Source organism: Magnolia sinica, chromosome 13, assembly GCF_029962835.1.
Source record: "Magnolia sinica isolate HGM2019 chromosome 13, MsV1, whole genome shotgun sequence".
Taxonomy (NCBI): Eukaryota; Viridiplantae; Streptophyta; class Magnoliopsida; order Magnoliales; family Magnoliaceae; genus Magnolia; species Magnolia sinica.
The window spans coordinates 39,224,301-39,296,389 of record NC_080585.1 but is presented as its reverse complement, the minus strand read 5'-3'; the positions used below and the strand labels follow the sequence as shown (position 1 = coordinate 39,296,389).

Genomic DNA, 72,089 nt, shown 5'->3' with positions numbered 1-72,089 from the left:
TTGCTTTTTCTATTCATATTTTTTATTGATCAAATTGTAATGTCACACATGTAAGTAAACTATAATGAGTATCCCACCGGGCATACTAAGAATGCAATGATGTTATTTCAATCTCGGTCACGTGATTAGTGCGAGCATGCCATAATTGAATGTGTGGCTTAATTCAAACTGAATAACTATGACCCCAAAGCGCCAAGATAGGCAAATACATTGTAAATCAGCTATATATGACCAAGATATAATAAGATAGGTAACCTAATCATCCGCATGCATAGCGTTGCTTAAGATGATCAGGCAATTGTCAGAGGGTGGGGTTCATCCTCTGAAAATGGGTCACACATCTGTTTTCCATATGAAAGGACTTTTTCACTTTAGTACATATAAAACAAAAGGGAAATTCTTGCAGTTGATCGCAAAGAACAATTGTAGAACGCCTCTCTAATGAAGAAATTTGCTTGATACCCAAATTGAATCCAGCATATGAGTGTAGACTTGAAGTATAGTTAAAGTTAACAACTACTTTGACTACCAATATGAATTATATTGGGGCCTATTTGGTTTTCCTCGTTATTGGCACTTGGAAGTTAAATGAGTAATAATTACTTTTCACCTGCATCTGAAAAACACCTTTAATACCAGCATTTGATGAGCGTAAAAATAGGAGGGAAATGAATGTAAGGTGGCGTCGAATCCCTATTTCACTGCAAGTAATCGAATGGAGTAAACTAGACGGTGACTTCTGCAAGATATGACTGCCAAATCGACTAGTGGTCTGCAGGAGCATGATTATACTCGGTGCCTCACTTTTTAGCTACATAAGCCAAAGTTCTGAATCTACATGTCAATCCCTTCGAGGCTTGAGTTACATGATTTTACTCCACCAAGGTACTATATTTATGTATTTTTATGCTTGACACATAACAACAGATTTTTCATTTCCTAATTCTTCTCATTATTGGAGAGAAAAGCATATCCATTCCTTATACTCTTTCTACTCTGGTATTAAGGTCGACAGTCAGGGATAGTATCAAAGCTTAAAGACAAGGTGAGATATAGGAAGGTTTCTTGGAAGGTATGTTTTTTTATCGTCAATGGAACCTTCTTCTTCCATCTCATTTCCTGTATTGCAACATGACTTCGAATTCATGTCTTCTACTAATGTAGTTTCCTCTTCAATCCAACAGCAGGCCGATCAATACTACCTAGTAGACTCCCCACATCAGGCACCCATTATCCTTGACAGGTAGACTTTGATCTTTGTTATTACATATATCTTCAGGAATTATAGAGTTGTTTACCTTACGAGGAACAGTTTTCCTAGATCAAATGTGGCCCACTTGACGGCATGGGTATCATGTCTGTTCTTCAAAAAGGATCAAGCCTCTTGCCATGAATATTATTGGCATGCATCTTGCATCTCTTCGTGAAACTCATTACCATGCCATGTTAGGAACTACAGTTAGGTCTGGTTTGATGTCGAGATTTGCTTCTATCAAATTCCCCAATATGAGGACCAGTGTGCTCAACATGAAATCCTAGTAGGATTTTCCATGGGTTTGTTGCAGGCATTTGAAATGCTCTTCTTCTTTTTTTTTCAAAACAACTTTAACTACATGTATGATGTTGACAGAGTGCTAGTGTGCCATATTTGGAAAAATGGAATGTCGGTGCACTTGGGGTGGGGGAGGGCATTTGATAATGCAATAGTAGCGTTACTACTACTAGAAATTTCTACTTTGACAAAAAATGACTGATTTTTATCTTTAGTTAGCTAGACCTTACCTACTTCTTCTACTTGAGTTCAGAACTGCTAAACGAACTATCCTTTTTAAGTTAATCATGTTTACAGGAAAATTCATGTGTGCAATGAATAGTACAAGTAGAAACAGGACTATATCGGCAAGCATGCATACTTCATTCTTCAACCTGTCCATTGCAGCTTCTTGGCTTTTGGCCTTGATCAATAAAGTAATCTTACTCACATCATGTATAGTTCAAAAATTATTCTCACGTCAATATGTCAAAAAAAAAAGGGATAAAGAAAAAGAAATGCCCTCGTGTCATGATCAAACCTTATTAATCGCAACGTGGATAAAGAAAAAGAAATGCCCAATCAGTGTGGATCATTAAAGATTAGGACCCTAGATTCTTCACGCTCCTATATAATAAACAAAAAATGTGAGGAACAATATGCTCCTGATGCATCCAAATTTGTCGAACCCTTCTGTACAAATGGAGCCCATGTTCTGTTGATCCTTATCAATGATGTGACAGGACCTAGTATAAAAGGTTTTTAGAAATGCTATTTTGATTTGTCTTTCATGGTAAATTGTTATCTCTTGAGTCTTTATTATAAACCAAATAGAGCCTTCTGTACAAATGGAGCCCATGTTCTGCTATCATACTCTAATAGAGACAAGCCTTGTGGGACATGCTATTTAAATATCAATTGTTTGTTAGAGAAAATAGTGATCCATATGGGTATTATAATTTGTATATATAATTCGGTTGGTGAACGTGATTTTGGAAGAACATTTCTATTGATAGGAATAATCATATGGAATGGTGCTTGATATTGGACTAGTAGATGCTAATTCAGTTGCCTTTGGTGTGTTGTATAAGAAAAAAATTAAAACATGGAAGGACATGGATGGACAGAAGAGGAGATGGTTGCAGCAACGACAGTTATTGTATTGGGGGAATATTGCAATAGTCGCCTATTTAGAACACCTTCGAGATGTGGGGATTATGAAAGAAGCAAGATAATAAATGTGGTAACTAGAGCAGGAGACAATAAATGTGTGGCACAACTTAGAATGAACAAGGCTACATTCTTCCACGTATGCTCGTTTCTCAGGGATACGAATCTCATTCGTGATAGAAAACATGTAAGTATAGAGGAACAACTTGTCATGTTCCTTCATACGATAGGGCATAATATGCAAAACTGTGTCATCGGGCATCGCTTCATAAGGTCAGGAGAAACTGTAAGCCAATATTTTAGTAAATCTTTAGATATTATTGTCGAACTATATTCGAAGTTTGTGAAACTTGTAGGTGCGAAAACCCCTAATGAGATTCTAGCGAATCCTAATTGGAGCACGTACTTTTAGGTATGCTCAATTGTATTTAGTAGTATTTAAAACTATCCTTGTCACTTGATTATTTCCTTTTTTCTGATAATGCATCTTCAAATTAGGACTGTATTGTGCAATTGATGGGACCCATATACCGCATATGTGCCTACTTTGGAAAGTGTAACTTACCATAACAAAAAATGGGTCCTTTCTCAAAACATAATGGCCGCATGTACATTCAATATGAAGTTCATATATGTGTTCGCCAGATGGGAAGGATCTACCTCTGACGCATGCGTTTTACTCAGTGCATTGACACATTGTCATGATCGTTTCATTATCCCTGATAGTACTTCGTGTTTACCTATACGATATAACTTCTTCATAATATAATTAACGTGAATTGATATTGATAACTACTTGTAATTAATTGTAGGTAAGTACTATGTAGTTGATGCTAGTTACACACATTCACCCGGATTTCTGGCTCCATACCGCATGAACAGTACCACCTCAATGAATATCGCACGAGCCACAATCCTTCTAACAAGAAAGAACTATTCAACTACAGACATGCCCATCTATAAAACGTTATAGAGCGGATTTTTAGAGTACTGAAAGTTCGGTTTCCAATCGTCAAGTCAACTCCACCTTACAACCTTTTAACACAATTGAATATAGTGATCACTTGTTGTTGTTACATAACTTTATCCATTTATTTGGGGGAGAAGGTATTATTGAAGATGAGGTCACATCGACAGAAGTAACGGAGGGTATAAATCCTACACCAATTGAGATTAGTTCTCTTGATGAGGGACAGATGGTTATAAACATCACACAATGTGAAAATGACGAATGAGCAACATTTCGAGACAATCTTACTTTACCGATGTGGAATGATTCCCATCCTATGAGTTGTAACTTATGATTCTCACTTGGATATTTGTTATTTTGTAGTAGGAAAAATCGATCAAATTGTACTTGGTTACTTACATGCATATGTGTCTAGAATATTATTGTTGTAATTTTAAAAATATGATTATTGTCACGCCCAAAACTCGAAAATCGGATTCACAGGAATCCCAATCGCCAAATCCAGTGCCCAAAGCCTCCGTAGTACCCCATTCTTGGCTCCTAGCGTCCAGATGCCAGATTCCGATCCTGGGATCCTACAAGGAGGATTTTCTACCGTACATTTAACTCGTAATAAGCATAACCACAAGATTCCCAATCCATAAAAGCAACATCATCATCACATATCCACTAATATAATCATTTGAGTACAATACTGAAAGGGAAATATATATTAAAAAAATAAAATAAATCAAAGCTCTGAAAGACCGCTGCACGCTCCAGGTTCAATGCCACTGCAACCTAACATCACCTGCACGCATCTATCGTGCATAAGCTTATAAAAAGCTTAGTGGTGGTGTAAGTGTGTGCATAAGGTAAGTGTCAAGTAAGAAATATTAGAGTAATCAGAGTAAGCGAAAATACTAATAAGCCCGTAATCATACAATATCATAAATACTAGCAAGATCATAAATCATAAGATATCAGAGTAATGCGAAAACATGCTGATAGGCCCATAAATACCATCAGCCTTATCCAGACTATGCGATACAAAAATATAATAAAAATAATATCATATACTGATGAAGCAATGTAGATCAGCTATGCAAATGAGGAGTCATAGAGAGCCAAATATCAGATGTCGAGGGTACAATGCAATATGTAAATCCTGTTGAGTCCGTCTAAGCCATATAAGTGCAGAAACATAACAAATCCCAAAATGCCATATGCGTGCGGATGTATGCAATATGCGATGCGAATGAAATGACCAAGCTGGAGTGTGAAGTCGGGATAATAGTACGTAGTATCACAGGCTATGGGGTCCACCACAAGGGACTTCTATCCAAACTAGTCCCATACCTAAATTTAGATAGTCAGACTCAATGTGGTAAACTCCTGATCTCAAGTTAGTCGCGCGCCCAACCGAAATTCTGGCCTTGAGAAGATACACAACAATTAGTTGCGCACCACCAACCCGAGTGGATAGTGAATGAAATGAATGAATGAGCATGCAACTCCTACTCAATAAGTCCACATATCAGTATGGTTCCTCTCTGAAAAATCACCGGGATCTATTACACTCCAAACCAGGTTTCCACCCCATCGCACGCAACAAGGTGAGTGGAAGAGACCTCACTATCTGCCTGCCAATATTGGGCCCAGCTCGTCGATAGCGGACCCATTCCTCGAGCTGGTCAGACTCAGCCTAGCATTGCCCCCTCCTCTTGGGCAGGTAAGGCCGCACCCCCTTCCAACCGACCACGACATAGTGGGAGACGCGGCCTAACAGTATACAGCCCTCATGCACCCATACATCCACTCGATCTAGACGTTGGAGCAACCTCTGGAACCAAGAGGGTTTAGGGACTTTCACCTAGGGATATCTATAGCACCCCATGTAGAACAGATTTTTGGTGTCCCATCTGGCCATCCACGAAATACTTGTGGAGGCTACGCCCCTGATGTCGCTTGGGCGTACAGTAATCACAACACACAATGAAAGATGCATGAGTCATACAATCCAGTCATGCATCATTCCTACACATGCCGTGTACTCATGTGAGACAATCTCCGCCTATTAGGGAGTCTTATTAAAACATGCCCAATGTCATATGCAATGGTCAACCACATCTCATAACAAACATGCAGATGATGCGTATGGGTATGTATCGTGATGTTATGCTGTCACATACTCATAATCGGTATCAATAACTGGTACCGACAATCAGCCCTAACAATGTGGACATTTAACCAACACTACCCCCAAGGAGTGGCCCACATAGAGCCTTACATATAGTGGACTCATGGCCACACAGAGGGCCTGATATACAACACCATAGGCCTCACTCAAGAGCTTAATACACATCACAATGGGCCTTTCACATGGGCCTAACATACATCACAATGGGCTCCATCGCCTGACCCTCAAATGCATCACAATGGGCCTCATCACATGGGCCTCGACAATCGGCCTCGGCAATCAAAATCGGCCTTGACAAACGAAATCGGCCTCGATACTCAGCTTCGACAAATCGGAATCGGTCGATGATTAGAATCGGTAAATCGGGGGGGGGGGGGGGGGGGGGGGGGGGGGGGGGGGGGGGGGGGGGGGGGGGGGGGGGGGGGGGGGGGGGGGGGGGGGGGGGGGGGGGGGGGGGGGGGGGGGGGGGGGGGGGGGGGGGGGGGGGGGGGGGGGGGGGGGGGGGGGGGGGGGGGGGGGGGGGGGGGGGGGGGGGGGGGGGGGGGGGGGGGGCGGGGGGGGGGGGGGGGGGGGGGGGGGGGGGGGGGGGGGGGGGGGGGGGGGGGGGGGGGGGGGGGGGGGGGGGGGGGGGGGGGGGGGGGGGGGGGGGGGGGGGGGGGGGGGGGGGGGGGGGGGGGGGGGGGGGGGGGGGGGGGGGGCGGGGGGGGGGGGGGGGGGGGGGGGGGGGGGGGGGGGGGGGGGGGGGGGGGGGGGGGGGGGGGGGGGGCGGGGGGGGGGGGGGGGGGGGGGCGGGGGGGGGGGGGGGGGGGGGGGGGGGCGGGGGGGGGGGGGGGGGGGGGGGGGGGGGGGGGGGGGGGGGGGGGGGGGGGGGGGGGGGGGGGGGGGGGGGGGGGGGGGGGGGGGGGGGGGGGGGGGGGGGGGGGGGGGGGGGGGGGGGGGGGGGGGGGGGGGGGGGGGGGGGGGGGGGGGGGGGGGGGGGGGGGGGGGGGGGGGGGGGGGGGGGGGGGGGGGGGGTGGGGGGGGGGGGGGGGGGGGGGGGGGGGGTGGGGGGGGTGGGGGAAATGACGAATGAGCAACATTTCGAGACAATCTTACTTTACCGATGTGGAATGATTCCCATCCTATGAGTTGTAACTTATGATTCTCACTTGGATATTTGTTATTTTGTAGTAGGAAAAATCGATCAAATTGTACTTGGTTACTTACATGCATATGTGTCTAGAATATTATTTTGAAAATATGATTATTCTGCTTTTCAATATAAATCATATTTGGAATGTGTGTAACTTTCAACTTTGCAAAATCTCACATTACATCACTTGTATGCAAGGTTGCAATGCTCATTAAAGATGTTCATTTTACTCTATGTAGATTTCTGAAGTTAGTGACATGGAAATGTCGCCCAACGAGCGAAACAGTCAGTCCACACCTACGAAAGTAACGGATAAGGACCCAAATGTGACACCACGAAGGACACCGAGGAAACATAAAATAAAATCACATTGACCCCAAGTTGTATCCTGTAGATTTAAGTCAGCTTAATCTGAGACTTGTACTATTACGACCACACCGTCGCTGCAGTTCTAACGCCTCATCTTGCATACCGATCTGATACCCTGGCCAGGAGATGTGAGCCAGCGTTCAGTTCGAGGAAAACACCGCGTGTTTGCAATCTCAAGAGAATCTCTACAAAATGTCCCACCAATCATTCACTCAAATCAATCAATGCTTTCTTTCTCCACAAGTCAAGTAACTGCCAAGTCAACTCTCTCTCACCCTCTCTCTTACACACCCATACATGTTAAGTACACCATCACCTCACCCATCACTCACATCCATCCCACACCCACCACCTCTCTTACAACCACCCCTCTCTCTCTTTCTCTTCACACTTTTCAAGCAACACCAAAAAAAGTGGACGTCCAAGCATTTTCAAGGTGAGAAAAAAATGTGTTGTTGTGGCCCACTTCCTATCACAAGATTCATCATCCTAGCCCTTCAAATCTCATCACCTTTCATCAAAGTGAGACACCAAGAAGATCGGCGTTCCATCGACCAAGAAGATCGAACGGCGAGTGCTTTATAGGTTAGATTTTCATGTTTTGATGATGTGCCAAGTGAGGCGATGTGGCCGATGGCCCACCTTGATCATCATGATGTTTATCTTCTAAGTTTGAAAAAGGTCACCTAGACTTTCCATTTTGATGGAGAAAGAATCTCCACCATTGACTTTTGTTTTGATTTGATGGGCCCACATATATTGGGACCCACTTGATGTATGATTGAATGCAACGGAGGGCTCATAGTGGCCGAGCCCTCCATCACACGTGTCCCTCTCTCTCTCTTTCTATCTCAATCTTCCCCTCTCTTTTTCATATTTTTTATGTGCTGATGATGTGGCCGAAGAGATCCACTTGGATGGACCCCACCTGATGTATGTCTTATCTCACACCATCCAACCACTTAGTGGCCCATCTATGCATCACGCTTGTAGGTGGGGCCCACTCGATATATGTGTTATATATAAACTATCCATCAGACGCTGGACGCTGGACGTGGATCGAGTGGAGTGTGAACAAACCGTGGGTTGTCCTACTAGGATGCAGTGAAAACAATATATATATATATATATATATATATATATATATATATATATATATATATATATATACACACACATATATATATATATATATATATATATATATCTCAACAACTACACGATAGATCAATAGCAATATCTACCACACATTTTTTATTCTACATGTGTTTTTGTATGACCATGCATCATCCACAGCCCTACAAAGCTTCCACACCTTCTTCTTCAATAACAAAAATTACAGGATCACCTATAATGTTGCATGTTGTCCCAGGCAAAACAATGCCTGTGTTAGGACGCACAGTGTTTCTTTGGATTGGTTATTTTAACCTGAAAACAATAAGGCACAAAAAATAAAATTAGCATGGCGTGATATTTGAAAAGTGAGTAAATTCCATGGGTCATTGGCGGGGACCACGGATCCCAAATTGTGGGCCCCATGTGATGTGTGTTGAACATCACATCGTGCATATGGTGGGCCTTTTGCTGTGAGCCCCACCCTAAATATCGCATTACTCAATGCTCGTGTGGCCCACGCATAAGAAACAAAGTGGATCGAAACGTCGCCATCAAACCCATTTGGGTCTTTTCACAAAAGTTTTGGGTCAATATGAAATGTATTTTTCCTCTCATCCGAGTCTGTATGATCAACAGATTGGATGGTACATAAACATTATGGTGGGCCCCACGTGGGACCCACTATGACGTATGTGTTTTATCTATGATATCCATCCATTCCGCTACCACACCATGTGGCCCCCACCTTGAGGCATATGCTTTATCTATGCCGCCCCATGATGCATGTGTTGCATCTAAACGTCCAACCATTTTGAAAGATAATTTTTAGGCTTGAGATTAAAAATAAGACGATTTATTTATCATGTGGACCACATTGCACGGTGAGGATTGAACGTCTACCATTGAAATCCCATTTTGAGTTCAGAAGTTTTGGATCAATAGGAAATTTGTTTTTAATTCAGGTCTATATGACCTTATGATCAGATTGGATGGGAAATATATGTTATGGTGGGCCTTAGGAATTTTAATTGTGGAAATTGTTGTCACCACTTATATTTGGGGTGTGACCCATTTGATATACATGGGGCCCATTGGTGTGGCCCATTTGATATGCATATGGCCCATGTGATGTGGCCCACTTGCCATATGAGGGCCCATTGTGATGTATTCAAGGCCCATGGGTTATGGCCCATTGCAATGTACATAAGGCCCATTGGTGCGGCCCACTTGATGAATATAAGGCCCATGTGATGCGGCCCATTTGATGTATTTAAGGCCCATGGGTCGAGGCCCAACGGGATGTACTTAAGGTCCATTGCAATGTGTGATTTCATCATGGTTTGTGTAATGATATTTATAGCGGGCCATGCCTTGGGAGCAATGATGGTTTGACGTCCACATTGTAAGGATAATGTTGGTTAAATGTCCGCATTATGACTCTCCCTAGGGCCCATTGATAGGCCCATACTTGTTATGTGTAGGCCGTCTAGGCCCATCTTCGTTGTGAGGATAGTTCATCACCATATAACATGCTTAGTATAACTTCATGATTCATGCCCATACGCATCATATGTATGCTTGATATGAGGAATGTTTGATCATAGCATAAGCCATTGGGCTGAGACATTTACGGGACTCCTTATGAGACGGAGTGCCCCACATGAGCACGCGGTACGCATAGGATTGCTGCATGATTTGACAGTGTGACTTATGCATCTCCCATATGTGTGATTTGATCATTGTATGCCCTAGTGACATCAAGGCCGTGGCTCCACAAGCACATCGTGGATGGCTGTATCGAATATCGAAAATATTTGGTTCTAGTACTGTGGGCACTTAGGATGTCCTTGGGTTAGAGTCTCATAACCTTTTTGGTACCAGGAGATGCTCTAAAGTCTAGACCGAGTGAATACACGAGTGCTCGAGTGCCGAATACCAGTAGGCCACGTCTTCTACTGTGTCGTGGTCTGTTGGAAGGGTGTGTGGCTTATCCGCCCAAGTGAGGGGGCTATAAGCTAGGCTGAGTTTGACCAGCTCGTAAATGAGTTCGCTATCAACGAGCTGGGTAGGTATTGGCAGACTACTGGTCAGGCAAATAGTGAGGTCTATTCCGCTAGTTGGGCTGTGCAGCTAGGGAGGCAGCAGTCAGTGTGGAGTGTACTAGACCCCAATGATATCCTAGAGAGGAACTATATTGATATGTGTACTTGATGAGGACTGGCATGCTTGCTTTGCATTTCGCATGTGACATTTGGCTACATAGGCCTCGCATCGCATGGCCTTGGTATGGCCGATAGCATTCATGCCTTGCATCACATAGCTTTGGTACAGTTGGTAGCATTCATGGACTTACCCACATATTTCTGCATTACTCTGATATTGTATACTTAACACATGCCTTGCACACACACTTACACCACCCTTTAAGATTTTATAAGCTTATACACGACTGTTGCGTGCAGGTGTCGTTGGATCGCAACAACGCTAAGGCAGGATTGCGCATCAATTTATTTTGGAGCCTTTTGATCATCTTGTATTTCCCTTTTCGCATTGTACTTAAAGTTTTTTATAGTGGATATATGGTGATGTTGTTTTGTGACTTGGTTATGCTTGTGGTTATGCTCCATTATAAAAAAAAAATCATAATAAAAATCCTCCTTGTAGGATCCCAGGATCGAAATCTGGCATATGAGTGCCATGATCTGAGAATGGGGCACTACGGATGCTTTCGGCGCCGGATTTAGCGATTTGGAATTTTGTGAGCTCGTTTTCTGAATTTGGGGCATGATAGAAGTTGGTATCAGAGCATAACTTGGGAATACTTGACGATCACATCACATATCTACTATGAATTTAGAATGAATAGGTTCCGAGTCCGAATGACTTAGCAATTTTTCGACATAGATCCTTAACGTCCATGTCTTCGAGAAATCTCAAGGCTGATAGGCCCTTGTTCCTTCATGTAGGACGTGATGCTTAGAAGAGCGACCTGAGCGAATCCCGCTCCACCACCTGTGACTCCTGCTCCACCATCGGATATTCCTGATTTCCAACCTGAGGATGCCACTCCTCTACCTGAGACTGGTGCGGATTCCACCGTATCTTTTAGGGGCAAACCAGGCATCCCACTGTTACGCCAACTGTGGCTGAGCAGGAGCATGCGAGCGCCCTTCTCAAAGACTTCCAAAAGCATGAACCTCCACATTTTTGGGGTGAGCTAGACCCTACTACAGTAGAGATATGGTGCTCCGAGGTGGAGAAGATATTCGACACCATGAGATGTACGACCCGGCAGCGAGTCCCATTAGCTGTATTCCTTCTCCAAGGTGAGGCTCAACATTAGTGGCATCTGTCACCCAAGCGGCAACGGCCGATTTCGAGTGGACCTGGGAGGACTTTGTAGACCGGTTTGACCGAAAATTCTTTTCCAAGCATTTACAACAGTAGCGCGCTTTAGAGTTTGAGACTCTGATCCAGGGGGACATGACTATATCGCAGTATAAGGCATATTTCGTCGCATTATCAAAATTCACGACGTATCTTGTTGATAATGAGGGGTGAAAGGCCCACCATTTTGAGAACAGCTTGTGTCCAGCCCTCAGGAGCTGTGTGATCGGACACATGCTTCTGACGTTTGAGCAGATTGTGAAAAGGGCCCGAATCTATGAGTCAGATTGGGCTGGTTTGCAGAGGGCCCGTGACCTGAGAGGAGATTAGAAGAGGAAGGCACCCTCCGGTGGTTCCCATCAGCAGCAACATCGTCCAAAACAGTGACGCATGACCCGTCCAGCATTTTGAACACCAGTGGCACCCCCAACACCACCTTCAGGATCGTTTCCAGGTACTTGCTTTGGGTACGGTAGGATAGGACATCGTAGGCATGAGTGTCCCCGTCTGTAGTAGCAGTAGCCGAGGGCACCATATCAGCCTCCGCGACAGCCCGCACAGCATCAACAGCGACCACAGCACCAGCCTCCAAGACCTCCCCTGCAGCAACAGAGGCAGCAGATCAGGCCACCACAGCGGCAGCAGCAGTAGTAGAGACCTCAGAGGGGACCTGCACCTCCCCAATATGCCCAGGGTAGATTTTATGCCACCCAGTAGGATCCTCAGTCATCAGGAGGAGTCGTTGACACCTATTTTGGGATCAAGCAGACATTTGTGTTTTTCCATTTCATACAGTCCAGCAACATTACTGCTGGACACCTAAAACCTGGTTGGTCAGGATCATGTGGGCCCATGGCCTGGACAAAATGGATGGATGTGTGGATTCCACCATGGTTTGTGTAATGATATTTATGGCGGGCCATGCCTTGGGTGCAATGATGGTTTGATGTCTACATTGTAAGGATAATGTTGGTTAAATGTACGCATTATCACTCTCCTTAAGGCCCATTGATAGGCCCATACTTGTTATGTGTAGGCCGTCTAGGCTCATCTTCGTTATGAGGATAGTTCATCACCATATAATATGCTTAGTATGACTTCATGATTCATGCCCAAATGCATCATATGTATGCTTGATATGAGGAATGTTTGATCATAGCATAAGCCGTTGAGCTGAGACATTTACGGGACTCCTTATGAGATGGAGTGCCCCACATGAGCGCGCGGTATGTGCAGGATTGCTGCATGATTTGACGATGTGACTCATGCATCTCGCATATATGTGATATGATCATTGTATGCCCTAGCGACATCAGGGTCGTGGGCTCCACAGGCACATCATGGATGGCCGTATCGGATATCGAAAATACTTGGTTCTGGCACTGTGGACACTTAGGATGCCCTTGGGTGAGAGTCCTAGAACCTTTTTGGTACCAGGACATGTTCCAATGTCTAAACCAAGTGGATACACGAGCGCCCGAATGCCAAATACCAGTAGGCCACATCTCCCACTGTGTCGTAGTCGGTTGGAAGGGGGTGTGGCCTTATCTGCCCGAGTGAGGGGGCTATAAGCTAGGCTGAATTTGACCAGCTCACAAATGAGTCCGCTATCGATGAGCCGGATAGGTATTAGCATACTACTAGTCAGGTGTATAGTGAGGTCTATTCCGCTCATTGGGCTGTGCGACTAGGGAGGTGGCAGTTAGTGTGGAGTGTACTAGACCCCGGTGATATCCCAGAGAGGAACTATACTAATATGTGTACTTGATGAGGACTGGCATGCTTGCTTTGCATTTCGCATGTGACATTTGGTTACATAGGCCTCGCATCGCATGGCCTTGGTATAGCCGATAGCATTCATGCCTTGCAATACATAGCCTTGGTACGGCTGATTGTATTCATGGACTTACCCGCATATTTCTGTATTACTCTGATATTGTATGCTTGGCACTTGCCTTGCGCACACACTTATACCACCCTCTAAGCTTTTGTAAGCTTATGTACGACTGTTGCATGCAGGTGTCGTTGGATCGTAGCAGTGCTGAGGCAAGAGCACGCATTAGATTATTTTGGAGCTTTTTGATCACCCTATATTTTCCTTTTCCGCATTGTACTTAAAGTTTTTAATATAGTGGATATATGATGATGTTATTTTGTGACTTGGTTATGCTTATGGTTATGCTCCATTACAAAAAAAAAAATCATACTGAAAATCCTCCTTGTAGGATCTCAAGATCAAAATCTGGCATATGAATGCCGGAAGCCGAGAATGGGGACTACGGAGGCTGTTAGCGCCGGATTCGGCGATCGAAAATTTTATGAGCCCGTTTTCTGAATTTGAGGCGTGACAAAAGTTGGTATCAGAGCATAACTTGGGAATACCTAAGAATCACATCACATATCTACTATGAACTTAAAATGAATAGCTTCTGAATCCGAATAACTTAGCGATTTTTCGACATAGACCCATAACGTTTATGCCTTCGAGAATTCTCAAGGCTGATAGGCCCTTGTTCCTTCCTGTAGGACATTATGCCTAGAAGAGCGACCCGATCAAATCTCGCTCCACCACCTACGACTTCCGCTCTACCACCTGTGACTCCCGCTCCACCACCGGATATTCCTACTTTTCAGCCTTAGGATGTCACTCCTCTACCTGAGACTGGTGCGAATCCGACTGTACCTGTGAGTGCCGCTCAGCTACAGCAGATGTTATAGGCAATGACCACTATTCTTCAGGGGCAGAGCAGGCGTCCCACTGTTACGCCAGCTGAGGCCGAGCAGGAGCGTGCGAGCGCCCTTCTCAAGGACTTCCGATAGCACAATCCTCCACGTTTTTGGGGTGAGGCAGACCCTACTCAGCAAAGATATGGTGCTCCGAGGTAGAGAAGTTATTCGACACCACGAGATGTACGACCGAGCAGCGAGTCCCATTAGTCATATTTCTTCTCCAGGGAGAGGCTCAGCATTGGTGGGCATTTGTCGCCCGAGTGGCGGCAGCCGATTTCGTGTGGACCTGGGAGTACTTTGTAGACTGGTTCGATCGAAAGTTCTTTCTCGAGCATGTGCGCCAGCAGCCCGCATTAGAGTTCGAGACTCTAGTCCAGGGAGACATGACTGTATCCCAGTATGAGGCACGTTTCGTCGCACTATCGAGATTCACGACGTATCTTGTTGATGATGAGGGGCGGAAGGCCCACCGTTTTGAGAACAGTTTGTGTCCTGCCCGTAGGAGCCGTGTGATCAGACACATGTTTCCGACATTTGAGCAGATTGTGGAGAGTGCCCAGATCTACAAGTTAGATTGGGCCAGTTTGCAGAGGGCCCGTAACTTGAGAGGAGATCAAAAGAGAAAGGCACCCTCCAGTAGTTCCCAGCAGCAACAGCATCGTCCACAGCAGCGACGCATGACCCGCCCAGCATTTAAGCACCACTGGCACCCCCAGCAACACCTCCGGGACCGTTTTCAGGTACTTGCTTTGGGTGCGGTAGGACCGGACATCATAGGCACGAGTGTCCACAGCAGCAGCAGCTAAGAACACCATATCAGCCTCCGCGATAGCCCCCACAGCAGCAGCAGCGACCGCAGCACCAGCCTCCAGGACCTCCCCCATAGCAGTAAAGGTAGCGGATCAGACCACCACAGCGACAGCCGTAGCAGCAGAGACCTCAGAGGGGACCTGCACCTCCCTAACAGGCCCAGGGCAGATTTTATGGCGCCTAGCAAGACCCTCAGTCATCAGAAGAGGTCATCGAGGGTACTCTCCCTGTTTCTACATGCATTACACGTGTATTGTTTGATTCTGGTACATTGCATTCCTTTGTGGCCACTGATTTCTGCCGATCGACCGGTTTGCCGATGGAGTCTGCCCTTGACAGTTTATCGGTATCGACGCCCTTGGGGAAGACTGCAGTGTTAGACCAATTTTGCTAGTCTTACCCCATTCTGATTGAGAATGTCTTTTTGCCTACTGATTTATTCGTATTGTCAATGTCCGAGTTTGATGTTATCCTGGGCATGGATTGGCTCGCTGAGTACCACGCCATATTAAACTGCTCCGCGATGACAGTCATGTTCTGTATACCCGGCGTGCTAGAGTTCCAGTTTTTTGTCGAGCCCAGAGAAAAGCAGTTTTCTTGCCTGTTATCATGTGTCGTTGAGGAGTCAGTTGCTTTAAGTATCGACTAGCGGCCAGTCGTTTGTGGTTTTTCCAATGTGTTCCAGGAGATTTTGGGGTTACCACCTCGTCGGTACACCGAGTTTTAGATTGATCTTATGCCCGGTACTGCACATATTTCGAAGGCCCCGTATCGTATGGCACCGTTGGAGTTATGGGAACTGCAGAAGCAGTTAGATGAGTTGCGTGAGTTAGGCTTTATCCATCCGTGCAGTTCACCATGGGGAGCACCGGTACTCTTCGTGAAGAAGAAGGATGGCTCGTTGAGGCTCTACATGGATTACAGTGAGCTCAACAAGGTCACGATTAAGAACAAGTACCCGCTCCTGTGGATCGATGATTTGTTTGATCAGCTGCAGGAGGCGCAGTTCTTTTTGAAGATAGACTTGCAGTCCGGTTATCATTAGGTTTGGGTCCGAGATGAGGATATCCCGAAGACAGCTTTCAGGAAGCGCTACGGTCATTTTGAGTTATAGGTTATGTCCTTCGGACTGACAAATGCGCCCGCAGTATTCATGCAGTTGATGAACGAGGTCTTTCGTCCGTATCTCGACCAGTTTGTTGTGGTCTTCATCGACGACATTCTGATATATTCAAGGACCCATGAAGAGCATGGGCGGCATCTAGAGATTACATTACAGACCCTCCATGCGCACCAGCTTTACGCAAAGCTGGAAAAGTGTGAATTCTAGAAGGAGGAGGTGAAGTTCCTCGGTCATGTGGTGACGAGAAAGGGTTTCGCAATGGACCCTTCGAAGATTGATGCCGTGCGTCAGTGGGGCCAGCCCACGAACGCATCCGAGATCCACAGTTTTCTTAGTTTTGCGAGCTACTATTGATGTTTCATTGAGGGATTCTCTCGTATTGCAACCCCGTTGACCAAGTTGACCCGAAAAGGTGTTGAGTTCGTTTGGAGCGATACTTGTGAGTAGGCATTTATGGAGCTGAAGGACCGCCTCACATCCGCTCCTGTCCTTACTCTTCCCTCTATGAGTGATGGATTTGTTATATTTACCGATGCCTCACGAGTTGGCTTAAGTGTTGTCCTGATGCAGCACAAAAAGCCGGTGGCTTATGCATCTCGTCAACTCAAGGTCCATGAGCTGAACTACCCCACGCATGATTTGGAGTTAGAGCAGTCGTCTTCGCACTGAAGGTGTAGAGGCACTATCTCTATGGGGTGAGGTTTAAGCTTTTCTCTGACCACAAGAGCTTGAAGTATCTGTTCTCTCAGTCCAAGCTAAACATGAGGTAGAGGCGTTAGATGGAGCTCCTGAAGGACTATGATTTTAATCTCCAGTACCACCCAGGTAAGGTGAACGTGGTGGCGGATGCCCTCAGCCATCAGCCACAAGGCCTGGTGGCGTACATGATGATTTAGGAGTGGAGGATGCTCGAGGATATAGCCAAGTATGACTTCGAGTTTGATCTGCAGTCTTCTATCGTTCAGCTATCAAGCTTGTTGATTCAACCCTCTCTTATCGCAAGGGTGATCGAGGCTCAGCAGACAAACGAGTCATTACAGGATTACTGAGCTGCGGCAGCATCTGAGAGTCAGACAGATTGGCAGATTAATTCTGATGGTGGACTTCGCTTCAGAGGCCGATTATGTGTCCCGGATATACCTGAGTTGTACAGAGATCTTATGACCGAGGCACACCGATTGCGGTTCTCTATCCACCCTTGCTCGAATGAGGTGTCAGTATTTTTAGGCAGGGATGAAGTGCCAGATAGCCAGTTTTGTGACTGAGTGTGACACGTGCCAGCGTGTCAAGGCCAATAATCAGAGACCCCTTGGTCTATTGCAGCCATTGAGCGTCCCGATGTGAAAGTGGGAGCACATATCTATCGATTTTGTCATGGGTTTGCCAATGACACAGCGCGGTCATGATGCCATCTGGGTTATCGTGGACCGTCTGACGAAGTCAGCACATTTTTTTACGATTCGTGAGACCTGGCATATGGACCAGCTCACTAAGCTGTTTGTTGATGAGATCATGAGACTGCACAGTGTCCTTGTCTCAATCGTTTCAGACCGAGACCCAAGGTTCACGTCTCAGTTTTGGAGAAGCTTCCAGAGAGCAATGGGCACTGATTTGTAGCTTATCACCACGTATCATCCGCAGACCGATGGCCAGACCGAGAGGGTCAACCAGATCCTTGAGGATATGTTTCGGGCCTGCGCGATTGATTTCTCGGGTAGTTAGGATGAGCACTTGCAATTGGCTGAGTTCGCATACCACAACAGTTATCAGGCGACCATTGGCATGACTCCTTTTGAGACATTATATGGTAGACTGTGCAGATCTCTAAGTTGTTGGACCCAAGTTGGAGAGCGGCGTCTCCTAGGTCTCAAGCTTGTGCAGCAGACATCAGATCCAGCAGAAGAGTTTTGCTGATCGTGAGTGTCTTCCCTTAGAGTTTGATGTTGGGGACCATGTGTATCTCAAGGTCTCACCCATGAAGGGTTTGTTTCATTTTAGAGTAAAGGGCAAGCTTGCCCCAAGATTTATAGGACCTTTCGAGATCACCGGGCGTGTTGGCGCCGTGGCCTATCTGCTTGCCTTGCCATCTCAGTTGTCTGGCGTCCACAATATTTTTCATGTCTCTACGTTGAGGAAGTGTAAGTCAGACATCGTTCCCGTTATTGATTGGCAGCTGTTTGAGGTTCGTGAGAACGCTTCTTACATTCAGCAGCCAGTTCGTATTCTCGATCGGAAGGAGCAGGTCCCGCAGACTAAGGTCATTCCCTTGGTGAAGGTGCAGTGGGGCCATCATAGTGTGGATGAGGCATCTTGGGAGCGCGAGGCAGAGATTCGAGAGCACTATTCTAATCTTTTTTATGTTTGATTGTATGTTGTATTGTGTTTTCATTATATATGATGTTATGTTTCCTATTCCCTTATGAGTTATGTTGAGTTGCGATGTTAGTGTAAATTTTGAGGATGAAATTTTTATTAGGTGGAGAGACCTGTAAGACCTGTATCCTAGTCCATATTGTTCCTTAGACTCCCGTGATCCTTCCCATCGAATTCCTAATCAACATTTGCGCGCAACCCTAAGTCGTATCCTTTAGATTTGAGTCGACTTAATCCGAGACTTGTACCATTGCGACCGCACCGTCGCCCGTGGTTCTAACGTCGAGTCTTGCATACCGATCCGAGACCCTGATCGAGAGATGTGAGCCCGCGTTCAGTTCAAGGAAAAACACCGCGCGTTTGCAATCCTAAGAAAATCTCTACAATATGTCACATCAATCAATCAATGCTTTCTTTCTCTCCAAGTCAAGCAACCGCCAAATCAACTCTCTCTCACCCTCTCTCTTACATACCCATACATGTCAAGTACACCATCACCTTACATCCATCACTCTATCACCCATCACCTCTCTTACAACCACCCCCCTCTCTCTCTTTCTCTTCACACTTTCCAAGCATCACCCAAAAAAGTGGACGTCCAAGCATTTTCAAGGTGAGAAAAAAAATGTGTTGTGTGGCCCACTTCCTATCACAAGATTCATCATCCTAACCCTTCAAATCTCATCACCTTCCATCAAAGTGAGACATAAGAAGATCGGCGTTCCATCGGACCAAGAAGATTAAACGGTGGGTGCTTTATAGGTTAAATTTTCATGTTTTGATGATGGGCCAAGTGAGGCCTACCGATTGATGGTATGGATCTCACTTTGGACCCTAGATGTGGCCGATGGCCCACCTTGATCATCATGATGTTTACCTTCTAAGTTTGAAAAAGGTCACCTAGACCTTCTATTTTGATGAGAAGGAATCTCCACCATTGATTTTTTTGTTTTGATGGGCCCACATGTATTGGGACCAACTTGATGTATGATTGAATGCAAGGGAGGGCTCATAGTGGTGGAGCCCTCCATCACATGTGTCCCTCTCTCTTTCTCTCTCTCTTCCCCTCTCTTTTTCATATTTTTTTATGTGTGATGATGTGGCCATGTGGCCCACTTGGATGGACCCCACCTTGATGTATGTCTTATCCACACCCTCCAACCTTTTGGTGGCTCGCCTAGGCATCACGCCTGTAGGTGGAGCCCACCTGATATATGTGTTATATACAAACTGTCAAGCATCCAGGGAAGCTGGATGTGGACTAAGTGGAGTGTGAACAAACAATAGGACATCCTACCAGGGTCTGCACGTGAAAGCCAAAAAAATAAAAATAAATAAATATATATATATATATATCAGTTTGATTTAAGAAAACTCGGGTGGGCCACTCATGCAAGCCCCACCTTGATGTATGGGACTAATCCACGCCGTCCATTCCATTCCCCAGCTCATTTTAGGCGTTGAGCCGAAAAATGAAGTTAATCCAATGTTCTGACGGGCCGTAGCATAGAAAACAACGTTTTTACTATTGAAATACACCCTGATGTTTCTGTACCCCAAAATATATCGAAAATTGGGCTCATTTAGCCTGTCTTGAGCCATGGAATCCAACAGCTGAGTTGGATTCTCCTGATGCGGACCCCACATACGAAAAACCTCAGAAATTCTATTTTTTTTCAAAAAAAATAAAAAAAAATAGCATGCAACGCCTGCTGCTATTGACGCTGCTGCGTTTGAAGGTAGTGCCAGGGACCACGGTCCCAGCCGTGGGCCCCACGTAATGTGTGTTGAACATCACACCGTGCATATGGTGGGCCTTTTTTGCTGTGAGCCCCACCCCAAATATCAGCCGTACTCAATGCTCAGGTGGCCCACGTCACAGGAAACAGTGGATCGAAATGTCTGCCATTGAAACCCATTTGGGTTTTTTCACAGAAGTTTTGGGTCAATATGAAATTTGTTTTTCCTCTCATCCGGGTCCGTGTGACCTTACCAGCAGATTAGATGGCAGATAAACATTATGGTAGGCCCCACGTGGGACCCACTATGACGTATGTGTTTTATCTACGCCGTCCAGCCATTTGCGTCAGGGGACCCCACCTTAAGGCATTTGCTTTATTTATGTCGTCTATCCCTATGGGACCCACCATGATGCATGTGTTGCATCCAAACCGTCCAACCATTTTGAAAGATAATTTTTAGGCTTGAGATTAAAAATAAGACAGATTTATTTATCATGTGGACCACACTACACAGTGAGGATTGAACGTCTACCATTGAAATCCCTTAGGAGTGCAGAAGTTTTGGATCAGTAGGAAATTTGTTTTTCCTCTTAAATCAGGTCTGTGTGACCTTATGATCAGATTGGATGGGAAATATATATTATGGTGGGCCTTAGGAATTTTAATGGTGGAAATCATCATCATTACTTATATTTGGGTGTGGCCCATTTGATATACATGAGGCCCATTGGTGTGGCCCATTTGTTATGCATATGACCCATATGATGTAGCCCACTTGCCATATGAGGGCCCATTGTGATGTATTCAAGGCCCATGGGTTATAACCCATTGCAATGTACATAAGGCCCATTGGTGCGGCCCATTGGTGCGGCCCGCTTAATGAATAAAAGGCCCATGTGATGCGACCCATTTGATGTATCTAAGGCCCATGGGTCGAGGCCCAACGGGATGTACTTAAGGTCCATTGTAATGTGTGATTCCACCATGGTTTGTGTAATGATATTTTTGGCGGGCCATGCCTTGGGAGCAATGATGGTTTGATGTCCACATTGTAAGGATAATGTTGGTTAAATGTCCGCATTATGACTCTCCCTAAGGCCCATTAATAGGCTCATACTTGTTATATGTAGGCCGTCTAGGCCCATCTTCGTTATGAGGATAGTTCATCACCATATAACATGCTTAGTATAACTTCATGATTTATGCTCATACACATCATATGTATGCTTGATATGAGAAATATTTGATCATAGCATAAGCCATTGGGCTGAGACATTTACGGGACTCCTTATGAGACGGAGTGCCCCAAATGAGCGCGCAGTACGCGCAGGATTGCTGCGTGATTTAACGGTGTGACTCATGCATCTCGCATACGTGTGACATGATCATTGTACACCATAGCGACATCAAGGCTGTGGCCTCTACAGGCACATCGTGGATGGCCATATCAGATACCGAAAATACTTGGTTTTAGCACTGTGGGCACTTAGGATGTCTTTGAGTGAGAGTTCCAGAACCTTTTTGGTATCAGAAGATGTTCCAACTTCTAGACCGAGTGGATACATGAGCGCCCGCGTACCGAATACCAGCAGGCCGCGTCTCCCACTGTGTCGTGGTCAGTTGGAAGGGGGTGTGGCCTTATCCGCCTGAGTGAGGGAGCTATAAGCTACACTGAGTTTGACCAACTCGCAAATGAGTCCACTATCGACGAGTCGGGTAAGTATTAGCAGACTACTGGTCAGGCGGATAGTGAGGTCTATTCCGCTCGTTGGGCTGTGCGGCTAGGGAGGCGGCAGTCAGTGTGGAGTGTACTAGACACCGGTGATATCTCAGAGAGGAACATACTGATATGTGTACTTGATGAGAATTGGCATGCTTGCTTTGCATTTCGCATGTGACATTTGGCTACATAGGCCTCACATCGCATGGCCTTGGTATGGCCAATAACATTCATGCCTTGCATCACATAGCCTTGGTATAGCTAATTATATTCATGGACTTACCCGCATATTTCCGCATTACTCTGATATTGTATACTTGACACTTGTCTTGCGCACACACTTACACCACCCTCTAAGCTTTTGTAAGCTTATACATAACCATTGCATGCGGGTGTCGTTGGATCGCAGCAGCGTTAAGGCAGGAGCGCGCATCGGATTATTTTGGAGCTTTTTGATCACCCTGTATTTCCCTTTCAGCACTGTACTTAAAGTTTTTGATATAGTGGATATGTGGTGATGTTGTTTTGTGACTTGGTTATGCTCCATTACAAATAAAAAATAAAAAAATTCATACTAAAAATCCTCATTGTAGGATCCTAGGATTGGAATTTAACATATGAATGTCGGAAGCAGAGAATGGGGGCACTACGGAAGCTGTCAGCGCTAGATTCAGCGATAGAAAATTTTGTGAGCCCGTTTTCCGAGTTTGGAGCGTGACACCACCCCTACGAAATAAACGGATAAAAACCGAAACATTATACCACGAAGGACACCGAGGAAATATAAAATAAAATCACATGATAAAAATGCATCATCTAATGGTGTAATACGTTGGACCGATGAAATGGATGACTGCCTCATTGATACGCTGATGGATGTTATTGCAAATGGTCGTAAGAGTGCTAATGGGTTTAAGAAAGAGACTTATAAGATAGTTGTGGGTGCTGTGAAGAGTTCGCTAGGTATATCACTTCAAGAGAAAAATGTTAGAATTCTCTTATGCACGTTAAAGAGGTTATATTTTGAGGTACGAGAAATGCCGAATGCTAGTGGGTTTGGCTGGGATGATGACTTGCAAATTGTTATCACTCAACATGAGGTTTGGGAGGATTACATACGGGTGAAATTGACATTGTTTTTGCTTTCCTACAACTTCGTTTTCTTTGTCTGTACATCGTAAATATGAAATGATGTTTATTTATATTATTTTTTCATCGTTCTTATCAATAGTCACATTCATATGCACAACATGTACTAGACAAACTAGTGTGAAGGTACAATGACTTGATGCACCTGTTCAACAATGACTGAGCTACTAAAAGGCGGTTTCACTGGCAACATACTTAATGGTCTCCGTTCAAGTAGGTTCGGCGATCCTGAATTATCGCTGAAACGTCGATTGATTTGAATGACGACACACTCGTGTTATCCAGTGATGATGTAGGGGACAAGACACTTCGCTTCCAATGGTCGTTTCAAAGTCACAACGACACTAATAGATTATATCGAAGTCCGAATATAAACGGGAATAACTCGGTTAACATAAGCAACACAATCAATTCAAGAAAGAGAGCACGAATGAGTCGCCCATGTGACATCATTGGAAAAGGAATAAGCAACGTTGTGGAGGTCATAAAGTCACTAGCTATAACCATTCACCAAGGGAAAGACATGAGATTTCATGGATTGTACTAGCTTTGGAGCAGATTGAAGGCCTAATGGGACATGAGATTCTTCTCACAACGAGAATGTTATCAAAAGATGAACAACGATCCACCTCATTTCTTTCACTCCTTGAGCATAGGAGGTTGGACTTTGTGCTGATGTTGCTTTCACCAAATCAGTCGTCTGACTAAGCGCAGTCTTTGAAACATGGTGTTTGATATTTTGGATGATTAGCTGGTTTGGATATAGATTTTTTGGACGATTACTTTTTGCTTTATGGTTAGATATGTTGGCTAGGTGGATGGATGTGCTTGTTTAAAATAGGCCATGGATGCACATCACTAAATGATTATTTGTGACGTCTTTACTTTTCTTTTTATTTTGAATGATGACTGTTAATATTTTGGATTATGATGAATATGGATGGTTGATCCTTAATTGTCATATATTCTGCATTACATGTTTTTATAGTTGAATAAGTTGTTAAGTTGATCACTTCGCTATTTATTTTTAGATAATGTAATGGATAATTTTGCAGGTGCAACTATTAAAGACCGATCCAGGTATGTTCATTGAAATGGAATAAAACCAGGGTGCTCTAATGATTGGAACAAATTCTAATACACTATTTGTTCTAATCATTCTATGGAACATAAAATCTTTTTGGGTCATCTAATTTTATCAATATTGTCATGAGATTCGCACATTTTATTTGATAATGTGTAGATGGGTAAGAAGGTACACATAGTATTCAATGGCCACCGACCTGGGATATATTATGGCTGAAAGGTGTGTCGTGCGCAGGTGGAGGGATATTTCAGGGCCCGTTTCCGTGGTTACAATTCGGCTGTGGAGGCATTTATGAAATGGACAACTTTTTCCGAGAAAATTGACTTTACAAATGTCTCAGGAGGCGATATCCCATACGACTATAAGAGTGCAAGGTCGAAGTAGAGAGAGCGTTACAGTGCCAATTGCATGAGTTATCCTCCAGGCCGATCCTCAACACCGACCTCTTGCTATCCATCCACTGGTGGCACTGACTCACACAGAGAAGATGTCAAAGAAATGCGAGACGGTGTTGTGATCATTATAAGGTTAATCTTCAGAATCTTAATTTTGGTTCTCACTGTTCAACTCATGTCATTGCGTTGAAATAGTGAACGTGTGATCCTCTTGGTGAAATGCATGGTTAGGGGAGTCATTTTCTCGTTGGTTAGAAGGATTGTTTTGGACTTTTATATGCTTGACTTTGGTTTTTTGAGCCCCTACGTGATTTGGAATGTGGATAGGAAATTGATAGTTTTCTAACTGGAGATCATGTTTATCATCTCGTTTGTGTACATCAGGCTTACCTTCATTTGACATATTGAGCAGGTTGGGGATCTCACATCTACCCTAAGTTGCGATTTCATCCACATTGTCTAATGATGTAAGTTATTGACCACCAATTATCAAGTGATGTCGTTTTGGATGGCCAACATACGTGCAATACTAAAGGTGGTTGTGCAAATGGGACCCAGATATGGCCAATGACATTGCCACTAAGCATGCCTTGGAAACTATTGAAGCTTCTGAACACCACCCTAATAATATGATTCATCATACATCAGTTCAATTATTCATATCATTGGCTTGATTAACATAATGAGGCAAATGTAAATCTTCGGTGGTCTAGACCATAGGGAAATTATAATGACTTTTTTTTTTCACACGCACACACACCCCACACACTCATGCTGGTGGAATTTCACCACCTATGGGTACTCGAACCCTTGACCGGGAGTTGAAACTCCTGAGAGTCTACTACCCGGGCAAGAGTAAGGACCCAGGGAAATTATAGTGATTGAATGTACACCAGAAAATTCCATACTACAACATTGAACTTGTTTGTTTTTTTTTTTTAAATGTTGGGCCACATTGAACATTGATTTTTTCAAATTCCCCACTTTCTCAGATATGGATCCGCTTCGTTTCTATGCTAATACGTATGGACAAATGGATGGACGACATGCATGAAACAATGACACGCACGATTCAGAGAAAAAATGGTCGCATCCAGTAGGGAGTGTAAAGGCGACAGCATCGTTAGCTTCAATTTGCGTCTGTGCAAGCAACACTGTTGCGTCTCGTGATCCATGCAACGGTCAAGAACTACAGTCTGAGTATGATGCAAGGTCGTATCCAAATAGAATTTGCTTTCACACGTGAGAGGAGGTGGTGGACACCATAAGACTGATATGGCTATGACACCCTCTGCCCAAACACCCGTAAATTGATTTGATGTATATGCTATCGAAAAGAGTACAAAAAACATAGATGGGGCATGAGAGTCAAATTCCTCTAACAACCGTTGCATTTACATGTATAAAGTAATAATGACTTCTTTAACTGGAAAATCAAACGGGCCCTTAGTAAATGTAAATGACAAATAAAGGCAATTGATTATACCAAGGAATGCAGATGATAAATAAAGTAAATGATTACACTAATGAATGTAAATTGATAGATACTTGAAAAATGGACTTGGTTTGATTTGATTGGTATGAGATGATTTCTTCCGTTGAATTCCATTGCTATTTATAGTCTTAACTTGACTATATGAATACTTCTTATATTCCGATGATTTATAAAACCGCTTTAGCACTACCGACTCTTAGAGCCTTTTCTCTTATTAGCTTGCCACCTAGATAATTGCTTCAAGCTTCCTTGTTGGCTCCACCATGTTTTATATGACCATTATTGTTTTATGAATAACATTCATTGCTCGGTGAAAGCCATTCATTTATTGGCAAAATTTTCTTTCATTATTTCCAAAGATTTTAAATAGCATCTCATGTAAATTTCTTTCTCTCTTTGATTGGCCCATATGAGAATGGACATAGATATGGTACAACAGGTGGGGCCCTTGACTGTGGGGCCATTGTGATGTATGGGATTATATCCACGCTGTCCATCTATATTTAAATTCATTTTAGGGCCTGATCTAAGAAACATAAATTAGATCTAAATATCAGGTGGAAGATAATACATGAAACAGTGGTAATCAACAATTAAAAACTCCCCGTGGACTACAGAAGTTTTGTTTCAAGCTAATGTCTGTATGGTCTCTTCATCCAGATTTTGATGACCATATCAATAGGTTGGATGGCAAATAAACATTTCAGTAGCCTCAATAAGTTTTTAATGATGGGGATTCAATCACTACTGTTCCTATGGTATGGTCCACATAAGATTTTGATCTGCTTCATTTTTGGGATCATGCCCTAAAATGAGCTTTCAAAACGGTTGGACCGTGTGGATTTAAGGCGCATACATCACTGTGAGTCTCCCAGTCAGGGGTCCCACCCACCTCGGTGGGTCCGGGGTCTCACCCAATCCGCTCCCCGCATGGACGGAGTGGATGTCCCACGGGAAGCCCACACATGTTTTGGTTATATATCGTCACTACGCTGGGCCGTGTAAATAGCCAGTGAGAAGCCAAAAGAGATAAAACCCGCTCATACCCCTCTCCAGAGACGAGAGAGGGAAGAAAGCAAGCAAGAAGAAAATGCAGCTCCTTCCTCTCCAAAACCCTAATTCCCGTCCATTCCTCCCTGGAACCTCATTCAGGAACCGCTCCTCTCCAAACACGTCTCTCAAATCTCCAAAGAAGCTCTCCCTAAAATGCCGCCGTTCCGAGTTCTTCCAGCAGCAGAACTTCACCCGACCTTCCGAATCTTCCTTCTCACCGCAGTCTCCTGCAGGTAATCCTTTCTTTTCACGTCAGTCCCATCCATCTCTCTGATCGCCCTTTTTGTGATATCCAGGCCACTCATCACGTGGGTCCACCATGAAAGCCTTTCTCGTGTTATTTCGAGTCCATTCCCTTATGGCATGCTTGGGCGCCACTTAAGAAGGAGTTTATTTCGTTTTAGTTAACAGGAATTATGTAATTAGAGATTTTTTTAGGTCCTGTTTGGTAGACACTTAAGAATGAGCTCATCTCATTTTAGTTAATGGTAATTATATATTATAAATATTGATTACATAATTACCGTTAGCATGAACTCATTATGCATTAGAGATCAAGAACTCTAATACATAATTGACATTAACTAAAAGGGAATTTTACAAAAACTACGTACTTAATATAGAATTTACATTCTGGTACCTTTTTCAAGAAGGTTTCAATAAGATACACTATTAATTTAGGTCATTATCATTGGAGTACCTTCCTTTAGATTTCTTATGTAGGGGTCAGCTGTGTGAGCAAAGGGACCGCCAGCTTAAGTGGGCCCCACAGTGATATTTATGTGAAATTCACCGCGATCACTAGGTGTGTCGCCCAATATTAAGCCCAAGGCCCCAAAAGCAGCCCCATCTCTGATTTAGGCGGATCACGATTAGAAACAATGTACAAGGCAACCGTCACCCTCCAAACTATTTACCTTGGTGTGGCCCACTCGAATCATGTAGGGGCCTAATGTCTGGGCTCCAAGCATAGATTTTGGGGTGGCATTTAATGGTTGGAGTGGATTTCATATAAATATCACGATGAGCCTTCTAAAAGTCAAGGGTGGGCATCTCTCTCCCAACCGCTTTCTTTGGTGTGGTCCACTTGAATCATAGGTTAGCTTGCTTTTTTGGACCTGGGCCTAATGTGGGATTCCACATATAATAGTTAGAGCGGCTCTCACATGCACATCACAGTGGGCCACAAAACAAGATCAAGGGTGGTGTCCCTCTTGCAACAGTTAATAAAATAGAGATTTAAAGGGAATTTTACGGGATGCCTACCTTGGTTTTTGACGGGTCCATCGTGTTGTGTATGTGAGAGCTACTCCATCCATTTGACGTGTAATCCCACATTAGGTCCAGGGCCAAAAAAAAAAAAAAAAAGGCTGGCTTGTGATTCAGGTGGGCGAGGCCAGAGGAATCAATTAGGAGAGAGACGTCCACCTTTGATTTTTATAGGGCTTGATGCTATGATTATATGAAATACACTCCAACCGGCAAAACCTACGCCAAAATTTAGGCCCCAGGCCCAAAGATTAGGCCCATCCGTGATTCAAGTGGGCCACATGAAGGGAAACAGTTTGGATGGTGATGGTTCCCTATAAACTATTTCCAATCATGTGATCCACATGAATCATGGATGGGATTGATTTTTGGGCACTGGGCCCAACATTGGGTGATGCACCTAGTTGTTGGGGGGACACGGATTTCTTGCGAAAGGCTTTCACAGGAAGTTCCTGTGCAAGGATGCTGGATGGGGCCCACTGCAATGTATGTGAGAAATCGATTATGTCCATCCATTTTTTGAGCTCATTTAAGGACTTGAGACAAAAAATGAGGTGGATATAAAACTCAAGTAGGTCACACGAGAGGGAAAATTGGGGAAAGAAATTCCTACCGTTGAAACCTCCCTGGGCTCCACCTTGATGTTTATATGCTATCCAAACTGTTTATAAGGTCATTCCCAATGGGATGAGTGAAAACACCAAAAATATGTCCTGATACAAAAATGTTATGGCCATAAGAATGCTTAAATGGTGCTCACTGAATATCCACTGTTTCCTCTCGTGTGTCCCACTTGAGTGTTGGACACACCTTGTTTTTGGTCACAAGTCCTAGAATGAGCTCGCAAAACGTATGGACGGGGTGGATTTCTCAAAAACATCTTGGTGGGCCTCACCTAGCATCTTGCGCAGGAACTTCCTGCGAAAGGCTTTCGAAGGAAACCAACGTCCTTGTTGGGGTGGATTTCACATAAACATCACAATGGGGCCCACCTGTGCTCGCATAATCGACCCCAACTTCCATTTCTAATGGAAGGTACTCCAATGATAACTACTTAAATTAATGCTATAGCTTGTTGAAAACTTTTTTAAAAAAGGTACTAGATTGCAAATTCTATATTAAGTGGGTAGTTTTTTTGTTTGTTTGTAAAACTTCCTAATTAAAATGAAATGAACTCATTTTTAGGCGCCTACCAAACAGGGCATTAGGGATTAAAGATAATCTTGACAACCAACAACTAATCCTATTAAAAATCTCCAATACATGATTACCATTAACTAAAATGACAATAACTCATTTTTTAATTGGCACCAAAACAAGTCCTTAATTGTTGTCTAAGGTGTTTCCTTGACTATTTGAGAGAGGTCTATCCTCAAGCCACTCTATGCTATGGTTAAAAGACTCGACTACTTGGATCGACTCGTCTGATTTCGACTGGAGTCGTGTCTTGCCCAAGTTAGGGGTGAATAAGCCCAACTTGGTTGAGTTGGGGCTAACTTGTGGTGTGATGCAAGGACATGTGATGACCTAATCTTAGATGCATGTATAATCAGGTTAAAGAATGTTCAAATAAATACACCAATTAACTAATCTTTTCCAGTCAAAGGGATTAGGTAAACTTCAAAACAAAGATGAGGTCATTCTGTTAGGATCATGCCCCTTAGCATAAAATCACATAAACAGTAAAAAGGGATGACCTAGGGATATGAGAATATTCTAGATCCAGCATAAGTTAGTCCACAGTCAAGTTTGGATCTGATTTTACTGACTAACCATCCATCTTTTCTGTTCAAACTAGAAAGGAGATTTCCAGAGAGGAACGAAAGGGTTGAAGATTGAAGGGTTCGAGATGAAGAAAGTACAGGTCCTTTTGTCGTCAAAAGAAAAGGATGATGATTCTTACATTTTCCTGCACCTTGAAGATCTAGAAAGAAGGAAATCTGAAATCGGCGTGGAATCCTCAACACCCAAGGGCCAATCGTGAAACCCTAATCAATTGTGAAATAGTTGACTGACATTAACTGTGAAATTTGGTCTGTTGATTACAATTCCATGGTCCACCTGTTACAAACAGAAAACGAACGAAGAAACCTTCTCACCAACCTGGTGATCGGAAAGGCCTGACGATGGTACTAAGAGAAACTAGATTGGCCTGACGGAGCGGAGCAGAGCGGAGCTAGGCGACGGCAAGCGGATTATGGCATTTGCATGCAGTGACTATCACAAGCCCTAGAGTTGGTAACTCGATGGCAAAAAAAGAATCAGAAGGCAAAGATATCTTGTTTACCGACAACGGGAAAGATGACAACAGATCCTCCAGGGGAAGGCAAGAAGATTCAAATAACAGCAGTCTTCGACAAGAGACGATGAAGGAAGCCAAAAGGTACCCGGACTTTGAAAATACTATAATCTCGAAGGACGGTCTAGATCATCGAATCCCTGATTCATGGCATACTGTTACAAACAGACAACGAACGAAGAAACCTTCTCACCACCCTGGTGATTGGAAAGGCCTCTCTCATTTCCCAACCTTATTCGTGAAAGGATTCCCAAATGGCTGCGGCTCCTATTAACTTCGCCAGAGTTTTCGAAAGAGCCAGGGCAGTGATGGATGTTGTCAAGCCAAGGGACAGAATCAACGGTGCATATAGAGATTTTGCTCTGATTAGGATGAACTCTGAAGAACTCACTAGAGTTGTTTGGATGCTCCACAGGGAGAGTTTTGGGGGGATAAAACTCCTAGTCCAGAGAGCCAGATTCGGTCCGGATCACAAAGTGATGAAAAACAATGTCCACTAGAATCTTTCAAATCCCAAAGACCTAAATCCTCTGCCTCATTGGCAGAGTACAGGCCCCTCATTCAAGGAAGTTCTTCTCAACTCAAAGGAATCGACTACGGACACCCCACCAACATTACAATTCGAAGGAAACTCTCGGAGACCAACCGATCACGCGGACAAATCCAAGACTAGTGACGACCAAACCATTTGCATCCTGCCCGATTCTCTGGAACGTTCTAAATCCAACCTGCAGAACTCGGTGGTAATGATCACGAGAGAAGATGCTTCCATCCCTCAAATCAGGAAATGGGTCAATGACTGCTGCAACATCACTCCCGAACAGTTTATTATTCGCCCGATAGGATACAAAGAACTTTGGATCAAAGTCAGTTTAGGAGTGAATCGGGACTCTCATCTGGACAGGTAATTTACACAAAGACGACCTAATCCATAACATCCAAACCTGGGAAGAATTCTCCCTATTTGGTATGGAGGACGTTTGGGTCCTAATCTGGTCCGTCCCTTTGGAACTTTGGTTTCAAGACTTCTTTCTCACAGTCGTAAGGAAATTAGGAAAATTCATAGAACTCGATCCCAAAACACTCTTAGCGAGGAGATGGGCATAATTAGAGTCAGGGTGAGAAGGAAAAGGGAGAGATTCTCCCCTCAAACATTCCAATGGAAATCGACGATAGAACTATATTTCTTCCGGTGCAATTGGAGAAGAAAGATAATCCCAGCCCTAGGTGGGGAGATCTCTGGAACATCAGAGGACCAGATCATTCTCCATTCAACTTGGCTGCAGCCATTGAAGCTTATGAAGGTGCACGAAATCCATACTCCGCAGGACTACAAAACCCGCCCATTGCTATTAATGCCAGAACAGCTGTACCCAGCAGCGCAATAGACTTTTTGGCAGCCGACATCAGTAACCGCAACCATGCAACCCAAAATCTAGACACGTGTCCTTCCTTGGGCCCCAAGCCCTACGTGTGCCCAGAGGAGTACCAACCACGTCTTTTGACTGCCCCTCTCCCTTCTCGAAAATTGACCCCACCTCATCGCAACCCTTATCTCATGACACTTGGTAGGCTCAGATCAGATCCCGAAGCGACGGAAAATCATCCCTCAGGCTCACACGATGGTTCGGGAAAGGCGGGAGCATCGGAAATAGACCCCTCATCTATAGCCCCCTATCACAGCAGATCCTAGCCACCGAACTCATCCTACCCTCCCATCAGCACCCTCCATTCCCCACACATCTCTAAAAACCCTGGCAATCCCAATCCAACCTCGGGACCACCCTTCCTCGTCTGAAGCAAATCGTCCTCCGGCTTCTATCTCTCGCCATTCAGACCCAACCCTCCTATGGCAGACTCCCCCTAACATCCCCTTCCCTGTTCAGACCCCTTTGATGTGGGATCCTGAAGCCCCCCCTGAACTCGATTGCCAATCTTTGCACTTCGATAGCCAAGACCTCAAACCGACTCCCTCTCCAACCTCTCCCAGATCTATCTCCTCTAAACTCGCCATGTCAACCCTATTCCAAGATGGAATGGCTGATAACTTATTAGAAGTGGAGCCCTTGCAGACTCGAGTGGGCCTAGTTCCTCCAGTCATGGAGTATTTCCTAAAGTCGACAGTGGAAGTTGATTCCCAAAGGGCTGATTTGATAGAGGTGATTTAAGGAAAAAAATGGATCAAAGACACCATCGGGCACGTTGGCAGAGCTCTTGGCCTATCGTTCGGCAACTGTCTAGAAGACTATCTGGCTCTATTCCACTGTGTGGAATCCAGAGGTCGTCCACTTCTGGCCTCTAGATCCCCTAAAAGAAGCCGTTCTAAATCGAACTGCAACAGGGAACTTCAAGCTCTTTCATCTTCTATCAGCAATTCCCTTGCCTTCAAATCGAGATCAGGGGTGGGAGCAAAAAGGGGCAGATCGGTTTCCCTATGAAGATTCTTTTGTGGAACGTTAGAGGAGTCAGATCCAAATAGAAAAGAAGACTCCTCAAAGATACCTGCGATAGAAATCACCTTGATGTTATTTGTTTTCAGGAAATTGAAGTCTAGACTTTCTCTGATCAATTGATGAAATCTCTTTGGAAGATTCAAGATGTAAAATGGGAAGCTCTTAATGCTGCCGGAAGTGTGGGTGGTATCTTATTGGGGTGGAATTCTGCTATCTGGGCTCTGGAAGATAGTTGGAAAGGTGCCTTCTCTGTTTCTGTCATTCTAAAAAACCACCACAACGACTTTCGCTGTTTAATTTCTTCTGTCTACGGCCCCACCTTTGATGCCAAAAGACCTGATTTCTGGTCGGAACTCAATACCATCAGTGTATATGTGGGGATTTCAACATCACTAGATTCGCGGAAGAAAAGTCCCATTGTTCTAGGGTTACTCCAGCCATGCGCAAATTCTCCTCATGGATTAATGATCAGGAACTCATGGACCTTCCTCTTCTGGGGTCTAAATTCACCTAAACAAATGGCAGATTACACCTGACCCTCGCCAGACTGGATGTATTCTTGATCTCTCCTGATTGAGCTGATCTCTTCCCCTTCGTTTCTCAGTCAAGCCTTCCGAGAACCACTTTCGATCACTACCCAATTCTTTTATCCACCGATCATCAGAATTGGGGTCCGAAACCCTTCAGGTTTGAACTATCTTGGCTGAAAATTCTTGCTTTTCCTCTTATGGTTAAGGAACGGTGGTCCAATTTTGTTGCGGAGGGCTTTACAGGATACAGATTAAGCTGCAAGTTGAAGCTTCTCAAAGAAAAGATCAAACATTGGAAGGCCAACGATAAAGACCTTGACAAGTCGGATATGGAAACACTCTTATCTGATCTGCAGAATATTGACATCCGTGCTGAAGAAGGACCCATGTCGATCAACCGGCTCTCCAAAAGAATCCAGATTATCCAGAACATCTCGTCTAGAGTATACCAAGATGAAATCCACTATAAGCAAAGAGCCCGCTCGAAGTGGATCAGGGAAGGAGACAAAAATACGAAATTTTTTCACAGCATAGCTAATGCCAGAGCCAGATATAACAGGATCGATAATATTAAGGTCAATGATACCCTCCCCGACGACAATGATCAAATCGCGGCTGAAGCAGTTAACTACTTCAGCAACCTCCTCTAAAAAGAAAACTGGAATAGACCTCGTCTCGACTCCTTGTATATTGACAGACTAGAAGAATCTGAAGCCAAACTTCTGGAGACCCCATTCTCAGTTGAAGGAATTAAGTCCGCTGTGAACAATCTGGTGGGAGACAAGGCTCCTAGTCCTAATGACTACCCAATGTTATTCTTCCAATTCTTCTCGGACACTTTATGGAGGAGCCTCATGGATTTTTTCGTAGAATTTTTTAATAGGGGTCGTCTGTCCAAAAACCTGGGTGCCACTTTCATCTCCTTAATTCCAAAATCTCCAGGCGCTACCTCCTTTAAAGACTTCAGGCCAATCGGTCTGATTGGAGGTCCATACAAGATTCTTGCCAAAGTTCTAACAACTTGCTTGAAGAAAGTGATAGGGAAGGTGATCTCAGATAACCAAAGCGCCTTCATCCCAGGCAGGCAAATTACCGATAACACGCTTATTGCTTACGAATGCTTAGACTCTGCTCACAGATCAAAAGCAAAATCTATCCTCTGCAAGCTCGACCTTGAGAAAGCATTCGATCACGTTGACTGGGATTTTCTCTAGTACATGCTAGCTCGCATGGGGTTCGGAGAGAAGTGGAGAAAATGGATGGGAGAATATGTTGGCTCAGCATACTTTTCCATTCTCTTGAACGGCTCTCCAAGGGACTTTTTTAAAAGCTCCAGGGGCCTTTGCCTAGGGGACCTGCTATCGCCATTCCTTTTCCTGATCATCGCGGATGCTTTATCTAGAATCCTCTCCAAAGGCCAACAAGCCGGCCTTCTCAACGGTATCCGAATCAAAGGCATGGACAGCCCAATATCTCATATTCAATTTGCGGACGACACCCTTCTCTTCAGCGATGGGGATCCGGAATTAGTGGGTAATCTTCGAACAACAATCAGATGCTTTGAAGCGGTCTCAGGTTAGAGAGTCAACATGGCAAAATCTAAAATTTTCAGGGTAAATATGAACCAAACTGAGACTGTCTCCCTCGCAGAATACATCAACTGTTCCACTGGTAATCTCCCAACTTCTTTCCTGGGCCTTCCTCTGTGCATTGGTAAGCCTCCAAAAATCCTTTGGGACAGGGTCATTGCTAGATTCAATAAATACCTTGCCACCTGGAAATGCAGATACCTATCTCTCGGAGGCCATATCACCGTAATCAAATCGGCCCTTTCTAACCTCCCCGTTTATTTTATGTCCATGTTCAAGTGTCCAACATCGATCCTGACCATTCTGGAAAAAGCCAGGCGTGGCTTCCTTTGGCACGACAGAGTGGATAAAAAATTCCACCTTGTCTGTTGGAAAGACGTTTGTAAACACACACAAGCTGGAGGAGTGGGGATCAAAGACCTCAAGACTATGAACAAAGCTCTCCTATGCAAATGGATTTGGAGACTTGGATCAGACAAGGACCTTCTATGGAATAAGCTTATCAAATGCAAATACGGCCACTCCTTGGATGGATGGTGGACCAAAGACTCGACTCGATATAGGGCCTCGGCTCTATGGAGGGGCATTTTATCATTGAAAAAAAGATGTCCTCAACAACATCATCTTTCAGGTTGGCAAGGGGGACAAAATTCAATTATGGAAAGATAGGTGGACAGGTGATGCGGCCCTTAACGCGAAATTTCCTAATATATTCAATATTGCCCCAAGCCAAGACATCACAGTCTCCAATTGTTTTTCCCTCTCTGGCGGTAACATCGTGTGGAATCTGGAATGCAGGAGAAATCTCCACGACTGGGAGATTACCGAGTTCGCGTCTCTCCTGGAAAAAATTTCTAGCCTTGCCCCAAATTGCTCTTCAGTAGACTGCATATCTTGGTCTGCTGATAATTCAGGCTTTTTTCTTTGTCAGATCCTTCTACAATACCCTGTCCTCGACTGTCACTCATGAAGACAAATCTATGACTACTCTTATCTAGAAATATGCTGCCCCTCCAAAAATAGTCGCCTTTGGTTGGCTTGTAGGGAAAGGAAAGGATCTAATGGCTGGCAATTTGAAAAGAAGAGGGATGATCCTTCCCAACATCAGTCTATGCTGCATGAATGCGGAAGAATCGGTCAATCACTTGTTCGTCCACTATCTTTTCATCTCACAGATCTGGTCCTCTTTCTTAAATTCCTTTGGTATTTCTTGGTGCTTTCCGCTCTCTTTAGATCGTCTCTTGGAGGCTTGGCACGGGGTTAAATTTGGCAAACTTCGGACCCCCCCCTTTGGAGAATGGCCCTTCTTGCCATCTGGTGGACTATTTGGGAAGAAAGGAATGGTAAATGCTTTAGAAATGAATCTAATTCGGCTGCATTTGTTGCTAGAAGAGCCAAAAATCTTATGGCTAAATGGGTTTCTACTGTTGATTCTCTAAGGGGACGTAATCTTCTTTTCTTGGGAGCCTAAGTGGTTCGCCCTCTTAGTGGCCCTCCTCCCTTCTTTTGTTGTTTTTTGGCTTTTTTTCTTAATACAATTCTCGTTATCTTCTTAAAATAAAATAAAATCCTGAAACCCTACTCTCTTGAATAAAGAGGAAAAAAAAGACGAATTTCTATTCATTCAATAATAATGAAATGGGGTTTCTCACAACGTATATATAAGCTATGGAAAAAGTAAAAGTGCACTAAAGCCCCTGAAAACAAGAAAAATAACAAAAAAAGACGAAAAGTAAAGAAAGTGCAATAAAACCCCTGAAATAAGGAAAAGAACAAAAACGCCTAAAACTAAAACACCCGTGTGGTAAGGTGTGAAATCTGACCCATGGATCTATGGTCAGGGTGTGGTCATGCCGTTCCTGTACTCGTAGCGCGTCAGAAAATGGGTCTGATGGACCTAACGTCCATTCACATCAACTCTTCCACTTCGGTACTCTGTCGGTGACGCCTCCTCCTCTAGTACACTCTAAATGGTGCACCACTGATGTCCACATCATGGTGTCGAATTAAATCAGGTCCGATCAAGTTTGAGTTGACTTGGACGACTCACATGTTACTTATCTGAGTCTTAAAAGCATGCATTATGTACTTCTACTCAAGGGCCTCTCCTTACTCTATATCGATGGAAGGTTGGATGGGATCGATGGGATGGTTAGACTATTTCTTACGATGACACATGGTTTTAAGCCCCCATTAAATGAAAACTTATTGTGTATACATTCTTTTTGCAATTTATTATTATTTTTTTAAAATTTCTAAATATGCAAATATGTATATTTTAGCATCTCCTGAAGTTTCACTAAAAATTCTACCATTTTCCCTTGTTTTCTTGCATTTCCAGCTATCAGCGATATTATCGATGATATCAATATTGTTTTCATATCCCCAGCCAGCGAAACTTGTAGTGATACTGATAATTCGAGCACTAGTTGTATCTTTACCATGGCAGACGAAGATGTTTAATGAAAATCTAAAAAACAAACTTGTATAACTCATTCCTCGATGGAATCTGAACTGATTACTTTAACAGCAACCTGTGAAGAGGCTAAATAGATAAAAACACTATTAATAGATATACCTTTTTGGGTGAAACCAATACCAACTATATCCATTCACTGTGATAGCCTAGCTGCCATAGGGCGAGTTAATAACAAGTGTTATGATGGAAAATCCAAATAAGTTCTTTTGAAACATGATTGTGTGAGACAACTATTAAAAAATTGTGTAATAACTCTAGACTTTATAAGATCCAATATAAATATTGCAGATCATTTAACTAAAGCTCTAGTTAGAGAAAAAGTCCGGAAAACATTGAGGGAGATGGGACTTAAGCCTATATAATGGCAAATTACTGGAAATGGTAACCCAACATGAGGACTAGAGATCCCAAGTGTTAGGTTCAATGTGAAAAATAAGTCTCCATGTGATTCCTTGGTTGAATTGCATTATGTTTTAGGAGGAATTATTATGTCCCTCTCTGTGATGTTAGTAATGCAAATCTCTGTAACGTATTAAGTTGAGTGAATCCCTGAATGAGTTTATAGCCTTGTTTTAAGGTGGGGTGATGGATTTTACAGTGACGTCCTTGATGAACTTACCTATATAAGTGTGGAAGTGGGGTTGCTTCATATGAGAATTGGGCTAATTCTCTAGAGCACTCATAAAATTGGAATAATGCATATGACCATAATGTGCAGCTCTAAACACTTTGGAAAACTCTTAAAATTACTGTGTGTGTTTTGTGTATGGTATACTTTAAAAGAAATATAGTTCAAGACATAGTTCACTAATTTCTTGTAGTCCAAAGTGATTCACTAAGTGAAGTTCAAGATGTTTTGTCACCTTTATTTATGTACAATAGCTCTTCTTTTTGCCTATAAATATAGGGTGGATTGTTACATGTATTTCAAAAAATACAAAGATTGCTAAAGCACTTTGTTTGCCTCTTTTCCTTTAGTGAAAACTTTTAGTCCCATATCGGATAGAATGGGAGTTGTAAAAGGGTTTATAAGCCTTTGTCGTCCATAGACTCTTATGAAGTGTATTGAACTATGCCCAAGCCTGTATGCGCGCGTAAGCCCGACCAAGTGGGAAACCTAGCTTGGAAACCTTTAACCGGGTGTACGCGCACTTGCACACCCATGTTTACTTGCACACAAGGGGGAGGGGGGATTCTTACATGTATTTCAAAAAATACAAAGATTGCTAAAGCACTTTGTTTGCCTTTTTTTTCCGTTAGTGAAAACTTTTAGTTCCATATCGAATGGAATGAGAGTCGTAAAAGGGTTTATAAGCCTTTGTCGTCCATAGACTCTTATGAAGTGTGTTGAACTATGCTCGGGTCGGTATGCACGCGCAAGCTTGACCAAGTGGGGAAACCTAGCCTGGAAACCTTCAACCGAGTGTGTGCGCACTTGCACACCCATGTTTACTCGCATGCAAGGGGGAGGGGGGATTGTTACATGTATTTCAAAAAATACAAAGATTGCTAAAGCACTTTGTTTGCCTTTTTTCCTTTAGTGAAAACTTTTAGTCCCATATCAAATAGAATGGGATTTATAAAAGGGTTTATAAGCCTTTGTCGTCCATAGACTCTTATGAAGTGTCTTGAACTATACCCGGGCCGGTATGCTCGTGCAAGCTCGACCAAGTGGGGAAACTTGGCCTGGAAACCTTTAACCGGGTGTGTGCACACTTGACACCCATGTATACTCGCACGCAAGGGGGAGGGGATCAAACACCGATTGGCTTAGATGGGCCTCCTTGAGTCTTGATGGACTTGGTTTTGCCCAGATTTACAGATCTTTATATATATATATATATAAATCGTGACTGTTGATGTGGCCCACTTGATAAGGCCGTTTCCATAGTGTGAAACATGTCTCCTTAATCGGGCACATCAAACGTTGCGACGGTTTCAACTCAATGGGTCATTTCAAAATGTCGTAATTGAGTTTTATAAATGGGGTTAGGGTTAAGGTTTGGTTCATTCCGGAAAAAAAAACATTTGAAAGCCCTTTTCCCCCCTTTCCGCAATCTTTGTTTCTTTAGCTTCTGCAATCTAGTTTTGCGATTAATCTTTGGGCAGGGGGATTGTTACACATGTATTTCAAAAAATCCAAAGATTGCTAAAGCACTTTGTTTGCCTTTTTTCCTTTAGTGAAAACTTTTAGTCCCATATTGGATAGAACGGGAGTCGTGAAAGGGTTTATAAGCCTTTGCCGTCCCCACTCTTATGAAGTGTGTTGAATTATGCCTAAGCCTGTATGCGCGCTCAATCCCAACCAAGTGGGGAAACCTGGCTTGGAAACCTTTAATCGGGTGTGTGCGCATGTGCACACTCATGTATACTTGCACAAAGGGGGGAGGGGATCGGACCCCGATTGGCTTGGATGGGGCTCCTTGAGTTGAGTCTTGGTAACCTAGATTGGCTTGGATGGGGCTCCTTGAGTTGAGTCTTGGTAACCTAGATTGGCTTGGATGGGCCTCCTTGAGTTGAGTCTTGATGGGCTTGGTTTTGCCTGAATTTACAAATCCTTTTTTTGCTCTCTTTTTTATCGTGACTGTTGATGTGACCCACTTGATTAGGCTGTTTCCATAGTGTGAAGTGTGCCTCCTTAATCGGGCATATCAAACGTTGCGATGGTTTCAACTTAATGGGTCTTTTCAAAATGTCGTAATCGAGTTTTATAAATAGGGTTAGGGTTAGGGTTTGGTTCATTCCGGAAAAAAGCATTCGAAAGCCCCTTTCCCCCCATTTCCGTAATCTTCGTTTCTTCAGCTTCTGCAATCTAGTTTTGCGAATACTCTTTGGGCATTAATTAGGTGGTGTAGTGTGTGGTGTTGGTATTGGGATTCTTGTAACCAGTGCACGCTGTAGAGAACTATTTTGCCAGGCTGTTATATCCCGGGAGATAGTCGTTGTCAACGATCTTTTGTACCGGTTCAGCATAACGAGGGGTGCAAACTATCTCAAAGATAGCGACCATGTATGCGCCCCGACCCAATAGCTGTATCATATCGTCTTTAACTACATTATTGCTGTCATTGCAGATCTCCATTCTCGGTGTGGGGTTCCTTTATTCCGTTACATTATATTCAAATATTTCTTGTTTCCATTGTTGTAGTTACAACATGGCTCACATCCATTATTTCTCATTAGGCACCTGTCTTGTTTGCTTGTCTGCCTTTTACCACCTTCGAACTCATTTCACATGTTCCATTCTCATAGGCATTTTGTTTATGAGGCATATCTCTCATTTCATTTGAGCACCTACTTAACTTGCTTCTTCATTTCATCACTCTCAGCTTGCCTTGTTCACTAGGGGTGCAAATGGGTCCATCGGGGTTAATGGGTCATTTATCCCGACCGACAATTAGTGAGCATGGGTCCAAAATTTAGATCCGTGTGGCAGGTTTGGGTCCAAAACTTTGATTCGAATTACCATGTGTTCTCAAAATCAACCTGACTCGACTTGACTTGGATCCGATTTTTAAATGGGTCTAACCTGGAACATACTAAAATGGATCCGATTCAGACCTGAACTTGACTCAAACCCAAGAAAAAGTAGTTAGTTAAGCATGTGTTTTTTTTTTTAAAAAAAAATTTCTCCGCTTTTGGGCTAGACTACTGTAATGGTTCAACACCATTTTCTAAAACATGATTATGCAGCCACTACTTGTGACAATTTGAACTGTACAAATCGTGGGCCCCATTGTCTTTTTTTTTTGAAAGATAGTCATGGCCCCCATATGTTGATGGGGAATAACAAAAATTACACTAATTAAACTACCCTAAAAAATCTGATTTTGCCCTTTGAATTTGGACTACCGAACATTTTATTCTGATAGCCACCACCAATTGGATGATTTGGAATATTTTTTGTGTGAAAACTCAATTATAATTTCTATTAGTGACCCCGATTCATCCGACCAACCCAAGCCCGTCCCATGTGATAAATGGGCCGTGGATATTTTTGAATTGGACATGACCCAAACCCAATCTCAATTTTATTGGGTTGGGTCCAGATGCAAAATCCTGACCCAATTCTTAAATGGGTTGGGTCTAGGGCCTCTCTTAACCCGAGCCAACCCAAACCATATGGACCCCTATTATTAACACACATCCATTGACCATTGGATCTTCCCCTACATGTTTCTTCAACTAAGTCCACATGGCTGGGTCCATTTTAACTCTCTTGGCCCACTTTCAACATGCAAACTCATCCTCTAGATAGCTTGCTTCCCCTTACTTTGCTTAGGCGCGCTTGCCCTTCCCCATTTGTTCATTGGGAGGGTCAGGTTTTCATTGTCCATTGCCCTGTCGCTCATTCATTCATCAAAAAGGCCGCTGTTTCCATTGCTTTTGTAATGATGGTGCCGGGGCGTGGGGATGTGTGTCAGGTTTTCATTGTCCATCACCCTGTCCCTCATTCATTCATCAAAAATGCCGTTGTGATTGGCTCCGACCTCTTGCCTCATCAACCTGGCACTAATGTGTCCACCATGGAAAACCCAACCACGCTGACTTTATTTGATGTCGGCAACCGCTGATTCACAGTATCCTCTGGATCCGGTGGTTCTCATTAAAGGCATATAATTACACAATTAAAGCACATTATGGCTTATTTAATAACCTGGCTGCAGAGCATTAATGCATGGGGCAGAGCAATGACATCAAGTTGCCATTGTGGCAAAAGGCGTTGGTGGCTTGTTGCAGTTAAAGTACTCATTAAGAAGGCCAGTGAATTGGGATGAATGGTGGTCTTCATCCAGGTTAGGAGTCATGTGCCCATTCAAGCTCCAAAATCACGTGAGAATGGATGTCAGGATATCCACGCATATTTAAAGAAGTACATTCGCTATGCTGGAGACGGCAAGAAAAATAGATGGTGGAGGTGGAGACTCTGGATTGCCATTGCACTGTCGGTGTCTTCAGGCGATTGCTGCCTGAGCATTTGCTGAGGCTTGAAGTCGAGAGAGGACCATCCAAGAGATCCCTCTTAAGTGCATTCCTGTCCCAGGGACACTGGTTGTTCTCAGCACTTGTGTTTGAAATCTCCTTGTAATTTTGTGTCAGTCAATTATCTAGTGAGCTCCAGCCAGCTCGTGTTTCTTGTTCCTTCCATGTATTTTCATTTATGTTCCCCAAAATACACCATAGCTCTTTAGCATGTTTTCTGAATATGTTGGGCAAGAGAGAATATCCTAACTGCTCTTCAGTGCAATTCTACTCAAAGGGCCATTTCCTACGCTCATTAGTTTCTGAGTATCTCTTTACTTGTTAACTCGTTGATTTTAATCAACCTATGTAATAGGCTATTAGACAGCACTCAATTGTAATCAATCTATTTAGCTGACCCTAAATACTTGAGATGAGGCTTAGATGCTGATGATGATCTCTTGTGCCTTCTGTACTGTCATTCAGTGGTGCTCCTTGTCTGTTAGCAATCTGTCATTCTATGTCAAACGCTTGATGTGTACTTGTACATCGGACCAAAGCAAGCTTCTATCCTTGCGGCTGTCAAGGTTTAGCTTGGGTAGAAGAAACAACATCCTGCCTTCTGACCAAAGACCTATCCACTGATGATGTGTTTGTGACTTTGCAAGCATGAATTGCTGTCCCTAATATGTTCACACACTAGTGTTTGCCTTTGATAATATCTCTTACACTCTGATGCTCTGATTGAGCACAATCCAACCCTGAGCGTCCTTTGTGTCTTGTACCACTGCACACAAAAACCAGCTATCTGGTGAGAGGTGGAACACCTGATTCCTGGTCTTGTACAAGCAGCTGGCATTCCAAATTCAATGAGCAAACCCGATGGTTAAAAATGTCTGATCAATATGATTTTCGGGCTATGCTTCATCTGCTGTGTGCTGCAACTCAGATGGTGCAAATTACCTTACACGTATGCCATGTGTGCAGTGGATGAGTGACCACCGGTTTCATATAGTCTAGCTTGAATTTGTATATGTTGAGAAAAGAAGCTCGTCCTTAAAGTGGCCTTCACGACTATTATAGTAATTGAGCATGAAAAATCATATTGAAGGCTGCACCCTTCTCCACATGGGCAGAAAAGATTAATACTTGAAATTAAGTTGCAATAATCAAGCTCAAAACAGCTATTATAATTTCTATAACCACTGTTCTTCCTGGATTGATTTATTTATTTACTGTTCTAACCTGAACTTCCACTATAATATTGCTACCGTCATCACCGAGCAATTATCATATGATGATTATTTTGTGTTCGCCTGATTTAGCAGGTTTATAATATAATGGTACCACTTAGAAACCATCATAATCCATTTACAAAGTATTTGAATTCTTGTTTTCGTTGCTTGCAGCTTTGCCGCCAAGGGTTTATGTCGGTCATTCCATATACAAAGGGAAGGCAGCTCTCACAATAGAACCCAAAGCGCCTGAATTCGTTCCTTTAGATGTATGTTGACGCTCTCTCATTCTCAATTGTAAGAACTCAGTCCTGATATTGTCGCTACATATGCTCAAAAATTTTCTTATGGTTTTGCTATTGCTGAAATATGGAGTCTACAGCCTGATTAAGTGGTGGTTTAGCCAGGCCAGCATTCCTTTAGGTGGAACCTACCATTCCGTGATTCAGACCGTATCATCTGGTGGGCCCCACTTCGGATGTCAGGTGCTACAGAAAATTTTCCTGTCAGATATTCTAACCATCTTGTTGAATATACAGAGTGATCTGTATGCAATGGAAATGAAATCCACTGATTGGATGGTGAGATTGTTTTACGTAGAGTTTTTGTCCATTGCGATCACCATGCGAATCAGGGGAATGATACAGATCATAAAAGGCAGGCCTCATGTGTCAATTGCTGGCCTACAATAGAACACTGCTGTTTCAGGCCAACCATTGTACAATACCTCTCAATTATTCAAGATTTCATTTCCCTTGATGATCAGCTTTTCGTGTGCAGTCGGGAGCGATTAAACTTGCAAAGGAGGGTTTTGTCCTCCTTCAGTTTGCCCCTGCAGTTGGTACAAGACAATATGATTGGAACCGGAAACAGGTGAGCCCTCTCTATTTCCATGGAATGATGAATTGTGTGTCTATTGTAGGAAATTTTGCTCCTTTTTTTTTTTTTTTGCCTTTGGTTATTTTTGCTATGTGATTTTTAATTAATTAAATAGCAATTAATGCTTTATTTTTTGCCCTAAAAAAGGAAAAAAAGAAAAAAAGAAAAAGAAAAGTAAGGTGTTGGTCATGTTTAAAATCAATCAATGCTATTTTTGGACATATTCAGGAGGAATAAGCCAACTTCCATCAATTTTATGAACTCAATTTCTGTCACTTCCTTTAGGGCCTGCTTGGATTCTGGGAAAAGAAAAGAGAGGAAAGGGTAATCATATTACCCATTCGTTTCTTTTTCCCAAGATTTCCCACGTAGATTTCCAAATCACTGTCTTTTTACATATGCATAGGAAAGGTGACTCAACCTTCCAATGGCTACAGAACCCTGTTCGGATTCGAACCAATGTGGGAGGAATCCTTCAGGGTTTAACATGGTGCACTTCCACTAATTTCATATTTTTGGGGATCATGTCAGTATCTACACATGCAAACCTGTTGTAACCAACTGTGAGAGGTTCTACCACACATGAACACTGTGTGTAACCGATCAGGTGTCTAATCTGACCTTAGTATGTCATCTGTATTAAATGCAGACCCAATAAATACCTATTTAACGTCTACAGTTACCATGTTTTGCTCATAAGAGGTTGGCCAATTTGGTGCATCATGAATCGAAAACTTCTAAACTGTGGGTCCCACCATCTGCATGTGTCCGTTTAGACACTACATTGAAGGAGCTAAACGTCTTCCACATTCAGCATCACGGAGATCATTCTTACGAACGATTATGCAACTCTAGCCTGCTTAGTGGTAGGGCACAGTTGTTCCATTAGGCTTCAAGCCACACCTGGTTTTATTGTTATACTGATTGGCTGATTGTAACTAATAACTTATGATTTGTCTGAGATTTTCCGCATATAAAGATTTTTTTTTTTATGCACTGTGTGCAACAATGTGCATCATCAAATATGCCTGAAAATGCTGGAATTGATCATGTTCCTAAAATTGCTTGTATCATTCTTCAATTTGGACATCGTAAGGATTCCTGTAGTAAGTGATGCTGCCAAACCATCTTCGGATGACAGGGTGTGAGGTTTAAACTCGTGAAGGGGACAACCTATGCTCTCATATAATGGAATTACACTAGTCCGTCCAAGACGGGAATGGCGTAGTGGCCACTACAAGTCACTTCCAAAGGACTTTGAAAAATCTAAAAAGACCCAACTTAACATAGCATCCCAACAAGAACTTATTAGTAAGACCCTAGTGAATATAGTACGCAAAGAAAATGGATATCATTACAATGAGCGCACCACAAGTAGTCTGATGAGAGCATGATCGCTCTATGGACTGGTCACATGACTCCCAGCATTCCCATCATCGCTTTATGCTCGGACAAGGCTTCTGATATGGCAGGTACTGTCCCACCACTGTGTGGTTCAATTATACCCGTTGCGGCAACAAAGTTCCCCCACACATTCGGTGCATCTTCGACCATTGTGAATTTACGGAAGTTGCATCCCTTGTACCCCAAAGCCTATGTGTTGCGTGCCTCCTAGGAATCATCCATGCTGTGGGACATCAACCTCGAATTATCACACAGTATCTCATAGTCACCTGTGCTGGAAGTAGTTTAATAGCAGTCTACATTCAACCCTTCGCTTGTATGCTTTTTGTGATTGAGAATAGTTTAAAACATACATGTTCCATTTTTAAATCAAACTGCCCATTTTAAAGATGTAATGTGAGAGACCCGGAATAGTGTACACTGGTATTGGTAGAACTGCTAATGAAGGCTGTACGGGATATATTGCAATGCGGGGCATAATAGAAGATGACTGCATAGTCATACTTACCACAGGCAATGATATAATCTTGATCATGCACACAGACATTATAGAAACGAAATCAACACATGCCATTTCCCAATGTATACATTGACAAAAGATATCAGTCCAACAAGACGCAAAGGCGTATTGCTGAAAGTACGTCATGACTCATGACCAATGCACAAAAAGAGGTGAGGCCCAAATGTATAACACACAAAAACCCCAAAATAAACCGTTCATGAAGACCAGTGTTTCCAATCATGCGCCCTAACGATGAAGCAATCTAAGGAATTGGAAACCTAAAAGCAAGAGATTAGCACGCATACTTTGCAGAGCACCAAAATACTCTGTGCCCAACAACCCTTTAGCATCACCAGCAAAAAGAGAGCATGAAATTGTCTATGTTTTTTCAATGTCTACGATGACTCGACCTAATGAGAAGTTTGGCCATTGTAGCTGATGGCTAGGTGCAAGATTCAGGACAAGTGTTCCGAATTCTTCATCCTTGGAAAGGATGTTTCTCAGTAGTAAGAAGTCGGTGTCACTCAATCCTTTGACTTTCTCCATCTCGTCCAAAACCCTCACCATTGTACTCATCTGCTTCCCTCTGATATCCTAATAGCCAAATTGTTGATAGAGTCGGCGACATCATCCACATCATCCATGGAATGGCCCGCAATATCAGCTGGTTGGGACGGCCACTTTTGCTTAGTACTATTGTTAGACTTACTATCATACAAGGGTGAAGGCTAGCAGCGAGGACTCCTTAAAGATGCACCGAGATTCTTCCTTTTCCCTCCCAATTGAGTTGCACGTACTGTGCGATATCATCCTCACTGGAGGCAATTTCATATGTGCTATAGAAGCAAGATTGGCCTTCACTGTCATAGTCATCTAGATCTCGCTGATGCTGATCACTAGTAACTTTACCCTCCTTCCCTGTTCATGCATATTTACTGGTTGCATGGTCATTGCCAAATATGGTAGCAAAATCATCCAATTGGTCTGTAGGCCCCTTGTGGAAACGGCCTGCACCTGTATGTGACTATGTCAAAAAAATACAGATGTATAAGTACAATGAATAAATGAGTAAGTAGAGTAATTGGAGTTAGTACATCATGCGTTGTTTGCCATGTACCTTAATATAAGCTGTCCAAACAACATCAGATGCAGTTACCTATTTCTTCTCATCATCCCACCCATAGCCACTAGAATGAAACTCGTCTTTATTGATATGATAATTCTGTATTAGTGTTTTTAGACGACTCTGAGCATGTCCACTAGTGATAGATACTGCAATTTTTTCCTAAGTGCTTCAACAGCTGCAGTGTAGACCTCAATTCTCATCCCATTGTCCGATTTTTGCCCATTAGGAAAATGGTCAAGTAGTATTTCTATCAATAGATCGTCCATATGAGTCCCCACATAAATTTGCTTCTTGTTGGGGACTTAGCTGAGGATTTTGCTGGGGTCTTTCTTGGGGACCTTCTTGGTAACACTGCCATACTTATAAAGATCATTCCCTGTTCACAATTACTTTCCATGAAATATGGTGCAACAGTAGGTATGCACATCCAAGAAAGTATCATGCTAGTTAAAATAACCAATTCGCACAAATATTGATACCACTAATTGTTCATACAATATTAAAGCCAGAAGATGAAAGAAAAAGGAAAAAAATAAAAAATCCTTACATACTCCATTATGTCTTCGTTCACAATCAGTCAGTTAATGGAGGATTCCCACATTTCTTGAGAGATCTCTTCCCTCTACTTCACTTAAGCGTATCTTTCCTGTTGGGCAGTCCCACTGAGGATATGCGCCTCAGCTACAGGATCCTCTTGCACGGGTTCGTGCATAGATGCATCTTCAGGCTCCACTCCTAAGTTATTTTCAGGAAGGTGGTCTTCCTTATGTGCTCATCTTATGAAGTTGTGCAGAACACAACATGGGATCACAATTTTTACCTACGTAGGAAATTTGAAAGGTGGAGCAGTCTTTAGAAATAGTTTTATAATATTCCAAAACAATGCTCAATAGCATTCCGAAGTTGTGTATGCCAATAATTGAAGAGCCCTTTGATCCCGAGGAACCCTTGCAGTTCAATACTCATTTAAATGGTATCAAATGCCTCTATATAGCGCTATGTAGCCTGGGAAGCGTGCATAATCAGCATTTACCATGTAGTACTTTTCTACAAGTAATGAAAATTTGAAGTTTCTTGACCAAGAAACCCTATAAGAAATGCCAAATACTTAATAGGTTATGTAGAAATAACCACGGGACTTCTCTTCTCTTTTCCCACTTTCCAAACAAGTCCTTTAGAAAGCTCAAGAAAACCTACAAGGAAGGACCGTAGGAGTCTAAACCTGCTAGAGGCTAAAGATTGATCACTTCATCCCCACAGGTGGAATGGGAATGGGCATGAAAGTCCCTAGAATCGGGCCATAGATGCATTCCCCTTGTTGGATGTTGTTGAGTTTACTAACAAAGTGGATCCTGGCATACTCATAAAGCTTTTCTTATTCTACCAGTCCAAAATAGTCCCTTAAAGGATGGATGTGATAACGACCTCTACTTCAAAAAGGATATTTTTGTTGATTGCTCTTAGAATCTAATGTGGTGAACTATTTGAGAGGCTTCAAAACCTTTGTCATTTTTTGATGGGTAGAAGCCTTTTAGCCACCACCATCATTATCTTTAGCCTTCTCCTAGCAATTCCGGATTGGTTTTGAAATGGTATTGGCAAGTTATACGATCTGCCCACCAGACATCAAATTACCTCTTTTACAGGGGCTCTTGGAACTCTCTATGGAAGAGGCTCAAATGATACCATTCGCATGCCAACATGGTCCCACTTAGTGATAAAACAAAAACCCGTAAAGAAAAAAAGGTCTCACTCACTATTGACCAAGGACGAGTAAGTAAAGTAGGGATATGTAGGGCCAGTTGCCAAGCAAACTGCTAAGCATGAAGCACCCATGCACCCAATGTTTTAAGTCTTGACGATATTGGCAAATATATCCTATGATATGTCTTGTATCCCACTTTTGCAATACAAAACACACAAGTATTGGTATATATCTCACACGTTCAATTTGGTGAGCATATTTTCGATTTTTTATCCTTTTTTTTTCTGTAAATTAGTGTCAAATTGTTACAAATCCATGATTTTTCGTGTTTTGCATGAAAAATCATGAATTTGGAGCTTCAATTTCGAGATTTGGAGGAAAAGGGGCTGAGTTGCGGAAAATTGAAAAAAAAAAAAAATCAAAATTTGCCAACTTGTTGCAAATTGGTTGCGATCTTTGTGTTCAAACATAAAATCAAATATGTATGTAACCTGATCTAATGATTCTTCTTTTGCTTTTGAATGTTTTCCTTGTGTTTCCACACATCTTCCTACGTTTATAAATTATATGAATAGACTTCTAATATACTTGCATCAATTCAGTTAGACATTGTATAAATTAGGACCCCATACAAAGAAAACCTATTATGTGCACTTGTTTTTTTTTTTTTTTTTTGTAATGTTTTGATTTATAAGTGTGTATTGATGTCTTTTTTAACAATCACTAAGTTTCATTGAAAATTTTGACCAATTTCCCAATGTTTCCCCATGTTTCCAACAACAAAGATATTGCACAAGATACAACCGATATATCCCATGCGATAACTGATACGTATCTGTATCCAAAAGGTGCAATACGTAACGCGATACTGATATTTCGAACACTGCATGCACCCAAAAGGTCATGCTCAAGTAGTTTAAAACCTTTTAATAGATTCTTGAACTCCCTTTACCATTCTGTAGACCACAAAAGCAGTTTGTACATGTCATGGATGGTTCTAACAATTAGGCCAGGTGTACTAGCTTGTTGCATAGGGAGATGTGTTACATGGACACTCCAACATGGTGCATGCTCATGTCAACAGCTTCAAGCATAAATGCCTTACTCGAGCTGCATCTTATCCCGTACCTTGGTAACATAGTAGGGAAGCTTCATCCTCTCCCAATGTGAGATGATCTCCGAAAGTGTCCTCGCACCATATGTAATCCTCACCCCATCCTCTCCCAATATGAGATGAACTCCGAAAGTGTCCTCACACTATATTTAATCCTCGCCTCATCCTCTCCCAATATGAGATGAACTTGGAAAGTGTCCTCACACTGTATGGAATCCTCGCCCCATGAATTCTCTCCTTCGGATACCTAACAATGTTAAAATTCATATTCTCACACCAAAGCCCGCTAAAAGTTGTTTCTAAAGGTCATCCTATGCTATGTCTTTCATAGTACATACTATGTGCATAGACATGATATGTAAATGCCCCTCACTGACCATGTGAAATGAACTGCTAGGAACGTCAGAAACAAGGATTATTCTTTGATGGGCTGACCCTGGTACTGAATTTCATATTTAGAAAAGATGTCTTGACTCTGGTCCTGAATTTCACATTATCAAGAATGCCATTGTCCAAGCATAGGATCTTGAAGATCATCCATGATGAAGAGATCCATGTTGCTTTGATGTAGACCTAATTATGGGATATTGATGTAACGCCCCGAACATTTCAATACTCGAGTATTGAAAGTTCTCAAGCGTTACCTAGAAATTAACCTATATGTACATGTGTACGATACCAATTCAACTATCCTAGCCTTACATTCTCGCCTTGACACAAACCTAATCATTGGGAATTACCTCCATTTAATAAATTCAACCATCTGACAGTTGATTTCAAGACAAGACCATCCATCGCATGATTTGACATAAATACTTTCCCAGGAATGACACGACAAATAACTCCCTATCGGTAATGATTTAGATATGCATTCTTTTGTAAGAATTTTTTAGAAACGTGCCTATAACCACGTGGAGCCATTGGATTCCCCAAAACTTACAAATCAGCGATAATTACAAAAATGCCATTGACCTAGACCCCTGAATTCTAGATCACATGGTTCCCACGATCCGTTTCATGTGAAATTTTATATCAGACCTAATTATCATAAATTAACCATACACGTCAAATTTCAGCCCTTAGATCGTAGTAAATTAGCTCCTTGACCTCTACATCCATTCGTACACTTATCAGATCAAGATTCTGACCTGTCCATCTTGTTCACACCATATGAATATGCTTAACCCACCATTAGAATTATAATATGAGGAACTTAGACATGTGAAAAAAATCACTCGAATCTAACAATATACATGTCCTACCCCTAATCACTCCAGAAAACCACCTCGTGTTTGTCCATTTATAAAACTGACGATACAATCACCTACATTTATGGTCAGAATACTAACCATCAAGTTCCCTTATTTTTAGCAAATCATCTGACCGTGTATCGTATTTGGATCCGCTAAATGGGCCACGCGAATATCATAATAAACGGATCACCATGAAGATCTTAGGGTATATGTCCAAACTACCTGATAACTTGTCAATCAAAGGTGTACAAATGTTATTTCGAATTACGGAGTGTGTTAGCCACTAAAGGAGCATCTTGACCATCCTTAAGAGATCCAAGCCCAAATTTAACTAGTCAAAAATCTCAAGAAATAAGATCGGTGGTGAAATTTCGCCTCTATTTGACAGTACGTTTAGGAATTAAGGACGACAGAAGTTCAAAGGAAAAAGAATGGCAATGTCGTAAATAAAAGACTTAAGCTCTATATACATAGCAACATATGCTCTGTATCTACAGCAACATGCATTCCGACGGAAGGTTTTACGGTGAGTTTTTCATTCACACGTTCCACGTTGTGTGGTTTACACGTGGGAGAACGGTGGAATGGCGGAAGGTCACTCTTTTCTTCTCTTTTGGCCGTCTAGGGAGAGATCGGAATCCCTTTCTCTGAGATTTGGACGGCTCCGATTGGAGTTGGTGGGTTTCGTAAGAGGTGTAGCAACGGCGAGATCGCAAGTCGCGATTTCCACGTTGTTACAACGCGGAGAGGGTCGACATGGATAAGTTGCTGGGTTAGGTGGGCTCCACTTGTGATGTCGCTTAGGGAAATCCTCTCCCTTCATTTGCTTTGTATGATAATGTTAGGCCATGGGCCAAAATATCAAGTAAATCAGACTTCCGAATGGCCCACATGATCATTCGATGGGAAGCCAATGCTCACCGTTGTAGCAGGCTAACATGGGAAGCAAGTTACGTCTGATTGCACGTAACTTATTGGTTTTATTTACATGTGATAGGTGGGGACCACTAGTTACGTCCTTTGAGAGATCTTTACCGTTCATCTGCTTTGTGTGATGGTGCTAGGCTGTGGTAGGATGGATCCAAGTCCCATGTGGGCCACACGCTGCAAAAACGTGTGAATGAAAAACTCACCGTAAAACCTTCCGTCGAAATGCATGTTGCTGTGGATACAGAGCATACATTGCTGTGTATATAGAGCTTAGGTCTTTTATTTACGACATTGCCCTTCTTTTTCCTTTGAACTTCTGCCGTCCTTAATTCCTAAACGTACCGTCAAATAGAGGCGAAATTTCACCACCGATCATTATTTCTTTAGATCTTTCGACCAATTAAATTTGGGCTTGGATCTCTCAAGGATGGTCAAGATGCTCCTTTAGTGGCTAACACACTCCGTAATTCGAAATTACATTTGTACATCTTTGATTGACACGCTACCAGGTAGTTTGGACTTATACCCTAAGGTCTTCATGGTGATCCGTTTATTATGATATTCGCGTGGCCCGTTTGGCGGATCCAAATACGATGGACAGTCAGATGATTTGCTAAAAATAAGGGAACTTGATGGTTAGCATTCTGACCATGTATGTAGGTGATTGTACTGTTAGTTTTGTAAATGGACGAACACAAGGTGGTTTTCTGGAGTGATTAGGGGTATTACATGTATATTGTTAGATTCGAGTGATTTTTTTCACATATCTAAGTTCCTCAGATTGTAATTCTAATGGTGGGTTAAGCATATTCATATGGTGTGAACAAGATGGACGGGTCAAAATCTTGATCTGATAAGTGTACGAATGGATGTAAAGTTCAAGTAGCTAATTTACTACGATATAAGGGCTGAAATTCGACATGTATGGTTAATTTATGATAATTAGGCCTGATATAAAATTTCACATGAAACGGATCGTGGGAACCATGTGATCTAGAATTCAAGGGTCTAGGTCAATGACATTTTTGTAATTATCGCTGATCTGTGAGTTTTAGGGAATCCAATGGCTCGACGTGGTTATAGGCATGTTTCTAAGAAATTCTTACAAAAGAATGCATATCTAAATCATTACCAATAGGGAGTTATTTGTCGTGTCATTCCTGGGAAAGTACTTACGTCAAATCACGTAATGAATGGTCTTGTCTTGAAATCAACTGTCAGATGGTTGAATTTATTGAATGGAGGTAATTCCCAACGGTTAGGTTTGTGTCAGGGCGAGGATGTAAAGCTAGGATAGTTGGATTGGTATCTTACACATGTACATATAGGTTAATTTCTAGGTAACGCTCGAGAACTTTCAATACTTGAGTATTGAAATGTTCTGGGCATTACAATTGATCATCAAGCATCAGTTTCCAATGCAACAAATTCTCATTGAACATGCAAAAAAAAACATGCATCTCAAACAATGGAAAGCAAGAACCAGGTAAAAAGATATCAGAGGTTTACTAACTCAATCGGCTAGCTCCCAATTTTTCCTTTGAAGTTCTCAAAATGTCAACAGTAATCTGCAAATCAATTGGCGAATCGCATATGTTAAGAATAAGTGTATAATTACTAAACATAAACCAAGCCTTTCTCATCCCTTTTGTTAAAGGGAGACCAATGTAAGCCACATATTTCTCATGTTTTTACCCAATTAAATAATTGGTCCATGCTTTTGACATGAAGCAAAAAATAAAATAATTAAAATAGACTTGACTGGACTAAGTTGTCCCAATCAGCTTCCCCTTTTGCAAAATGACTAAGTAGCCAATCCGATCATCGGTCGTCAATCAATTTTTTCTATTCTCATTGCTTTTTGCATCACAAACACACTGCCTTGTCATGATTGCATCTTCATTCCCCTTTCTGTATCAACTGGAACATTGTTGAAGGTTATTTGACTAACATTTTGGAGTCCTCCAGGCCTTTAATGCACGTCATAGATGTTGTGGATCAATCCAGTGTTTGAAATATCGGTATTACATTACGTATCACACCCTTGGTATACAAATACGTATCAGTTATCGCATGGGATATATCATTTGTATCGTGTAATTTATGACACTTTTTGGGAAGCATGGGGAAACATTGGGAAAATGGTTGAATTTTTTAACGAAATTTCAAGGATTTTGAAATTTCAAGGATTTTAAAAAGACCTTAACCACACTTTTAAATCATAACATGTCAAAAAAGAAGTGCACATAATAGGTTTCCTTTGTATAGGGTCCTAAGCCATGCGCTGTCTGACTGAACTAATGCAACTATATTCAAATTGAATGTATAACATTTAAAATGTATGTGATGATCATTTCATCAAACACTCCTAAATACTTCAAAATTATTCTCAAATGACAATTGGTTGAAGGAAAATTTTGAAATAATTTTAATATTTTAATTTTAATTTTTTTTTATTAAGTTTCAATTAAAAATGATTTTTATTTTCCGAAAATTGATAAGGACTTAACAAATCAGTAGATCAGCCCTCATACATGCTTGATTTCATATTTGGAGTGCAACATTGCAAGCAATTTGGGCGAAATTGGGAAATTTTCAAATATTCTCCAATTTTCCACAAATTTGACCAACTAACTCAAATTTCGAAATTAGAGTCTATGTGATGATCATTTCATCAAATATTCCTAAATATTTCGAAGGTAGTCTCAATTGACAACTGGTTGAAGTAAATTTCGAAAAAAAAAAAAAGTCGAGAACATGAAGAACCAATGGATATCAAAATCAATGCTCCAACTCCATGACTTATTATGCAAAACATGAAAAATCAATGAATTTGTAACCATTCGACACTGATTTAACATAATTTCAACAAAAAAAGGGATCAGAAATTGAAAATGCTCACCAAATTGAACATGTGGGATATATCGGCACTACCTGTGCGTTTCCTATCGCACAGGTGGGATACAAGATATATCGTGGGATATATCGGCCGATATCGTCGATATTTAAATCATTGGATCAATCCTCATCGTGCTAAATGTGCTGTCATCAGATCAGATTCCAATGCCAGCCTTTGATACTCATATTGCCTTTCGTCTTCTTGACCTCTCATATTCCAAACCTTTTTTTTGTTTTGATTTTTTGATTTTTTGTATTTTGTTTTATTTTTCTTTTTGAGAATTGATTCAAAACATTCTTTGCATCAATTATTATCTTGGAAAACATCAAAGATCTCCTCAATGATAAAATACATTCACAGTTTGGAACTGTTGGTGCCAATTTAGTAGCTTATCCCTTTGGAAGACGAAGTAAATATTGTTATTTCTCAAAAAATCCTTCATTTCACCTTCTAATTTTATAACTTGTTCATGTAGCAAATCCCAGATTTGACTTAATCGCATTCCTCATTTTCATCTTGTGATCAGGCTTCTTTTTTTTTTCCTAGGCAGATTAGGCCAACATAAGGCCCACCAAATGGTATTTGCTGACAATGTCAAGGGATGAAGATGTGACTCGGGTTCTAGTCCATCTCTGAATTTACCTTCTAAACCGCCCATTCTTCTCACTACCTACAAATGATGACAAGTTTTCTAATTCTGTTATTCCATCTGATTGTTCAACATCTCTATTCTGTTATTTCAACATTTTCTAGACCTTTTTGCTAGATCAGGCAACCAGGGAACTAAAGTAAAGCAGGCCAATTGGGTAGGGAACCACACCAGTCTGCTTGTTATTATTAGCCATCTTGAGAAATGGTCCCATAGCTGGAGTTTGTGAACCCGAAGTGCCAGACCCTGACAGCTTTTGCAAGGCACCTTACTCAGTTGGGCCAATTAATCCTCATAGCAAGAAGGGACGGGGACTGCCTACATTGAAGTTTTTCCTCACCTTCAAAGGCTAAGAATAAAGAGCTGTCTCAGGAGAATGTTGCAGTCTTTGGTAATAGCGATAATGTTGTAATATTTGGTAACAACACTCATGCCGCACATGTGCAGATCATTCAAGTGATTACTGTTTGCAACTCATGCATTTGAGGATTGCACTTAACCTGTTACTAATACCAGCAATGTTTATTTCTTGCATTGAAACTTCTGTGGCTGGTTATCAAAATGTTGCATTTCTCATTTTTCCTTGGAATTTCTATGGGTCCAGAAAATCACAAGATGTGGGGAAGAGTTCCTAATGAGCAGAATATTGGCATTATGTTCCTCAAAAAGATGCTAGAAAAATATCAAAAACTTTAAATGGTAGAAAAAAGAAAAACTGTCAAAGAAAGGTTTAGAAAAAAAAAAAAAGAAACAGGGAAAAAAATTAGCAGTAATAATTCTACATCTTACTAAATCTACCATCAATGTTATAAAGTAGAAAGGAAAAAAGAAAGAGAGGATGGTTCTGATGTCGGTTGGTCCTGAAGGAGCATAAGAAATTTAGAATTCTGAATCACACAGATTATAGGATCAAGACTCAAGGTCCCATTAAAAAAGGAAAAATAATAAGACGCAAGTTCTTTAAATATCATGATTCACTCAAACTCGAAAGGTAGTCTCTTATCCTGGAATATGGTCATGGAAAATTTTGATTGAAATAATCATGTGGATACAATATTCCGTTCCTCTCAGGGTTTTGTTCCTTTTAGAGGAATGAAGAAACCCCCGAAAGAATTGGTTTTTCATGCTGGAATTATCAACCATGAAAATTCAGTCAAAAATGTTACGTGTGCAACAAGTTGTTCTGGCTATAGAAGACTTCGCCCTGACCAGAATTTATCAGAACACAGACAAAATGTTTCAGCGCGCATTCCTCTTGCTTTTCAAACGGAATGGTTAGTTCTAGCTGCTCAAGCTGGAACTGAGTGGAATTGATGATTTTGCTCTCCAAGGCCCAGGGATGCAATGTTTATGCACCATTAACTTCACATTCATTTTGTGCCCACTCTCTCTCTCATTTTTAGTATGCACACGCTCTCTTATTCTAAGGGTATTTTCAGTACAGAATGTGATACTTAAAATTTCCCCTTCACAAATGTGGATAAACCTTTCACTGGTCTAGAAAAACCCGATACTGATAATGCATATCAATACTTGTCTTTTAAGTTAGTAGCCTTGTACCCTTGAAGATGTATTTGTTTCATATTAACTTGTATAATTGTTTCCATTTGTTTTAGGTTTTCTCACTATCAGTCACAGAGATTGGAACTATAATGAGCCTTGGTGCAAAGGATTCATGTGAATTTTTTCATGATCCATTTAAAGGAAAAAGGTACTTATGAACTTACTATTATTTTCTAGCTTCAAGATAGGAAAAGCATTACCACTTCCAAACCTCAATTTGGTTACATTGGTCATTCAAACCCCAAATTTCGAGATGTTGCATGCTCTGTACATAAGTATATCCTATACCATTTTGGATGTCAATGTTGTTGCATATTACACTTTTTGGATATGGTGTGATCTAGTTGTGCATTTCAAGAAACTAGAGAGGGAAAGGCGGGAGGGGTTAAGGAATGAGAATCATGACTGGTTCTCTCTTTCTATTGCAGATGAGTGCTAATTCACTTAAGGTCTTTTGGATGTGTGGAAGTCGGGATCCGCAAAAATGAGTACCATCTTACATCTAGTGACACTTTTGGGATTGGAAGTCTCTAACAGGGAGAACCTGAGTTATGCAAGGTAGAAATCCATGGTAATGGTGGAAGAGGAGTAGAAAAAGAACCCTGAGAGAAGAAAAGGATCAAGAGAGATAAATCTCCCCGTCTTAATGCTTTATTACAAATAAATGCAGGAGCACCTGCTTTATTATAAATAAATGTAGGAGCACCTAGCATAGTGCGCCCAAACCAACATAACTCACCCTAATTCACACCCACTTACACATGTGCATGCACACACAACAAAATCTCCTATGCTCCCCCTCAAGTTGGAGCATAGGTATCACACGTGCAGCATGCCGAGCTTGTACATAGTCCCTTGGAGATGAGAGGAACTTTTTGATTTGGTGAGAATGTTGGCTAACCGATTGTTGGACTGAACAAATGGGCTGCACTACAGCTTAGTTAAGATCTCCTCCTTGACAAAGTGGCAGTCAACGTCAATATGCTTGGTCTTCTTGTGAAACACTTGGTTGAGGCAATGTGGATGGCATTGGCAGCTTGATTGTCACATGTAAAGGAATCATAGTCATTGCCTCAAAGCCTATTTCATGCATAAGAGATTAGAGTCAGGTAATTTTATATGCAGCATGAGACATTAATAAAATTCTAAACTTTAGTGGAGTTTGTACCTTATTGTTCCAATGCACAAGATTCTTTCCCATAATGTGCAGTAACTGCTTTCAGGCTTTGTCCTTAGCAGCATTCATAGTATCAGTATCATTACATGCATCGTTGGCTGGGGATATGGAAATATTACTCGATATCACCAATATTATCATTGATACTCGGAAATGTATTGCTATATGATGGAAACATTGGGGAAACACGAGGAAATGGTGGAATTTCTCAATGAAACTTTAGGAGATGTTATAATTCACATATTTGTATATTTAAGAATTAAATAATTGCAAAAAAGATGCATACATAGTAAGTTTCTCTTTAATGGGGATGTAAAAGCATGCAACACTAACCTAGGGCCTATTTGGATTCGTGAAAAACATGAGAAAGTAAATAGCGTTTCTTGGGAATCCTTATTTCTAAGAAACTATGGGAAAAGAAATATTATTTCCCTCGTTTGTTTTTCAACAAGATTTTCATAAAAGGTTAGGATCTATTTTTAAGTTTGTTGTTTGGAAAAAAATATTCCTAAAAAGTTTTAGATAGTCACTAGCATGTGCCATATTAGCACATGTGGGATGCTTAGAGATGAACAACGGCGCATGTGGCATACACGGCATATTTGGGTACTTAAGGTTGAATTTTGGCACGCATGGTACATGTGAGGTGCTTGAAGTTTTAGAGTGGCATGTGGCACAAGACTCGCATTGGCACATATGACATGTGGGTACTAAAGTTAGATAACAACTCTTGTGCACAGTGCAGCAATCAAGTTGCGATACATATTGCTAATAACCTTATTTTTCATGAGAGAACGAAGCATATAGAAGTTGATTGGCATTTCATTCGAGACAAGATATCTCAAGGACAAATCCACATACCTTATATTTCATCTCATAATCAAATCATAGATTTATTCACCAAAGCTCTTGAAAAATCTCAATTTGACAAACTTGTTTCCAAGATGGACATGCAAGACATCTATGCTCCAGCTTGAAGGGGAGTGTTAACAGTCGGGTATGGGCTCATGGCCCTCTTGGTTTTGGTTATGGGCCTATGGTCCATAAGTTTTTTAGTTTTTTAGTGTTTTTTTTTTTAAAAAATTTGTCCTGGAATATGCTCGACATAAAGTTTATTGTATAGGGGTATTTTTGCATATTTGTTTTTTTTTTTTTAAATTACTTTAATAAAAGAGAAAAGGGGGTGGGGACGTGTAACTTTAACCCATTCATTTCTTCCTTCATCTTTTCTTCTTTCATCTCTCTTCTTTTCTTTTTCTTTCTTCTCCTTTTCAATATCTATACCAATCTACAACTATGATAGTTTTAGTTTTTAATCATGTGATGGATTAGAAACAATAATAGAAAGTTTTTTTTTTTTTTTTTTTTAAAATTCAAAATAGCATACTATTATGGTATAATTTCTGTTTTTTAAATAAAAAATTATAGATTTTTGTAAATTTCTAATGTAAAATTTATTTATTTTTAGTTAATGGTGTTTTTAAAAAAAAAAATAAAAATAAAAATAAAATCTTAAATCATAAATGGATACTTGATACCCTAATGAATACACTAGCACTCTAGAGGGTATGTGTATGGGTATGCATTTCAGGCCTAACATAGGTGTGCATGGGTGCAATACCCATTAGTTGGTATGAGTATGGGTGCAGTACCCATTGGTGGGTATGGGTAACCCTTTACCCGGACATGATCCAATGACACCCCTAGCTTTACATGTGCAGCATGTGCCACTGACCACCTTCAAGTGCCCCACGTGTAAACGTCCATTCAAGTGCCCCACATTTGCCAATGTGCCACATGTGCCATGTGTGCATAATCCATCTTAAAGTACCATACATCTGCTAATGTACAACATGTGTGACATGTACAACCGCCCATCTTCAAGTGCCCTATGCCTTAACGTTCCACACGCTTCAGTGTGTTGTATTTGCAACGCGTGTGACCATCATCTTCAAGCACACCACATGTACTTCCATCTTTATGCGTTTTCCACATGCGTTGCACGTGCTAACATGTCACGTTTACAACATATGCCACCATTCATACTTCCATGTTTCTGTTGAGTGGGGTCTTTCACAAGGCGATATCATTTTTCTTTTTCCTTTTTTGGTTTCTCTTTTCCTCTCACTCCTTGCAACGGGTACACCATAGAATTAGATTTCTTCATAGGCTGGTGCACCTATCACACATATTGTATGTGTATGCATTTCAGGCCTGACATAGGTGTGTGCATGGGTGCAATACCCATTAGTTGGTATGAGTATGAGTGCAGTACCCATTGGTGGGTGTGGGTAACCCTTTACCCGGACATGACCCAATGACACCCCTAGCTTTACATGTGCAGCATGTGCCACTGACCACCTTCAAGTGCCCCATGTGTAAACGTCCATTCAAGTGCCCCACATTTGCCAATGTGCCACATGTGCCATGTGTGCATAATCCATCTTAAAGTACCATACATCTACTAATGTACAACATGTGTGACATGTACAACCGCCCATCTTCAAGTGCCCTATGCCTTAACGTTCCACACGCTTCAGTGTGTTGTATTTGCAACGCGTGTGACCATCATCTTCAAGCACACCACATGTACTTCCATCTTTATGCGTTTTCCACATGCGTTGCATGTGCTAACATGTCACGTCTGCAACATATGCCACCATTCATACTTCCATGTTTCTCTTGAGTAGGGGTCTTTCATGAGGTGATATCATTTTTCTTTTTCCTTTTTGGTTTCTTTTTTCCTCTCACTCCTTGCAATGGGTACACCATAGAATTAGATTTCTTCGTAGGCTGGTGCACCTATCACACATATTGTGATGCTGTTTTGTTCATAATTATGTGGATAAGTTGCTGTGTAAAACCTCAACTCTTCAATGATTACATCAAGATGTTTGCCAACTATTTCTTCTGGCGTGGGGCCCTAAACTCCTAGCCCAACAACATCATTTGGAGTTTTTGTCGGAAAAATCAAATTGTGATTTGATGATTTAGAAGTGTTTCTCTTGCAATGGACGGGAGTAATGTAAATCTTGTTTTCTATCCTCCCCAAGCTTTGAAAGCAAGAAAATAATTAGCGAAAAATGGGCTTTGAAAAACCATTGCATTTTTATATGCATCTGTTCGACTCGTCCTGATTTGTCCCGTATCGGGTCGGCTCGTCCGATACGGTTCAACTTGTCCTGAGTCAGGACGAATTGGACGAAGTCAGGGGCAAGCCTCCTGATTTTTACATACAGGTGGGTCAACTTGTCCTGGTTCCCACCAAAATGGATAGGATTCGGGCAACACCGCATCGTATAAGCTGATTTTGAGAAGGATTGAAATAAGAAGTAATGAGAAGGATTGAAAAGGGAATGTTCATCATGAGGTGTTGTAAGAAAGGTAGAAATTTTCTTACATATGCTTTTCTTGGTGCTGCATCAGTATGGATTTGGATGATTTTAAGGCTCAATTTGGTAGTAGCACACAAAATATAGTGTTAGGAGCATTGATTTATGCCCAGGTGTAATTGTTACACCTTTTCCCTCATTTTGTCCTCTTCAACACTGAAACAAATGAGGTCAGGAAAAAGGCGCAATAATTACCTGTGGCAAGAAATATTCCTACCTTAATATATTGTTGTGCTGCCAAACAAAAGGCTAAAGCATCTCCAATGCAATTGAGATAAATTTCACCTCCTGGCTGTTACCAGTAAGAGGAATTGTTGGGTTCTATCTCCTAATATATCAGGACATGAACAGTGTCCCGATGTTCGCAGTCTGTATAGGTGGGGCCCATGGTTTTGTTATCCAAACTGTTGATCTGATGGGCTCCTGTTGTATGAGGATGCCCAAAAAGTCCCCAAGTTGGAAGCTCCTAACCATTGGGACAGTGGCCTGCAAATAGGTAATTAAGAAAAATACAACTCTTTAGAGAAGAAGCCATAATTGGATGGCTTGGGTGTTCTAATCTCGATGGCTTTTTTGGCCAATGTCTGTTCATTGTGGAGCCTGTAGGATCAACGTTTTGGATCCCTGAACTGTAGGCCTTGGTTGTACAGAATGAACGCATCAGGTGATGCAGGACAATTAACCACTTGCTCTAAAAGCTCGAACTGTTAGAGCATGGTGAATTAATCCATTTATCTCATAGCCCAGGCCCCACATCTCATGAGTTAGGACCTCCACCAAACCTCCCTCGTGAGCCCCAAATCACATGGTTACCGCTTCACACGGGCCGCCCACCCCGAGTGTGTCCCCGCATCCCACAGGCTACCCCACTCGAGCCCGGTGTGAAAATGCCCTGCATTATCAGGTCTCTTATTCATGTCCGCACCCCATCTAAATGTACACACACATTCATGCACATGTATATCAAGTGCCATGCACATGGAGTTCATAGGTACCAAAGATAAACAGATCGGATGATAGATACCACTGTTTTAAAGCCTGGATCAGATGAGTGGACCTTTTGGGACCGTAACCAGTGATATGAATGTGCTCGGCCACCAATAACTGATCGAGGTGTTTTGTCTAATCCAACTGGACAGGCCATCTGTGTGGTGTTTTTTGAATGGGTAAAATTGTTAGGTAGACTCAAAACTCACCACCTCCTACTTGGAAATACATGCCCATCCACTATGCTAAAAATGGTTTGTTTTATGATACCTTTTATTTTACCTCCTATGACTGCACCTGTTTGGACTGCAACCTGTCTTATGAATGTGCTGGGCCACCAATAACTGTGCCAGGTGTTTGATCTAATCTAACCAGACAGGCCAATTGTGTGTGTGCGCGCGATAGTTTTCAATGGGTAAAATTGTAGGGTTGACTCAACTCACAACCTCCTTGGAAATAGATGCCTATCCATTGTGTTAAAGTTGAGGGAGGAGGGGAGGAAGGGAGCTTCATGCAAGTGCAAGGGAACGGTGGGCGACCCATCATCATTGTTTCCCTTGTTGTGGCCCACTCGAGTCCCCGGTTTGCCTAATTTTTGGGCTGACGTCCTAACATGAGCTGACACAATAGATGTATGGAGTGGATGTCATACAGTCATTTGGGTTGTGTGTGCGAGTGCGAGAGAGAGTTTTCAATGGGTCCCTATCCACTGTGCTAAAGATGAGGGAGGAAGGGAGGGAGGGGTCTGCATGCAAGTGTGTGTTACACATACAAAGAGAGAAGGGAATGGTGGGCTACCCATTCTCATTTTTTCCCTTGTTGTGGCCCACTTGAGTCCCCGGTCTGCCTAATTTTTGGGCTCACGTCCTAACATGAGCTAGCACAATGGATGTATGGAGTGGATGTCATATAGTCATTTGGGTGGGCCCCATAGAGCTTTTATTTTATGATCTCCTTAGACATTACATGCGTCTGATTAGGGAAGAGAGATTGGTACAGTCCAATGCATTAAAAGAAGTGAAAGGAAGCAGGTGTAATCTATGCCCTGCCTTGTGTGGTAAAATCTTAACTGTTCCCCTGCCAAGCCACTACATTTGTACACAAATTTACCCTCCCTTAACCAACGTCATGAAGACTAATTGCAATGGCAAAAATATCCAAAGCTATTGGCATTATATATAGTAGAGATAGTTCACATAGCTGTTAGTGGCAGATGGGTCAGCTAGTATTTGGCAGGTTTGGATTGACCTGCTCACAGGAACAGGTTGGGGTCTGGTTTGGGTTTTAAAACATTGGTAGAATGGTTAGGAAAACTGACCAATCTGATTCTGCCAACCTGTCAGGGCTCACCCCATTACTAGCTGTTTGCCAATCAATCTGCCTTCATGTTTCCTTTTATGAGTATTGATATGGATAGGTCGACAAATCAATTGATAAGTAGATCAAGGAATATTGTTTTTGGGAACATATACAATCTTTGAGCATGCAAAGGCATGGCATATTTTATTGCATTTATCCGAATTTTCCATGTAATCAGAGGTTCTTCTATATCCAAAGAATGCAAGTTTTCCCAATACCTTTGTCTCTTAGTTATAATACCCTAAAGGTATTTTGATTGTAGTCTGACCAATAGACATGAATTTATGGTTGCTGTCATGTTATAAATTTGGCATGAGGTAGCAGAATGTGGGCAAATGGTAATTTGCTTTAGGTGACATATTGGATGGTGTATAAAATTCTCATGTGTTTTCTATGTGCTATATTTTGCTTCACAAACATTGGAGTCTCTGCAACAGTGAAATATAGTGGCATTGAATTTGGTGACAATGAAGAGTTAAATATACCAGACTTCTATATTTGTTTAGACATTGGAATACGTTACTTGTTGCTTTCCTTGTTCAGTGTCTTCATATAGATATGTTATTCCTAGAATGTTCATTGGTACTTGATGTTTAAGTACTTAATTGGGACTTCTCTGTTACGCGTGCTGTGTTTTGCAGTGAAGAAGGCAAGATAAGGAAGATTTTGAAAGCAGAGCCCCTTCCAGATGGCTCTGGCCACTTCTTTAACCTCAGTAATTCTTTTTCCTCAACTTGTATGGTAATATTTTGTGGATGCTTTCTCTCTCCTTTGCCAGCAACATAACAGCAATTTAAACTAGATGCATTGCATTTGTTTCCTTTTCTGTGATATCATATATGATTTTTTTGGGGAGCCACTATTTACACCCATCTGTATTCTAAGGAGAAACTATGATACTTCGGCAGAGCATGATGGATGATATGCAGGTAGGCATCTAGAAATTATTTGGGGAGGGTGTTTTAATGGGCCCAAATTCATGATTCATGTAATTAATTGTTTGTCTTAGCCTTAATTCACCAACTGCCCTATTAACAAAATGGGTATAAATCATGAACTTAGCAATTAAATAAACGTAAAAATTCCCCAATTCACGAAGTTAGGTAAGCAAGGACTTCCTGGCCCCTGGGGTTTAGCTTGAGAATGGCTCCCAATCCCCACCCTCCATAAAATGTCCATTTTTGTTATCATTTTCTGATGGTTATAATTATTCGATTTGCCAGTGAGAAAAAAGCACTCTAACTAGGGTTGGATGTGCAGCCCCATTTTTATTTATATTTCTTAATGTCTAATTTACATAAAATACCCTTAGAACCAAGGGAAAAGGAGGAAAAATGAAAGAAAGAAAAATAATAAGAGAAATAAGAGGAGAATAAAAGAGGGCCTGTCGTCTAGAGAGAAAAGGCTCATGGTCCAGAGAGAGGGCCTATGGTCTAGAAATATCCACACCCCCTTTCAAACTAAGGCATAGATATCAATCATCCGCAGTCTGCCAAGAATATGTCATCCAACTTCAACGGTAAGAGCCTCATTGAAGATATCTACAAGTTGAGTAGTAGGCGAAGCAAAGGGAGTATAAATAATGCTAGCAGCAACCTTTTCAAGAATAAAGTGATAATCAGCTTCAATGTGTTTTGTGCACTCATGAAAAACAAGATTATAAGCTATATGAATTGCAGTTTGATTGTCACAATACATAATCACACGAGTCTTTACTGGAATCCCAACTCAGCAAAAAACTTTTTAACTACAAAATTTCACATGCGGTATTCGCCATATCATGGTACTCAGCCTCAGGACTAGATCGTGCAACAACTGCTTGCTTTTTTAGTCTTTTTAAGTAATGAGATTGGCTCCGAAAAAAGTAGTGTCCTGTTGTAGAACGTCAATCATCTGGTGAACCTACCCAATCTGCATAAGAATAGCCTTGAACATCAAGATTGTTGCAACAACTAAAAAGACGCCATGTCCTGGAGAAGACTTAATGTAGCATGATATGTAACGAATTGCCTCAAGGTGACTGGATTGAGAAGCATGCATGAACCGACTAACCAAACTCGCTACATGAAATAAATCTTGGGCAAATAATAGTCAAATATATCAATCGGCCTCGACCAACCAAACGTTTGTACATGCAAGGATTAGAAGTTTCCAATTATCAATCTAAAGCTTCTTTTTAATCTCTAATGGTGAATCAATAGGTTGGACAACAAGATTACCAATTAATGTCAATAAATCAAGGGCAAATGATGCCCTTCTTAGAATGAGAGACTAAAATTCCAAGAAAGTATTTTAGTGGTCCCAAATATTTGATGTCAAAAGCCTTGCTCAAATAAGGGTTTTAACTCATAAATTGCACCAACGTTATCACCTGTAACAATGATATTATCCTCACACACTCACAATGATGATACCCTATACGTGACGATGCCGCTTAAGAAACACAGAATGATGAACATGCATGCAAGTAAATCCAATACAAATTAGGGCCCCACTAAACTTTTCAAACTAGGCTTGAGGAGTCTGCTTCAAACCATATCTAGCCTTCTTAAGACGACATATCTTTCTTTCCTCTTCCCTTCTGCCAAAACTAGGAGGCGTTGCCAAAAGCAATAGTTGGTTTTTGCAGCTTTTTTTTGTTGTTGTATGGATTGGTGTCAAGTCAAGATATTTAATACTTTTTTAATTGTTTGGGATTGAATATGGCTTCATCATTAACATCTGAAACATTTGATTCCAGCACCTCCAAGATGGAGAGGTTGACTGTTCATTCTGAGAATCCTGGGTTGCAAATTATAATTCATAAGCTCAAGTCCAATAATTATCTTTAATGGTCAAAAACTGTTGAGATGTTTATTAGAGGAAAACAAAAGTTGAGATATAGATGGCAATATATCGAAACCTCTTATGACTGATCCTTTTTATGAAGAGCGGAAATCGAACAATTTGTTAGTTATGTCTGGGCTCCTGAATTCTATCAAACCAAATGTTAGTAGAAGACTTTTTCTGTTGTCCATTATGCATGGCTTCAGTTGTCTGCTTCTGAATTATATGTTGATCAGAATATATGATCCAAGTTTACAACATTTATAAGAAAATCAATCATTTGAGACGGGGAGAGATCAGTGTCTGATTATTATGCTGAGATGCATGTTTTACGGCTGGAATTATTGTTCCTAGATGATCTTCAATTTTTGTTTGTTCTACAGATGCAAAGACATAAAAGAAGTGTTGGGAAGAAAATTGATATTTGAATTATTGGCAGGTCTTAATTTTGAATTTAGGCCTGTTCGAGCTTTAGATTCTTTGTTCTTTTACTTACCTTCACTTAATAGTGTATATACTTTGCTTTTACAAGATGAGAAGCGTCGTACAACTATAGGATAGATTGTGGTTGAAAAACCCCCCAGACTTAGCATGTTTGCTGTGAAAATGGCCTTTCTCGTGCAGAATCTGGAGAAAAAAATTTCAAACCAGTTTGGGAGGTTTGTTTTGACAAGAAAACAGTCATTTTGACCATGAAAACATCCTGAATTCTTTTCATGCATGCATTGTTTGTATTGGCTCAATAAAAACTTGCTCCTTGAGTTTGCCGTGCAGAAGCATTCTTTCCATCCATCTACAACAATAATTATATGATCCTAGTTTTTCAATTTGGATATGCATTGCATCCTCAGTTTTTCAATTTGGACAACTGGGGCCCATTGTTAAGTCACCCAGGCGCAAGGGTATGCACAGTATCCCTGTGTTTTCAGATTGCACAAGTGGGGTTGATTTTCACTAAAGCTGGATCCAGTGGACGCCCATTTTAGGTAGTAAATGGAATTAACCCTATGATTACTAACATTAGGAACATGTCAATCAATCCGGACTGACCAACCAATCAGCCACCTCATGGAGGAGCTATTCATAGAAGTTTCAGCGAGTCTGTTTCTAACCATATGATCTGAAAGCTTTTCTAGCAACCATTGCTATAAACTTCTCTTTTGCTCACGAAGAAAATGGGTGGTGGATGAGATATTTATGAACTTCAATGTCGAAAGTTTTGCTGCTAAAAGGGGGATTTTTTTTAATCTACTCTTAACATGTCCTTTTTTCTTTTTCTTTTCTTGTCCTTGTTTGTTGAAGGTGTTCAAAACAGGCTCTTGAATGTGGATGAAAGCATTTATATCCCTGTTACGAAAGCAGAGTATACAGTTCTCATCTCTGCTTTTAATGTAGGACACCTCTAACCATCCTTAATATATTGCTTTCTTTTTATCAGATAATTCTTGTGGAGCAATATTGGGCTGTGAGCCTCATCAAACGTATCTTTGCTAAGGAGTATCCTGTAGATGTGGGGTCCATGTTTTCATGATCCAGACTGTTGATCTGGTGGTGCTCCACAGCTGCAGCTGAATGCCCCAAAGATCTCCTGGTTTGGAAGATCATACCACTTTGGCTAGTGGTCTACAAAACGACTGTTATTGAGAAAACACACAACAACAGTCCACAGTGAAAGTTGGGTGCGAAGATTAAAGGGCTAGGATCATCTAATCTTGGAGGTTTTTGTGCTATACACCATATTCACAAGACAATAAGGGTGATGATTGAAGTGCTTGGATCTCCTAGTCTCCATGGTTTTGAGGTATCCCCTATCAACAGCAAGGTCCACCAGATAAACAATCTGGGCTACCAGAAAATGGGCCTCAGATGTATGGAGGGCAAGATGCACATTTACTGAGACTTGGTGCCCAATAATTCATCTTTGATTTGCTTGGAGGTTCTTTGCTAGGCCCACACATGTGAAGCTCATGTACGTGCGACACATGTGCCAGCATGACTCGATACAACTGAGATCCAATCCACCCATCAGAATGGCACCATGATATTGATGCCCTAGTCCAGGAATCTGGTTGATCCACTGCTCAAGCACGGCTCTGGAAAAAACTTGGGCTGAAGTTTTCTAAACATCTGTTTCCAATATTGGGGTCCATATGCTGAGGTTGGACTGACATGATTTATGGATTGGATCTTGCACCCATGTGCCATTTTAGCATGTGCGTGGTGTCTACATGAGCTCTATTGCACACGCATGTGCTTGGCAAAGCCATGCGCAGAATACTAGTAAACCTTGTAGAGATGGGTGTATTAACAGGTATTTTACCGCTGACTGATATATTTGGACTCTATGTATGCAGTTCATCCTGCCGTATCTTTTGGGCTGGCATGCTTTTGCAAATTCTGTTAAGCCGGAGGACCCCAGCCGCTCCAACAGTGCCAATCCAAGATCTGGTGCAGACTTCGAGTGGGGCAGGTAGACAGAGAGAATGAGAGGGAGGTATGCAACCTGCCATTGTGTAACTTGTTGCCTTTTGAGAAATCCTCAAAATTTCAGCAGTCAGTCATCAGAAATGAAATTTGAATTTTGGTTCCACCACTCTTCCACAATGTCTGTAAGTTCTGTGGATGAAGAAAATAGAGTGGGGAAAAGGAGTTATTGCCATTGATTATTACCGACCACCTGGTGGACAGCATGGACCTAACACGAGCATGAAGCATTGCCATGTTTGGTGGTGTTTAGATGGCCTACCATATGTACATGGGCTTAATGAGCCTCCTACATAATTAGCATTGTGGTTTTTTGTTTTTTAGGGAGTCATCACATGTGTCTGACAAGCTTTGTGGGGGCCCACTATGTTTTGAGTTCCATCCAAACCATCAATTATACAAACCTCTTTGTCGGTAATATATGATGTTGGACCACACGAAAGGATATGAGCATTGGGTATCCGCCATTGAAACTGTTCATGTATTAGGAGTGCATTGATCATGTTGGATTGGTATTGGGCGGATCCCCAATGCTCATATCCCCGTTGATCAAGCAGAAGTATTTCACTGCGGTTTGATCATGTTCCTGAGCAATCTCAGAACATATGGTGCGAAAGGTTTGAGCTCCGTGACAGAGGCTTTAAACATATACTGGATGTGCTAACACCGAAGGAAACAATGAGGAACCATGCACCCATTAATCAGTGGAGCATAACCAGGATGAAGGGACCCCAAAATGCAGGCCATTCAAAAACTTCAGTGGGCCATACACCCCGTGTGTGTCTATATATATATATATATATATATATAGGGAAACGGTCACCTGCGAACCAGTTCGTACGTACTACGTACAAACTTTTTTGGGAACCCATCATATGGGATGTGGATCAAAAATCTGAACCGTTCATGTGAAGCAGCACCTCCTGAAACCCTCTAGGTCCAAGTTTTACTTTGATCTAAAATTTGATGGGCCATGAAAAATGAAAACAGTTTCCTCCCTTGATTTGCATTTCTCTTTTCTATGGCCCACCAGAATATTAGATCGGGATGAAAATTTGTCATACGGGGTTTTATGGGATTCCGCATCACATGAACCGTTCAGATTTGACACCCATGGCACGTGTGCAAAGGTGCGCAGGGGAGCATGACTTTTATATATATATATCGAAATTTTAACAAAGTATTCGTCAAGGCCCCCTAAGACCCCCAATGACCTTGATTGTAAGAAAGAAGCATTAAGACGTGTTTGGAAAATGCCAACAAGTGCATACAGGCAAAAAAAAAAACAGTCAGAAAATTGAAAATTCTAAATAGTCATTCATTCATGTTAAGATAAGGATTACAAGGGCAGTTACAACTGGTAAAGAATAACTACAAATGATAAAGTCAAAGCAAGAAAAGATAACCCAGGTAATCCTCATCATCATCCTGCGTGGGGATTGATAAATTTGATGGGATGAAAAAGAAGGGAGAGAATAAGGAGAAATTGGAGA

The 72,089-nt window shown here is 41.9% G+C and overlaps 1 protein-coding gene across 2 annotated transcripts; it reads left to right on the top strand.

The window, feature by feature from the left end:
* The first annotated feature begins 27,478 nt into the window (after positions 1-27,478).
* On the top strand, positions 27,479-70,927 carry LOC131223636 (single-stranded DNA-binding protein WHY1, chloroplastic-like). Of its 2 annotated transcripts, none has more exons than XR_009160589.1 (7): positions 27,479-27,764; positions 44,522-44,616; positions 45,128-45,220; positions 58,425-58,519; positions 65,928-66,027; positions 69,415-69,503; positions 70,467-70,927. XR_009160589.1 is itself a non-coding variant. In XM_058219088.1 (7 exons), exons 1-7 carry the CDS (start codon positions 27,569-27,571, stop codon positions 70,584-70,586), a joined length of 762 nt encoding a protein of 253 aa, XP_058075071.1. In that variant the 5' UTR covers positions 27,480-27,568; the 3' UTR covers positions 70,587-70,927. The 2 variants fall into 2 exon arrangements, 1 of the variants encoding a protein (XP_058075071.1); XM_058219088.1 differs by having other exon boundaries at positions 27,480-27,764; positions 65,928-66,001.
* The last annotated feature ends 1,162 nt before the right edge of the window (positions 70,928-72,089 follow it).

Bases quoted from the DNA above. Each gene is read 5' to 3' on its own strand.
- LOC131223636 (XM_058219088.1), top strand. From the start codon at position 27,569: ATGCAGCTCCTTCCTCTCCAAAACCCTAATTCCCGTCCATTCCTCCCT. The intron at 27,765-44,521 runs GTAATCCTTTCT...CGTTGCTTGCAG, and splicing joins CTCACCGCAGTCTCCTGCAG to CTTTGCCGCCAAGGGTTTAT. The intron at 66,002-69,414 runs GTAATTCTTTTT...TGTTTGTTGAAG, and splicing joins TGGCCACTTCTTTAACCTCA to GTGTTCAAAACAGGCTCTTG.